This window comes from Mercenaria mercenaria, chromosome 9 (assembly GCF_021730395.1).
Source record: "Mercenaria mercenaria strain notata chromosome 9, MADL_Memer_1, whole genome shotgun sequence".
Taxonomy (NCBI): domain Eukaryota; kingdom Metazoa; phylum Mollusca; class Bivalvia; order Venerida; family Veneridae; genus Mercenaria; species Mercenaria mercenaria.
In genome coordinates, this window is record NC_069369.1 from 2,424,566 (window position 1) to 2,496,654 (window position 72,089).

The 72,089-nt window shown below is 34.7% G+C and overlaps 2 protein-coding genes across 2 annotated transcripts; one reads left to right on the forward strand and one right to left on the reverse strand.

Annotated features, from left to right (window-relative positions):
• Positions 1 to 869: 869 nt before the first annotated feature.
• LOC123546378 (cytoplasmic dynein 2 intermediate chain 2-like) lies at positions 870 to 26,090 on the forward strand. The gene is made up of 11 exons (XM_045332595.2): positions 870 to 1,087; positions 7,209 to 7,293; positions 8,509 to 8,647; positions 11,397 to 11,529; positions 12,139 to 12,320; positions 13,849 to 13,982; positions 17,993 to 18,072; positions 19,427 to 19,608; positions 21,868 to 22,025; positions 24,366 to 24,574; positions 25,012 to 26,090. The coding sequence occupies exons 1-11, from the start codon at positions 1,029 to 1,031 to the stop codon at positions 25,139 to 25,141; spliced, it is 1,491 nt and encodes a 496-aa protein (XP_045188530.2). The 5' UTR covers positions 870 to 1,028; the 3' UTR covers positions 25,142 to 26,090.
• On the reverse strand, positions 26,021 to 29,306 carry LOC123546379 (protein FAM136A-like). Its single transcript, XM_045332596.1, has 3 exons — positions 29,152 to 29,306; positions 28,548 to 28,688; positions 26,021 to 26,739 (listed from the first exon to the last, which is right to left on the reverse strand). Exons 1-3 carry the CDS (start codon positions 29,233 to 29,235, stop codon positions 26,545 to 26,547), a joined length of 420 nt encoding a protein of 139 aa, XP_045188531.1. The 5' UTR covers positions 29,236 to 29,306; the 3' UTR covers positions 26,021 to 26,544.
• Between the last annotated feature and the right edge of the window lie 42,783 nt (positions 29,307 to 72,089).

Below are 72,089 nucleotides of genomic sequence, written 5' to 3' on the forward strand. Positions count from 1 at the left end.
GCCTCACCCAAGGATCGAACTCATAACCCTGCGAAACGTAGATCTGCTCTCTCACTAATTAATGTTGTTACGTATACGTGCGACCTGTGTAGCAACATTTCAGCAGAAAGACATCTCGCAACAACAATACTCCGACAGAAGAGTGTCCAGAAATAAAGAGAAATTTCACTAGCAGCACTCTTTAACCATCAAATATTAGATTTGATTAAATGCAGTCAGTGACTTTTGGTCAATGTTAGCAAACGTTGCCCATTTGTTTGTTTGACGATTGTCATATAATTATGCAAATGATATAGACAATGATAAATAGGGCGGTTTAAAGTACATATGTATAGTAGGCCTACTTTTAACTTATAAGTGTTTTCCTCATGACTATGTTTCCATTATAATTACAATAACATTTCTAAGGTCCATTGTACCATTGGTACGTACAGTGATACAATTCGTGTCTATCTTTATCTCCGATGGAATCCAAATCATGGTCCCATTCTTCTTGAAATAATTCAGGCAATTATTTCCGTTATAAGCAAACTTATTGTGCAGTCAAATACGTGACAGAAAAGTTTGACATTATAAATGTAAACGAGCAACTCCATTCCCGAGGTGCAACCCCATTCCCGATGATTTTTTTGTTAATAATTCCCAGTGGATTGCGTGTTTGTAAACCACCCGTGCCGTGTGTACTATACAGAAGCTTGATTAAGATAGAACCAGAATTCATTTTCGATAAAGAATGAATCAAACTAAAAAATTCGATTTGGTTCTCGACTTCATATGTTATTCGTTATAAATTGAATGAGCAAGCAGGGTTTTAGTGAAAAATATAAGTCGTGTAAACGCTTAACCACATTTTCCAATCACCTAACTACACAGATTTATCCATTCCTCAAATAACATGTAAACAGTTGAGTATCTAGGTATTTATTCTGGGTTATAATTGTTAATGCCAGTGCGATAACGCCGTCATTTTTAAGGAAAACATAAACAGACCTAAAGTCCTCCTGATTTTGAAGAACTTCCTCTGAAAAATGTTTACAGATGAATTACTAGACGGAGTAAACTTCACATCAACTTGGAAAAAAGAGAGGTAAAATCGTCGAACATATATCATCATCTACATCTACATCTACATGATACTTCCAACAATCATTAACGATTATGACTGGAAGGCGCTTGTCTGGGCAGTGTTAAAAATGAGAAAACTCTTTAGGTGCAAAGAATAAAAATTACTACAGGTGCTAAGTTAAAAAACATAGTGAAGGAAGTTACTGCAGATGTACAGTGGCCAGCCGCTCAGCAAATATGTTGAGGCTGGGGCTGGACTGTACATATTGGGGAAGGCCATTCCATAGTCTGATTGTACGGGGAAAGAAGGAATTCATGTGGTATTGAGTACGGGACTGTGGAATTAGGTAGTTCAGGTTTCTGGTCGGAGTTAGATGGTTATGGTCGACGCATACATGATTTGTTCGGATTTTGTAAAAATAGATGAGAGAAGATTGTATGCGCCGTTGTTCTAAAGTTTGCCAGTTTAGGGTGTTAATCATCTGGGTTACACTGCTTGTATAGTTATAGTCGTTAAAGATAAACCGTGCAGCTGATCTTTGCACTTTTTCGACTTTGTATGAGAGGGACTTTTGCCAGGGGTGCCAGATGGATGAGCAATACTCGAGTTGTGGACGGACATAGGTGTTATAGGCTTTCTCTTTGACCTTTTTGTTTGTTGTCTGAACATTTCTTTTGATGAATTTAAGAGAGTTGTTTGCTTTAGAGGAAATAGTATTAATATGTTCAGACCAGTTTAAGTCTTTAGTTAGTGTAACACCTAAGTATTTAGCGGTATCGGTAGATTTCAGTTCCTTGTCATGCAGGGTGTAAGGAAACATGACAGGGTTTCGTTTGCGAGTAATTCTCAGCACCTCACACTTGTCTGGATTGAATTCCATTGACCAGTCCTGTTCCCACTTTTCAAGGGCGTACAATTCTTTAGTCTAAATAATGAGACCTCGGGCAGACCGATTTTACATTTTGATATTTTACGCTGTCTACCTAGAGGTCTCAACCAGAAACAATCAAAACTGTGGTGGAAACTGTGGTCAATTGTAATTACGATTTATCAGTTGTCACGATTTTAGACCTAACTGCTTACCTGTTGTTTTAAATCATAAATAGTAAATAAAAGACATAAGAACAGGACATATTTATCAAGAATTTCTGTTGTAAAAAATTTAAACCTCTAACGTTTCAATCGTATTCATGTAATGGCGGTCAGAGGTGTGACCAATGAAAACGCTTCGTGTAGTAATGTGTTTACCGGTGATCGGCCATTTTCCAATATGTAGTACACTCGTGTTAAACCTTGGCATTTTTTTAACTGCCATAGTTTGAATTTTTCTCAAGAAATCTCGGTAATATATACATCACTGAAAAGGAAAAATTACAGGCTTTCTATGTATGTATTTCTTTTTTTTATCCGTTGCATTATTATAACATAATTCCCACCCAACGGATTCCATTGGGTGTTACTTACACAAAGAAGAGGACAGTGCTATCACATTCTTTACCTTTTCTGGTTTGTACTCAGAGGCGGATATCGACAAGTCAAAATAATATAACGATATTCAACTCTCGAGTACAATTATTTGGACTAATATCATCATCTTTATGATAACTGTTTTATATCTGTGTATTGCATATGAAAATTCATTAAGTGTTTTCATGGAAATGTTGATTGTACTTTGCATTGAATTTAAAAGATTGTAGTGATTCGAGGCTTTTACTCATTCTGCCCTAAAGCGTTATCTCCACTTCTACTCTACTGATATTTATCTTTCAGCCACCTAGGAGGCTGATAAGCTAATCTACCCTGAATACCGAGAGATGTTTTGAGAGATAACATTGATTTTATAGGTTTTGCTTGGGATAGCGTTGTTAATTAGTGACATATGACATCAAATATGTGCTAATAGGTATGGAATTTGCACTCTTTGTAAGTAAATTGAAGTAGCTACGCAACAAAGTTAATTTCATGCAGCATTGTAGTACAGTCATTTCAACAGACTGTTGAATTAAAGACACAAAACAAATGACCGTATTCTCTCATCAGATTTTGTTTTGGCTAAACAACATTTATAAAATGCTAAATTTTATCATGCACATATTTAAACAACAAATATGAACAATTCTTAAAAATAATTTTAAATACATAATATTGTCATTTTCTAACACTGATTTTACTCATTTATACGCACCCAGGCAATCGAAACGCATCCAAATAAAGTTATTTCTCATAAAAAATAGCGTATGTGTTTAGTATGAAGATGTAATAAAATGAATATTTTAGCTATTTTAGACGGAAATTATTGTGCTGAAAATGAGATTATTTTGGGCTAATTTTAAGAAAACATGTACATGTACTTTATGAAAATTTGAATTTTGAAACAATTTTGTGGAGTTTCTAAAGTATCACAAACAAGCTGTCTCAATAATTGAGTTATTATTAACACTTCATTCTATAGATCAAGAGGCAGTCTCGAAGTTTAACAACAAAGTAAATAGATGAATAATAGATAGATACCAATGAAGATATTTTTTTGTTGTTTTTTTTTATATACACACATGAGCATTGTTATATTGCATAGGTAAAAATTAAAGATCTGGTGTGCATGAGTTGAAGATAGTTTAATCTTACATGTAAAAGAAATATCTTAGTTCTTTTCTTTTCAATGATATAATCCACAATTCTTCAGTTTTGTTCACGCAGTGTTGTGTGCGTTGTCACGACGTAAAGTTGTGACAATGTTCACGCGGTATGAAAGTGTAAAATAATTCGATGAAATTTTTGTTTTGCATTTCGGTATGATACTTACACGTTATTTTTGTGCAGTAATTATGTACGTCTGTCTTTACTGACATGTATTTTTATAACAATACCCGATCATTTATAATCAAAATTTTTTCCGCACTCAAATGTTTAGAACCGTACTTATAAAGAATATACACAACACCTTTTCTAGCTTCATAGCTGGGTTTTTATACTTATCTCTGCTAGAATTTGACAGATTTAAATGAAATTCTGACACAATGTTTAATGATAATTTTATTGTAATAAAACGTAAGAATGACAATAATGAGAATAAACTCATTTAGCCGTAAAATTGTTTGATCCCGCAGATGGCATTATTTGCCGCATAGCAACAAGCGAAAAAGTATATGTTTTTGGGTTGCATTATTTCAACTGTCATTTCTCAATGAATATTTGTTGGTATCTATTTATTTATTCATTCATTTTTTTTATGTTTCGATCATATAAAGAATCATCCGTAATTTCCAGGCTTCGAGAAATCACAAATTTTAACTCGAACGACGCTCGCTTTTACAACTTTCTTCAACGAAAGCATTTATTTTTTCACAACATCCGATTTTATTTATGTTTTAAAAATGTTACGCAACAAAAAAATGATTGGTCCAACTTGTTAGAAAGAATTAAAAGATTTTATTTAAGACCAGTTGAAATGTGACGACTGAATGCGTCATGCGGAATTCAGAGCTATTACTGTAAAGACACATGTACGTGGCGTGCGGTTTCCAGATGTAGATAACAACACCGCCTAGAAGCGGCACGCAGTATTCATATAACAACTGGTCGACACATTAATGCGTCGTGCGGGCAGAATGAGTTAAACCGGGAGCTCAGTTAGCTCAGTTGCTAGAGCACCTGACTTGCAAGCAGGGGTCGTAGGTTCAAGTCCTACACTGGGTAGATGATACAACATTGGCGATGAGGTAAATTGGAAAGTGCGGGCTACAGTGGCCAGTTTATGTAGAGCATGCAGTTTGCAGGGGCTATACTCTGTTGGAAGCTGAACAGTTGAACAGTTGATGCCTCGCTCTGTGGTTCCACTGTAAAGGAAGGCTATGTAGCCAGTTATATAGTATTTGTAGAGGCTATACTCTGTTGGAAGCTGAACAGTTGATGCCTCGCTCTGTGGTTCCACAATAAGGTTTTAAAAGCCTTCAAAATTAAAGTGAGGAGGAGTGATTCGAGGCTTCTGGTAAACCAGGGAGTCTGGTTAGCTCAGTTGGTAGAGCACCTGATTGCAAGCAGGGGGTCGTAGGTTAGAGTCCTACTCTGGGTAGATGATTTTCTCACCAAAATACAAGACTGAGACTTCTGGCACTACAGACAATTGGAGTCACAGGTAGTCTGCGGCTGGACATAAAGTCACTGTGTTGTCTACCTGCTGTGAGTTGACATTATTTCTCCTATTTGAAATTCTGTACATTTGGTAACCCACACCTTTTGTTTTAAATGCTTCTTTAATATATTCACAATTTGCCAACAATATTTTAAAAAGGCAGTGGCTACGATTACGGTACCATAATCCTAGCCTCCGATTCTAGGATTACAGAAGTTCCCTATTCCTAGACAACCCTATGAGGATAGGCTATGATTACAGAAGTATTTAAGAGGCATCAAATATATGCCACTGATGATGAAATCCACAAGGATAGGTAAAAAGAGCTATATTCATGGCATACCTGTGCGTTTACACTGCCAGACCAGACTCAGTCCACTTCTGTTGGTTGAAAACATAGAGACTGAGAGCTACCTTGTCATCTTTTTAGTATCATTGGCAAATTATGGTTATTTTAAGAATAATTTTAATCAAAAGTTTTGGGTTATTTGATGACAAGTCCATATATGAAAAGAATTTGAAATAGGAGAAATAATGTCAAATCATGGTGGCTATATGTCCAGCCGCAGGGTACCTGTGTTTGGGGTTAGTTTTAATGGCTAGGATCCGCTTTACCAGTATGCACTTCCAGCTAGAATTTTAAAAGGCAGGGTGTGCTTGTTACACTTTATTTCTTAAATAAATTGTATCAATAATCTATTCAATACTAAACAAAAAAGAAAAATCAGGTTTGAGGGGCAATAGCCCCCATAAGAATAAACACATTGAATGTGCGTACTGGTAAAGTGCAGGTGTCCCGTCCAAATGATAGAATGTTAATGGGATAACATGATAACATTTGACCATAGCTGACCTATCACAACTAAGGGATGGCAAGTGTAAGATATCCGATCATAAAATTAGCCATCCCGTTAAGCTGAATGAGTAAGGCTACTTGTTTCATTCCCGCAAACCAGAACCAATATCTTAAAAATTAGCCTTTTGAAATGAACTTAGCAAATGTATTGATCATAACACAAGTATTTTTGTGTTAATTGATATTTATTATATTTATAATATCAACACATTTTGAAAATTTCAATGAATCAATACAATGAAGACAGCTTACTTTAAAATGACAATATCCTCATCCAAAGAGTATGTACATGTAAGGTGTTTTGCAGCTGATTTACAAAGCTGAGACACAAATCATATCATCAATACTTATAACAGATTAATTATAGTACATCTGCATCCTAAGTCAAGTTCCGCCCTGGTGTGACATTTTTTTTTTTTTGCCATTGCCGCAGGTTCGCTTCTTGTTGGGGGAAATTAATTCATAGCAAAACCGTGTTTTAACACTACAGTATAACCTCTGCAAAGCAACATCTGATGGGGACACATATTTTGGTTGCTTTAGAGAGGTGTTATTGTTCACACAGGGATTTTTTTAAAGGTTTTTGGGATAGAACCGATTCAGGTAAAATGTGGTGTAAATTAAAGATTTTGGGAAAAATAGAAACTGATGCAGTGTTAGTAATAGAAGTTGTACATTTTGTAGATCTGGTGCTAATAGTGAAAATATCTGGCGTTAGCCTTTCTCGTTAAAATGATCACACTGTCCTGAAATGTCCTATCATTTGGACTAATTTGATGTATAAGACTAGAACTAAAATTCCCAACATGAAGACTGACCAGAAGCAGAGGGAATTAGATACCTCCGATTTTTTCGGGCAAATCAGCAATAAATTGCTATTCTCTTCAATTAATATGTCAATTTTAACACACATTGTTTCAGTAATACAAAAAGATCTGTATTCGCATTCACATCATCCATATCCTAATATTTAAATCATGAACCATTTGTCTTGTTTACCAGATGTTTACAAATTGTATTGAACATAAACGACTCAATTTTATCATCGGCGTCGTCCCAAGGTGAATTTTAGTATGCTTGTATATTTGATTTGTATTTATAACTTTTTAACATGCCTCTCGAGTTTGATATGTGTTTTTATTATGTATCTGTAGATATCTAGATGATCAGCAGACCCAGACAGTAGAACTACAAGTGTGTGACCAGTCTGCACAGTCATATAAATACAGGGATGAAGGGGTATATACGTTGCTCTATATTCATACACTTAGACATTGAAATTATGCCAGATTTTCTATTTCATATTGATGTAGAATTGTTCTTTAAGTGCATCTGTAGTTTGGCCAAGCTTGTGAAGAGTTAGGTCAAAGAAACAATTTGGAACAATATAATTATTTGCTAAAGTCGAGAACATGGAAAAATTATTATTTTAACATTTAGCCTGCTAAATTTCTAAAATGGACTGGTCCATCATTCAATTTGGGCAATACGAGAGCTCAAGATAAGCTTTTGGTGCAGTTGGGTATTTACCCATCACTTTGTTTTAATTGAGTATTGGAAATCTGAATTGAGTAAAAATAATATTATTTACCAGTCTTTTCAGAAGTAATTGGGTATTTGCTAAAACCAATTGGGTTAACGTTTAATGTTTTCTGGGAGACTTTTGTACCATCGTGTGTTTTGCACTTTTAATACAGTCAGGCTCGGAGATCAATTCATCCACAAATTTACAATATGGTATCCTGAACGATGTGTTCACCGCAATATGTGCTCTCCCTTTAAGAAGTCGGCCAGTATCAGTGACACTATTATTTTATCACAAACAGATAACTGTCTTTGTTGAACAAAAAGTATCCTTCTATTTTGTTTGTTTGTGCTGCAACAATGTTTTTTCTGCGACCTCTTTAAATACTAGAAATGGCTATTTTATCGGCCTAATTATTACAAAGCATCCAAATAACACCGCTCAGACTGAATGGCCCTGTGATTTTTCTGATAAATAGCAACCTGTTCTGCCTTAACGTATAACCAGTCTGTTGTCAAACATTAAAATCTTGTACCTGTTCTATAAAACAGAAAATGCGATGGGCTATTTTTAATGGACCGGGTATTAGGAATTTGAATTGCGTTTCAGTATGCACACTACATACTAATTCAGTTGGGTTTTCTGCAACTTTAATTGCGTAAATACGTAAATATGCAGCTTATCTGGAGCTCTGCAATACCATTTATTATTAGAAGGGGTGTTCACTGAAAATTTACTAACAGCCTGGTCGCAAAGGCAGAACAGTTGCTGGCAGCAAGCTAAAGGTTAAAGTATTGAACACAGAGATATGACAGTAAGATTATATACATGTAAATAAAACCTAGGATATAGATTAGCAACAATTACTACAATAAAATGAGAATAAATGTGTAGTAAAAATATATACCATAGTTTCACATTTCTTGTAGGTCCAGACAGATGAAGAACCAAAGAGGAAGCTGAGATTGGCAGAAGATAGTTCTGGCAGACTGTTAGAATTCTTACGTAGAACAGAACCTTATGTATCAAAACAGCTGATAAATAATCTCAGAAGTAGAGCTTTTGATGGTAGGTTGTTCAGTATATAGAGGATATTACATGAGTGTCTTTTTAGCTCATCTGATTTTTTGAAAAAAATGATGAGTTATTGTCATCACTTGAGCGGTTGTCGGCGTCTGCGTCAGCGTTTCCTGGTTAAGTTTTATGTTTAGGTCAGCTTTTCTCCTAAACTATCAAAGCTATTGCTTTGAAACTTGGAATACTTGTTCACCATCATAAGCTGACCCTGTATAGCCAGAAACATAACTCCATCTTGCTTTTTGCAAGATTTATGGCCCCTTTTGTACTTAGAAAATATCAGATTTCTTGGTTAAGTTTTATGTTTAGTTCAACTTTTCTCCTAAACTATCAAAGCTATTGCTTTGAAACTTGGAATACTTGTTCACCATCATAAGCAGACCCTGTACATCAAGAAACATAACTCCATCTTGCTTTTTGCAAGAACTATTGCCCCTTTTGGACTTAGAAAATCAGTTTTCTTGGTTAAGTTTTATGTTTAGGTCAGCTTTTATCCTAAACTATCAAAGCTATTGCTTTAAAACTTGCAACACTTGTTCACCATCATAAGTTTACCCTGTACAGCAAGAAACATAACTCCATCCTGCTTTTTGCAAGATTTATGGCCCCTTTTGGACTTAGAAAATATCAGATTTCTTGGTTAAGTTTTATGTTTAGGTCAACTTTTTCTCTTAAACTATCAAAGCTATTGCTTTGAAACTTGCAACACTTGTTGACCATCATAAGCTGACCCTGTACAGCAAGCAACATAACTCCATCCTGCTTTTTGCAATAATTATTGCCCCTTTTGGACTTAGAAAATCATTTTCTTGGTTGAGTATTATGTTTAAGTGAACTTTTCTCATAAACTGTCAAAGCTATTGCTTTAAAACTTGCAACAGTTTTTCACCATCATAAGTGGACACTGAACATCAAGAAACATAACTCTATCCTGCTTTTTGCAAGAATGATGGCCCTTTTTAGACTTATAAAATCATGGGTAGGACATATTTCTATTACACAAAAAAAATCAGATGAGCGTCAGCACCCACAAGGCGGTGCTCTTGTCATATTGAATTTATAATCAAGTTGAATAAAATAACAAAATGTGAGGCTCTGCTGAGCACTTAATCAATTTTATTCAATGAGTTTAATGAATTCAATGTGGAAAGACACAAATGTAATATTCTTCTTATCACATGTTAGCTTTTCTTGTTGAAACATCAAAATTCTTCTTTCTTTACCTATTCTAGACCAAGTAAATTATACCAACGTCTCCTATAAATAAACAACGTCATCGTCAAAGCTTTATTACACTCTCGTGATGTCAAACATGTAATAATATATTGTTCTTCTTTTTATGCATGGTATGTGCAGGTGAGCTGTTGTTGATATCACTGTGTCTGCCAGCCCCAGAGATAACAGTTTTATCTCATTCTTCATGAACCTTTAGAATGTTTGCCTCAACAAAATCTCAGAAGTTTGAAATTGTGTCATCTGGAGGTGTTTTTAATGTTACATTGTTTTAACTCAACTATCTGAAGAATAGTCTAGCTATACTACTCACCCTGATGTCGGTGTCCGAGTCACATTTTGATTAAGGTTTTGCATGCAAGTATGCATAGCTATCATTTAAAGGCATATAACTTTGAAACTTATTTTTTCTTTTTCTAGGTCAAATACTAACCTCACTGGGTCAAGTCCCATAACTATGACCCTTTTGGAATTAAAATATCCTGGATAAAGTTTTGCATGCAAGTTATTTTCTCTAAAATTAATGCAGGCAGATATTGATTTGAAACTTCACATGTGTCTTCAGGGTTATAAATCTAGGTGATAGCATCCAGTCGCATAACTCTGACATGCATTTTGGCCAAATTGTGCCACTTTTTGGACTTAAAAAAATCCTGGATAAAGTTTTGCATGCAAGTTACTATCTCAAAAACTAATGCAAATATTGAATTGAAACTTCACACATTTCTTTGGGCTTATAAAACTAGGTAATAGTATCAAGTCCCAAAACTCTGACATGTATTTTGCAAAATTACATACCCTTTTGAACTTAAAAAACTTCTGGTTATTTTTTTGCATGCAAGTTACTATCTCCAAAACTAATGCAGATACTTGATTGAAACTATATTTTAACATTTAGGGTAATATTTCTGTTTCTGGGACAACAGTTTGAAGAGTCAAGCATTGGCTGTTTTACAGACACCTCTTTCATTCACATTCTAATCAACATTGTGTGGGGACTCAAAGTGGATGAAAAAATAAGTCTGTTTTAAACCACATTTAAACTATAGTATGAACAGGGTATTAGTAACAAATCAATATAAATCTTAGTGATGAGTTGATACAAAGATGAAACAGGGATTTTTATGGAATCTGAAAAATGCTTAGCTTTTTTGCAGAGAGAGGGATATTAAACAATGACATCAAAACAGAATTTTTTTTCAATTATTAGGCCTCTCTTCAAAGAAGTGGTAGTATATTTTTTTGCTCATTGTTGGTTGGTAGACCATTTGATTTTCGACCAGTAAGTAAAGAATGCTTGATCCTACATTGGTCAGTCTTCATAGGATGATTGCATGTGATCAGTAGATGATTCATTGTTTTAGGGGTCAGTAGACTAAAAGTCAAGGTCACAGTGACTTTAATACTGAAATGGTTTCTGCTGAATCACTAAAGAATGCTGTTTGATTATTATCAGAGGTACCACTTTGTCTAATGGTATGATTCATTGTAGTATATAATATTGCAGACTTTGATGTTGGTTGGGATGAAGACAAATCAGGAGTGAGCTGTATCCATACCTTGACAAACCCTGGCCTTAATGGCAAGTTCCAGGTGACAGATCTCTCCTGGAACTCTACTGGTTCTGTTGTGGCAGCTTCGTATCCTTTCTGCTTTAATTGTATGGTGAATCATAAAATCCTTTCAATTTTTTGAAAGAGGTTTGTCAAGTTGACATAACTACTTCTTTATAGATTTTACTGTGAAATATGCAATTAGGGTTTTACAATAATTTATTTTAAAGAAAATTGAATAACAGATTATTATTATTATTATACCAGATTTATAAAGCGCTCTTTTCATGATCAATTTCACATTCAAAAGCGCTATACATAGTTCAAATGCAGTCACACAGGGTGCATAATGCATCCTCTACTAGTACAGACACAGAGCGATCTGACCAGAGGGACAGAGTGAGACAAAGCCCCCACGACAGAGAGATCAGAAATCAGATACAGGCATGTCCGGCTAACTTAGCCTAGCTCGTTGCGAATAGACAGCCTGGTTCTTTAACGTGCCCGGTGTATAGCACTGATACATGCAAGGATTGCCTGGGTTCCTGACCAGTACAGCTCTAGTTGGTTGGGAAACACTGAAAAGTGTTTCTGAAAATTCCTGAGTAGCTGCGGGGTGTCGAACCCCCGACCTCAGGATTGGAAGGCCAGTGTGCCAGATTTTTACAAAATTATTGCACCTTGACGGATAAATAGATTTGGACAAGTGGAGCACGAGGACTGGTGTACTCATCACACAGCTATGTGCACATGGAACTTGGATCGTAGTAGCATCAAGGAGGATAAACCAGACACCACTATAGAGTTAGATAGCTGTCTCATGTGCCTAGCTTTCCATCCCAAAAATCCTGCCATTATTGCAGGGGGAAACTTCAATGGTGAGTCATAGTGACAAACACTACATTTTACAAGTTTTTTTTAAGCTTTAAAATTAACACAATTATTGTTAAAATGTTTTACAGGGTTAAGGTTAACATGATTATTGTTTGTTTTTGAATAAGGAAGAATTTTGCATTCCAGAAAAAAATAACACAGTACATATTTTAATTATACCCTTTTGACCATTTGTAACTACTGCCTTAGTACTAGGGATGGCAACGGTTAACCGGTTAACCAAGTACCCGCTCGGTGTTCCAAGTATCGATTACGAAATTTAGTAATCGAATACTCAAAAAAAAAGGAAAAAAAAGACTAGAAACACGTCAATGTTAACGTAGCTGTTTAAACGACACCAAAATGTCTACCTATCATCTTTTTGATCAGTTACCCAGATTATACAAACACGAAGGTGTGAATTGATGCACAATGGTCAGTTATGACCCCTGACAGGTAACGCGTGTTTGCAAAATCGTGATCTCTGTAAATTGTAATTATGCCGTTTATTGCAGTATCGCTTATATCATAAATAATTAGAAAATCACACCACATCTGTGTGCAAACGTTAAAATTAGCGATACATCATAAAGAACATATCCTTTATAATTTAAAAGTAAACCAGTCCAATTTTATGCTGAGTTTGCAGTTTGCTCGCAGTTTGAAATATAGCATAGCTAACAAGAAACTTAGACACACTTTTGTGTTTTGATATTCCTTACGTTATTATGTGGACATAAAAAGTTACTTGAAATATACAACTGTGTTGGTTTTACGTTCTCGAGTTTTCCATTTAGCACAAAGTAATTATTTACAACTGTACCCAGTTCAAAAAATGGTTTTAGAACATTATATCACTGCTTACGGGAGCCATGGTGAAACAACTAGTAATTTTGAATTAGCTTCCTTTAATAATGAACAAAGGCTAAATACCGCTGATTCACACCTGTTCCGGTTATGGACACCACTTTTAACAAGTAACCGAGTACTCGATCGAAAAATTTGGTGAATACTCAAGTACCAAAATTGGTACTCGTTGCCAATGGCCCGTCCCTACTTAGTACACATGAAATAGTGGAGGTCTTCCATTTATGACTATGAACATCATTTAAGACTTCTTGGAGAAGTGGTTGAGGGTGCAGACTGCAAATTATGAGCTGGTGTTTGTTCCCATAGTGGCATCTTGCTTCCTTCACCATTGTTCTGTAGTGACATCCTGATCTACTTGAAATTTTGTCAAAATATTTGTTTTTAGAAAATGTATGTGAAGTTCGAAACTCAGACAGCTAGTCTGAAGTCAGCTAAAGTCAAAACTATGTCACAAGGTTAAATCATTGTAAAACTTAGGTAATGTTCTATCTAATTTACATATAAAAGCAAGATTAGACTGTTTTGTTTAATGTCCATTCAGTAGCACAAGTGCAGCATTTAGTCAATGAACCAGAAGGTTTGAGAATTTTTTTTAATTTAATATCAATGAAAAGTAAACAAAATAAAATGTCATACACTTTATTTGTCTTGCTTGTGTTTCAGGGGAGGTATTACTGTGGGATTTAAGCAGAGAGGATGACATGCTGATAGCCACCTCCGGTCTTGGAGAGGATGCCCACCAGGAACCTGTGTCAAAAGTCTGCTGGATCACAGATACCAAAGGAAAGAAAATTTATGTATGTTTTAACATGTTACAATGAAGCTTAAATATAAAAAAGATTCTCATACAGCTTAGCTTTAAAAAAAGTCAAGAATCATCCATTTTTAGCTCACCTGAGCCAAAGGCTCAGGATGAGCTATTGCGATTGCTCACCATCCCCCGTCCGTCAGTACGAGCTCACATTTGCATACTTAGGTGGCTATAGGAACAATAGGTAACTGTACTTTTTCTTTGATGCCATTCATTCCGTAAGGCTTTTATGTGGCTATTTTTCTCTTACGTGGCTAAGAGAACAATAGAGAGCACATAAGTATCCATATGTAGGAACTTTCGTCCGTCCACACTTTCCTTTAAACTACATCTCCTCCTAAACCATCAGGCCAATTTTGATGAAACTTCACAGGGATGTTTCTTGGCTGGTCTTCTTTAAAAATTGTTCAAAGAATTGAATTCCATATAGAACTCTGGTTGCCATGGCAACCAAAAGGAAAAAGTTTAAAATCTTCTTGTCCAAAACCACAGGTCATAGGGCTTTTATATTTGATATGTAGCATCATCTAGTAGTCCTCTACCAAGATTGTTCAAATTATTTCCATAGGGTCAAATATGGCCCCGCCCTGGGGGTCACATGGTTTACCTAGACTTACATAGGGAAAACTTTGAAAATCTTCTTATCCATACCCACAAGGCATAGAGCCTCAGTATTTGGCATGTGACATCATCTAATGGTCCTCTATAAAGATTGTTCAAATTATGCCCCTGGGGTGAAAAGAGGTCCCGTCCCGGGGGTCCTAAGTTTTACAAAGACTTATATAGGAAAATAATTTAAAAATTCTTCTTGTCTGAAACCAAAAGACATAGGCCTTTGATATTTGGTATGTAGCATTGCCTTTTGGTTCCCTACCAGAATTATTCGAATTATGCCCCTGGGTGAAAAGAGGCCCCAGGGTCTCAAGTTTTACATAGACTTAAATAGGAAAAAAAATTAAAAATCTTCTTGTCTGAAACTGCAAGACCTAGGCCTTTGATGCTTGGTATGTAGCATTGCCTTGTGGTTCTCTACCAAGGTTGTTCAAATTATGCCCCTGGGGTAAAAAGAGGCCCCGCCAAGGGGGTCCCAAGTTTTACATAGACTTACATAGGAAAAAAAAAATGTTCTTGTCTGAAACTGCAAGGCCTAGGCTTTTGATTTTTGGTATGTTACATTGCCTAGTTGTTCTTTACAAAGATTGTTGAAATTATGCCTCTTGGGGATAAAAGAGGCCCTGCCCTGGGGGTCCCAAGTTTTACATAGACTTACATAAGAAAAAACATTTAAAAATCTTCTTGACTGAAAGTTCAAGGCCTATGCTTTTGAAATTCAGTATGTTACATTGCCTAGAGGCCCCACCCCGAGGGTAACATAGTTTTTATATGAGTTATATAGGAAAAATTATCTCATCATATTTCCTAGACTGTTTTATTATAATTACGTATGACCCCAAGTAATTAGGGATAATTTTACTGTAACCTTGACCTACTGACCTACTTTCTTGTTTTTTAAGATACAGCTTTGAAATTTGGATGATATGTATAGTTTTGCATGCCAATCTTTAAACAGACTTTCAGTGACCATCAGTGTGACCTACTGACCTACTTTCTTGTTTTCTAAGCTACAGCAAAAGGATTTGGACCACCTGTAATATTTTTTTACAGGTTTCAAAAGTAATCTTGCATAATATTTACCTTGACCCACTCTCCTAATTTTCTTGTTTTTAAAGCTTTAGCTAAGAAATTTGTTCAAGCAAGCAACTCTACTTAGGTGAGCGATATAGGGCCATCATGGCCCTCTTGTTAAAGATAAATACTTGTGATTTAGCTGTGTTGAAAGTAGAATATTTATATTCTGCATGTTTTAGTAAATGGTACTTACGACATTTGTACTGACATATATGGGGCCTCTCTGGTTAAGGTCATTGACTTCAAATCACTTGCCCCTTACTGATATGGGTCTGGGTTTTGAGCTTATATAGCAAAAATAAAGCAAATTGCTTGAGTGAGTCCTGGTATTCGAGCCATTGTTGCTCGAGAAATAGATGTTTCACCATTTGTACACTGAAATCCCAAAAATAAGCTGGTTCTGAAAATAAGCCAGTCTCGAAAATAAGACACCATTGCACTATAGGCAAAAATGGCTCATAAATTAGTCAGACTCAAATATAAGCCTTTCACTTTTTTGTATCAGAAATAGTATCAATGACCTTGTTGGGACACCATATAAGGTAGCAAAAGTTACCAACCTGTACATAGCAGATTTATTTCCACATGTTTATCACGTAGTATTGTGTAAGTTATTCATACTGATTGGGCGATTAAATCATAGTTAAATTTGTTTGTTAGGCCAGACATAACTTTTTAGCTCCACTATTCGGAGAATAGGGGGGCTATTCTACTCGCCCCGGCATGAACTTTCTTGGTTAAAGTTTTTCGGCAACCTTTGTTTTTCTGTCATATCTTTGTTACTATTGCTTATATCTTACTGTAACTTAACATAAACATTGTCCAGCATACAAACAAAGTATATGCAGGTGCTGGGCACATTATACCTAAGGTCAAGGTCACCAAGGTGTTATACTTAGGTTATTTTTAAGGTTAAAGTTTTTCTGAAACCTTTGTTTTTCTGTCATATCTTTGTTGCTATTGCTTATATCTTACTTTAAGTTCACATAAACATTGTCCAGCATACAAACAAAGTATGTGCAGGGGCTGGGCCCATTATACCAAAGGTCAAGGTCACAAAGTTGTTATACTTGGAATTATTTTATACTTAGGTTATTTTTAAGGTTAAAGTTTTTCGGCAACCTTTGTTTTTCTGTAATATCTTTGTTACTATTGCTTATATCTTACTATAACTTCACATAAACATTTTCTAGCATACAAACAAAGTATGTGCAGGAGCTGGGCCCATTACACCTGAGGTCAAGGTCATCAACATGTTATACTTAGGTTATTTATAAGGTTAAAGTTTTTTCTGAAACCTTTGTTTTTCTGTCATATCTTTGTTACTATTACTTATATCTTACTGTAAGTTCACATAAACATTTTCCAGCATACAAACCAAGTATTTGTTAGGGCTGGGCCCATTATACCCAAGGTCAAGGTCACAAAGTTGTTATACTTGGAATTATTTTCATATTAATTTTTTTGAAAGCTTTGTTTATAGACATACCTTTGGTTCTTTAAAAGATAATGACTTGAAATTAAAAATATTTCTTTAAAATGTGTGTTACAATCCCCATAACTCTAATTGTATTTTTGACAGAATTATGCCCCTTTCATACTTAAATGTTTTGACAGTCTTCGTTTTGTGGACATAACTTTGATACTACATAAGGTTATGACTTGAAACTCAAAATATATTTTTACCATCATCATCTGCATGTGTGGTAACAATCCCAATAACTCTAGTTTGTGTTCTTGACAGAATTATGCCCCTTGGTGTATCTTCCTTTTAAAGTAGAGGTCTCTTATTGAGACATATATTCATTTTACTGTCAAATCGCCGAATTGTGGAGCGCGCTGTCTTACGGACAGCACTTGTTGATAGGTAATTATCTGTCAGCATCAGATTATTTTCATTAAGAAATTGTAACAAAACAGGTGTGTCAGAAGTATGAGTATTTACCGATGTTGATGTTTTTGCATTAAAGCAAAAATATGACAACCCTATCTACATTAGTTTGGTACCTGAAAATATGCTTGTTTTTTAACCGTTACTGGATATATGTACTCAAAAGTTCGCTGGATGCAAAAGTAAGCCGGACTCGATAATATGCCACCAAATCTTTACGAAAATTTAAAATAAGCAGTGGCTTATTTTCGGGATTTCAGGGTTTTTCATGAAAAGGTTGCTATATAAATTTAGTATAATACATTGGATTAGTATAACAATAGTAGAGAATCTATGCTGCAACATCAGTAGTATCACAAAAGCTCTTAATTCAGTATCCGTAGTACAGTATGTTCAGTATATACAATTTATTTCAGCTGGTGAGTGCTAGTGCAGATGGTAAAATTATACAATGGAAAATTGACAGAAAAGCTCAGAAATTGCTTCCTAAGGATGGGTATGTCATCTCCCCTTTAATTGTAGTCAGTCTTACCCAGTTTACAAAACTTGATATTTGACAGATAAGCAAAGTAAAGCTTACATTTAATTCCCTCTGTTTTGCATATAATTTAAATGTTTAGAAATAAAAATTGTTAAATATGAAAGTAATCAAAAATGATTCACTTCTGATGAACTAATCTCTTGGTCGCTTTACTCGCTCACTGGCTGCCTTCTTAGAGGTATATGGTAACATTAAACTTGTTGTTAAATTCTTTACTGTTTTTTCAAAAGCAGTAGGGTGCTTTTTACATACTTAACAGAATCCACAAGTATTTTTATGCCCCCGAAGGGAGGCATGTAGTTTTTGAACCGTCTGTCTGTCGGTCTGTCAGTCTGTCGGTCTGTCCGCATTTTTCGTGTCCGGTCCATATCTTTGTCATCGATGGATGGATTTTCAAATAACTTGGCATGAATGTGTACCACAGTAAGACGACGTGTCGCGCGCAAGACCCAGGTCCGTAGCTCAAAGGTCAAGGTCACACTTAGACATTAAAGGTTATTGCATTGATGGGCGTGTCCGGTCCATATCTTTGTCATGGATGGATGGATTTTCAAATAACTTGGCATGAATGTGTACCACAGTAAGACGACTTGTCGCGCGCAAGACCCAGGTCCGTACCTCAAAGGTCAAGGTCACACTTAGACATTAAGGGATAGTGCATTGATGGGCGTGTCCGGTCCATATCTTTGTCATGGATGGATGGATTTTCAAATAACTTGGCATGAATGTGTACCACAGTAAGACGACGTGTCGTGCACAAGACCCAGGTCTGTATCTCAAAGGTCAAGGTCACACTTAGGCATTAAGGGTTATTGCATTGATGGGCGTGTCCGGTCCATATCTTTGTCATCGATGGATGGATTTTCAAATAACTTGGCATGAATGTGTACCACAGTAAGACGACGTGTCATGCGCAAGACCCAGGTCCGTAGCTCAAAGGTCAAGGTCACACTTAGATGTTAAAGGGCTTTTTTCATGATAGTGCATTGATGGGCGTGTCCGGTCCATATCTTTGTCATTCATGCATGGATTTTAAAATAACTACGCATAAATGTGTGACACAGTAAGACGACGTGTCGCGCGCAAGACCCAGCTCCGTAGGTCAAAGGTCCTAAACTCGAACATCGGCCATAACTATTCATTTAAAGTGCCATCGGGGGCATGTGTCATCCTATGGAGACAGCTCTTGTTTATAAATAAATACTGTCAAGAACCCATTAATCCATTTTGTTTCTCTTTGCATTTACAATAGTACTGTGTAGTGTTTATGTTATTATTTTCTTTAATCCTTACTGTTGCCTATTTTTAGTTTCATGTTAATGACACAGAGTTTACCTAGACGTATGAAGGTGAAGGGAGTGCGAGGAGATAAGGAGGTTGGGGTCACCTGTATATCATACCATTCTGAAGACAAGGATATGTTTCTGGTGGGGTCAGAGGCTGGGGTTATCTTCAAGTGTTCCATGAACTCACAGGGCCCTCCAGCTGGAAGTAAGTTTCAGTAGCCTAGGGGTAATACATTTTGTAACTCCTCTGTACTTTGTTCAAGGTGAGCTTTTAATATAGGTGGATTGTCTGGCATCCATTGTCCTGTGTCAACACTTTAAACATCTCCTCTGAAACTCTGTCACAATTACACCAAACTTGGTTAGTAACATCCTGGCATGGACCTCTATCAAGTTTGTTCAAATGGTTTAGCTTTGCCCCATTTACTGGTTGCCAGAGATGAAATAGAAATACTTCTCCTCATTTGTGGTTTGATGGGTCTTCATCAAACTTGGTTTGTAGCATCATTTAAAGGTTCTCTACCCAATTTTCATCAAAAGTAATGATGTTAAAAGATATGTGAATAAGGTCTAATTGATCTTTTTCAAGTTGAGCTATTGTGATCATCCTGTGTCTGTTGTACATTTTGAACAGTTTGTATGTTTACACTCTAGAGGTCACAATTGTAGCTAGATCCGAGTAGAACTTGGTCAGACAGTACCCTCAATAAAATCTACAAAATACGAATTTGTTATTGGATCATACAGGATGAAAAACTAGGTTACTAGGTCAGTTAAAAAGAAAAGCTTGTTAACATTCTAGAGGCTACATTTTTTACCTCGTCTTTATGAAACTTTGTCAAAATGTTCGTCTCTATGAAATCTAGGTTCAGATTCAAAACTGAAATACCTGAGGTCAATGACTAGGTCAAATCATAGAAAAGCCTTGTTGAGATAGTTCTGTACATTTTGATCAGAATTTTTCCTACAATGTAGAATAAAATTAATCCCTGATTTTTCAGAACTTCAGAATATTCTTTTAAAATTCAGCATCGTGTGCTTGATTTTTTTTTGTCAGAATGTTTGAAAGGTAGTTGATGATGATACATAATGCTGTGTGTAAAAACCCTAAATGCATCCCCAAAACACCACCACCCTACATCAACCCCCCACACTTAGTTTCTTGTGTCTTAGTATTCTGTCACTGCCACCACAAATACATAGATGATGATTAATATTTTATGCCCCTGGCATCTACTGATGCGGGAGGCATATAGTGATTGACCTGTCCCTTCGTCTGTTTGTTCGTCCGTCCGTACGAGGTTAACCAATTGGGACCGTTTTGTCTAGCATCAATACCTCTTACTAGAATGACTTGATACTAATGCAGATGTAACCTATGACCATTCCTCATCTTCAGACATCACCTGACCTCAGTTTGAACTTGACCTTGACCTCATTTTGGACTTGGGTTGCTTTGTATGGGCCATCTCTTGGTTAACCAAATGGGACCGTTTCGTCTAGCATCAATACCTCTTACTAGAATGACTTGATACTAATGCAGATGTAACCTGTGACCATTCCTCATCTTCAAACATTACCTGACCTCAGTTTGACCTTGACCTCGTTATGGACTTGGGTGCAAAATCTAGGGACAAGGATGCCACCGGGGGCATCAAGCATTTATTGAACGCAGCTCCTTGTTTCTAACTGTGTGTTTAACTGATTGGTAAAATAAATTTTGCCCTCATCATTTGACTAGCTTGGATATATGGCTTTGTCCTCAACTTGATGCTGAACCTTCCTTGATCTTAAACTTTGTGGAGCTGTTTGACACAAAATTTATTGTTCTTACTGTCTTGGTTAACCTATTATTATTATATGGCTATTATAAAATCTACCCTTACCTTTTATCTTTTGTTTCTGTATTGGAGAAATAAGTATCAGATTCAGTCAGTTGATTAATTCTTTAGTAGAAATTCAAACTTTGAAAATTAATGCCGATGCTAGGGTAACTGAATAGCTTCAACACAACAGGTTGCATCTATATACAAGGAGGAACAAGAGAAATAGCATCTAGCTTCTAACTTCAAGGTCTTGTGTTGGAATTCTAAGGTGGTGGCAGTTTTCTTGCAGCCAACAGTCTTCTATACCCCGTATTTTCATCAGTATTGACTGGAAGGCTAAAAACTAGCCGGCTGACATAATTAACACATCTTTACAACCAGTGTGGAAAAGCAATTTAACCCTTAACCTGCTAAATTTCTATAATGAACTTGTCCATCTTTCACTTTGGACAGTACCATTAACTGCTAAAAACGATACTAAATGGCAAACAGTGTAGATCATGATCAGACTGCACAAATGTGCAGACTGACCATGATCAGCACTGGTCGCAAAGGCAGAATCAATCGTTTCCAGTATGATAAGGGTTAAACTTTCACTTATACTTTGAAATACATTTATTATTTTACTCTGTTTGCAGGTCATGTTACATCTTCTATCCCTCTGAAATCTCCAGTAACCTTCACGTATAACCCACATCATGGTCCTGTGTATGCAGTAGAGTGCTCTCCCTTCCAGAGAAACGCCTTTGTTAGTGCGGGAATGGATCAGTGTATACGACTTTATAGCATATTACAGGTATGTGGCTTCACAAGGTTGAGGAATGATACAGTGTCAATGCTCATTGCTTTAAGTGGTGTATGCTCATTATGGAAGTCACAGGTTAAGTGCTATTACTTGATCACTCGACACCAGCACTAATTTCAGCTTGTTTGATTTTTTTTTTTAATTCTTTAAGGTGTTGTTTTCACTTGATCTTTGGAGTCGGTGTCATGGTTGTGTAAGATTTTTATTTTGGTCTATTTGTCAAAAACCGTTTTTCGCAAAATGTAAAAGCACTAATTTATCAGGTAAGAAGGCCAAGATTCATAGCTCTTAACTTGAATTTCATCAGAATATTGGCCCTTTTTGTAAGTTAGAAAATTTGAATTTCTTAGTTCAGAGTTTTGTTTACCGGTATGTGCATTTTCATAAATACTATAGATTTGACCTTTGGCTTGCTTGTTTATCATGATTAGGTTTGTTGGTAAGAGAACCATATCTCCAGCCCATTCTGTCAGATTTATGGCTCTTGTACTAAAACGAAGTTGTAATTTCTTGATTAAAATGTTAAGAGCAATAGCTTTGAAAATTCGCTAACTTGTTTATCATCATAAAATGCGTATGCATGCTAAAACCAAAAGCCAAAATCACAATTATTGCATTTGGTCAAAATTATGGCCCTTTGTGTCTTAGAAAATTGAGCTTGTTCACTTTTTAATCACCACATTTGTAAGTACATCAAGAACCATAAATCACTTGCATTTTGTTAGAATTATAGCTCTTTAATTAAACTTAGAAGATTGGTATTTCTTAGTCATTCTCATTTAGGTTCTTTTCTTGAATACTATAGCTTTGAAGCTATACATTACTGTAAACCTAGAATTGTTTTCGCGCTTTTTAAATTAGCGCCTTTCACGGGTAGTATATTTCCGTGAAATTAAATAGCCGCGAAAACCTCTGTTCTAACAAAACTCGAAAGATTCTAGCTTCAGCTTATATAGATCACTATAAAATGGTTATGTGCTTACTGTAATACACATACCTGGATATTAATAATTCATATTCTAGTACCGTAATTAATTGTATAACATGAGTGCACAAATCCTCATTATTTCAGTTGATTTACAATTTACTTATTTATGAAGCAACAGCATTTTCAATATCAATCAGTAAGGCAAACAAGGGATAAAAACAAAAACGATATGCATCTTTCGAACAACATATAACAGCAATTTGCAGTCATCAGCCAGTATGATATATTATTTGTAAGTAAAATATGGTGTCTATTTCTGCTAAGTGTGGATTAATCACCTATTTAAGGTAGTTCTGCACGTTTGATAAACCGGAAGTGATGGCGTAACGTCATTTATCCGGAAAACGTGGAATAAAGCCTGGATTCGGCGAACGGAAATGAAAATCATTTTCTGAATTAATAGCAACATATGAGTAAATTTATTACAATGGCACTGTTACTGTCTTTCTAAAGTTAAAATATGATATTAAAACATCTGACACGTTAAAAATTCAAAATAATGTCTTAAAATTAGCGTGAAAAGTGCGGTTCACTTTTATCATGGTCAAATATCTCAAAATTAAGCACACGGACCTATACATTTTATTTCACCACATTATAGGCCATATGTTTATTTACAAATGTGGGAAGTTTCATTAAATTCTACATTTGAAGAAAAAAATCTATTCGCGAAAATGTTATGAAAGTTATGATTTTCCCATAGACTTCCATTACGAAAAATTGCGTGTGGTCGATTTTTTTCAAATCAGTCCAGCAAAAAATCAAGTACACGACCCTATCTTTTTTATTTGCTGAATTTTCTAGGTATATTCTGAAGATTTGAAAAATCAGAGTTTAATCAAATTCTACATTGTAGAAAAAATTTCGATCCAGACGTGCAGAACTACCTTAAATGGCAGACAAATGACAGACTAAAAACAGCAATTTACTGACTGTCAATAATTGGAAGTGTGAATAACCGTTGATATGGATGAAAAGGATTAGGGTGCATTTATAATTGAAGTGTACAATAAAACTGAATGTAAACTATGCAGTGATACCTACCTTATTATACTAAATATGTTCACTTGCGACTTCTTATTCGCGGGATTCGCGATGGATATGATTCCGCGAAGATTTGTATCTGCGAAAATGTTCATGTTTTGAAAAACGCGAAATATAGTATCCGCAAACATTTCTAGGTTTACAGTATTTTGTCATCAATATATAAGTAAGGTCAAGAACTGTAACACTTTTACTGTATTTCCCCTAAGTCAAGCACTTACAGACGAGCGCTGGCACACACAGGTATAGCTCTTGTAATCAGTATTAGAGATCAGTGTTTTGATATTTCTATATTGCAGGCCCAGCCGGTGTTAACTATTGAACCTGGCGAGGGTTACATTCACTCTGCTACATGGTCGCCAGTTAAAGCCACTGTTATGGCAGCCACAACGCAGACGGGAAACCTGTTGATTTATGATCTGAAACAAGGAAAAACAGTCCCAGTTCACAAAATGACAGCTAGTCCAAATAAACAACCAGTTTACTCATGCAGCTTTAATCCTCAACAGTAAGTAGTTCTTATATCAAAAATTTTTGTCCTTACAGTCCAAACTCTACCTTCAAATTAAGACCTTCTGAAATTATTTTAATATTAGTGATACACAAAATCTTCCATTTTACACAAAAATATATAACTCATTGTTGGAGACAAATCTAAGTAGAAGAAGGGAAACTTTATTTTGAAGACAAGTATAAAGGTACTTCATTTTAGGTTAGATTTTTTAAATTCAGCTTTGCCTTTAAATATCTGATAATCACTCATTGTACTTTGTTGGGGGATGCTCAGTTGCTGGATCAAATCAATGAAACACTTGTCTGTACAGGCTTTTGGAAGAGAGTAGCATGGACATGTAGTATTGAAAATAGTTTCTAATTGGTGTATGGAAATTTTACATTGTGTGTTTTCTTGAAATAGAATAATAACGTTTCTGTTGCATTTTGCAGAACACAGCTTCTTGCTACAGGTGATGCTGCAGGCTTTATCCAGATTTTCAAATTAAGTTCAAACCTTCGAACATCAACGGGGAAAGAAGCAGAGTTTATAGGGAGCCTGGTCAACGTATCATCAGAATAACATTAGCATCGTCAATTTAAGAAAGCATGCTTTCACCATAAACATGTAATGTTTGATAAATTTCTGGTAGTGTTTGCAAAACAATGTTTTAGAAAAAGTATTTAACTTTTCAAATCACTGCCAGAAAATCCGTTTAGTATAAGAACTGAAATGTAGTGGTAGGCTGATAAAATTGCAAATGCTTTATGATTGAATTCCGTCCAATATTGTAAAAAGTTCTGTAAATCACTTCCGTCCAAAGTTACTTTTGTTGTGTAAAGACCTGTACATTCCAGGATATGCTTAAACCAAATTGTTAGATTAAAATTAAACTGACTTTGATATGTTTTGAGACTGTGATATTTTGTGATATATATGTAGGATAGTACCTTAAATTTTAAATTATGAAAACAAATTAAAAAATTCATGTTAGTTATTTATTTATAACATTTAAGACCAAGTATAATACTTCAGTCTTGAATTGACCATTTTAGGCATGTTGTTTTAAGATTTTCAGAAACTTGTTTTCCTTGTAGTCGCTCTTGCAGATAGTTGTACTTACCAAGCCGTTGATAAATATTTAATTCCCAGTCATAACTGCATTATTGCAGGAAGAACTTATCTCAGTGCAAAAAAAGCAGTCAGATACATACATATTGTATGACATCAAAATGTTTTATATATTTGTCTTATCTCTCTACTTCAGCAAATTTAAATACAATGAATATACAGTTTTGCCAGCAAAGCAAGCTGAATTTATTTACATTTTTGCTAACTGGCTAATAGTTGTAAACCTTGAATCTCATTCTAGATTCTACTATTTCACTGTGGCTTGGTGAACTACAAAATATGTGGGTAAAAGCTGTTCGTATTGTTACATATAAAATACAAACTGTGATGTCTTATTTATCATTTATTTGATAGTCTGTATAAACTATATAAACATTCTATAAAATTCATTTTTACTGCACATGTATATTTGTTTTGTTTTTTGCCAATGTGACATGATAAATGAATATCGGTGTAAATGTGTATGCAGGCTTAGCAGTATCGTTTTGCCAAACAAACCAAATGTGAACTGTTTGTTCAGCAAGTTCACCAAAGTAAAAATATCGAAAGTTCACGCCCCTGAGATTAAAGTTGCCACCTTGCACTTGGGTGTGGTAAATAAATTAGAAACTCTCCTATTAAGCCAACCAGGTATTGAATTCTTAGTGAAAATTCTGTGAAATCATCCTTGGCATCAAAGTTATTTCGCAGGAATACGAAATCATAAAAGGAATGCATTAGTATTATATATTTTTGTTCTATTTGATGTATTGGATATACACTGTCACACTACTGAACTGCCAGAAAAAACTTTCTTTCCCAGACCTAATCAACTAATTACAGACAGCTAACCTGCACATTATCTGATACCAGTCCTATTTCATACTACTTATATTAGACTTCAATTTCTTAGACAGTTCTGGTAATTTCCTTATGTGATCATCTGCACACTTTTTTACACAGGATTCCATCTCTTGACCTAACTGTAAGCGCTGTGTCTCTGAGATATTTGTCGTCATTTTGTCTCGTACTTTGTCCTGACAATCCATAGCACATCTATTCAACCGATTCTGAAAAGGACACAATAAATTCAAACAGTCTGTGTTAATATCATGTTATGTCATGTCAATTAGCACAATTTTCATGGTTATATGGTAAACAGGTGCTTTTACATTCATGCATATACACATACAACAGCAGTCATTCAAGAGTGCTAGTTCATCCAGTATAAAGAGTGATCTGATCTGAGAAGCAGAGCCAGACAAAGCCCCCAGAATAGAGAGAATTTTAGACACGGCATCTCCTGTTAACTTATCCTAGACAGCCTGGTTCTTCAATGTGCCTGGTACAGAACACCAATACATGGAAGCTGTCTTACCTGGGAAGAACCAATACAAGCCTCTTCATTGATGGGCAGATTATTTGAAATAAGATTTTTTAAGGGGATATCAATGGGCACATTTTTGTAAAATCACCCTCAGTGAGGGCTTCAAATAGTCTTTGTTTAAAATGTGACTGCCACATTTTCCGTTATGAACATAAACTATAGTAATTTCTTTTTAAATCCTATTTCCAGTAATTGTTTTCTTAGTAATACTAAGTAATACCTGTCAAAGATTTGAATATACATTGTACATGTAGTAGAAAGTTTTACTGAATCTATTATTTTTGATTACCTTCCTTGATGACTCTTAACTATAAAAGTTTATGCGCAGTATTTAAAGTAGCACTTTTCTAACCATGTCAGTATGCATACAATCTATTTGGACAGCTGTTAACACAGTTTCATCTGTTTTTAACATAAAATTTAAAGCCTTAAGAAACTTTAAGCAAAATTACGCTCTTTTTCAACTTAGAAAATGTTTGCTCAAGCTTTGTTAAGTTTGTATGTAAGCTAGTTTTAGGCGGAAGGGCTTCAAATAGTTAAGTGCACAGTCATAGACAGCTCTTGTTATTGAAAGCATTCAAGTATCGGTATTTTGTCAAATTAATTTGACCATGCTCAGTTTAAGCCGCTTTATTAAAACAATATTGTGAACAGTAACATTTAGTTTTCAAACTGGATACCAGAATAAACAAGAGTCGTCTGTAAGATAGCCAATGCTAGACTATTCAAAATGTCCCAGAAGCAGGAATATTACCCTAACTGTTAAAATATCTATAGAGTTTCAATCCAGTAGCTCTGCATTAGTTTTAATAGAGAAAGTAACTTGCATGCAAAACTTTAACCAGAAGTTTTAAGTTCAAAATGCGACATAATTTTGCAGTTATGGGACTTGGTGGTATGACCTAGTTTTATAAACCCCGAGGAAACGATTAAGTTTCAATTCAAATTTTGCATTAGTTTTTGAGATAGTAACTTGCATGCAAAACTTCAACCAGGATTTTCTAAGTCCAAAAGCATGCTGGCAGAAATGTATGACCAAAAATGATCTATAGCACTTCAAAGCCATTCAACTGATGAAATGTTTCAAATATTGGGTAATGTTCCAGTTTTTGTTTCAGTAACAAGAATAACTGGATGAGAAGAGCTAGCACTGGCCTATAGCAATCTGCATTATGCAAGTCTGACCCCTTGACACATCCTATTTTTACCTGAAAGTTGCCCCATGTGGTTCTGGGACGATCTGTGTATGAAAAGAATAGGAACAGCTGCCTTACCCTTGCATGATCGTAAGAAGCGACAAATAGGGTCTTAACACTTGGTTTTGCAGTAATTCTGTGATTCCAGCAGGTATGCAAATTTTGATTCCATACCTCATGTTTTTATTTCGATGTAAATGAGATGTGGAACCAAAATCTGTAGTCCTGAACATCTGACTCCATATAACCTATACTGTTATGGTGCACGGTAAAACCCAAATAAATAAATAAATACCTGAAAGTTCTCTACTTCTTGTTGCATGAAATTCTGTGCTCGAGTTAAGGGTCCTGCACAGTTTTCTATACATTTCTGTACATCATCTATACCAGCAGTTTTATTATCACAACAATTTGCGCTACATCTGTGCATGTCACCCTGAAAAATGAAATAGACACAGCTCAATGACGGCGGGACAAAAATAATGACAACAATCAGTTTGGAGGCAGTATTGTTTTAATTTTAGCATTTAAATTTGATGATAAACTTAGACTGTCCTGTAACATACTTGGGTCACTGCAATAGGCTGAAGGTCATTTGACTCAACATTAAAGAAAAACAAATTATATATGTGATACAACCTTAAACATCTGCATAGATCTGTGACTGAAATACCACCTGTTCTAAATGAAACGGAGGTTTTCTAGCATTACATAATGATCTTGTTGCATACGTTAACTTACAAATACCAAGACTGTATTGATTACATCATGCCCTTTTATCCGAAAATGATGTACATATCCGAAACTTCATAAAATACAAAAACATCGCTTATTAACAAGCTTTATCTAGTCCGACATAAGTAAAGATATTGTTGTAAATGCTACCTATTTCATTTTACCTGCATTTTACGCAGAACTTCTTTATCTAATTCCGTAAATACTTTAGTTGCTTCATTTTGCACGCGATAACTGATGTCCTCCATGTTTATTATGATTATTAACGACTAACGCCGGTTATGTATTACTGTCGTCTAACAAGTCGACTTTCATGTAGAGTAGAGATTAGAGACTACCAATTGTTTTCCCATAGACTTACATTGTAACATTATGGCGTGTATGGCCTTCCATACATCGAACCATGTATATCTAACTACAAGTTGTTCAAGAACTATCTTAGTTCTACCAAAATATCGGACGAAAAACATATGAATAGTGATACTTTATTTAAGTAATTTTAGTGTGAATGAGATGACCCCCTGTTTACATCATTGACATGGCGGGAGAAATTCGTTTGATAAAACTTTTTTTAAATACACATAAAATATAGCAAATTTTGTCAAAATGTAAAATAAAATACTGTAAATGCAGTGAAAAATATCAATTTTGAAAAAGTAATCACTTCCTGGGTTTGTTTACATGACTGACCAATCAGAACGCACAGACGTTACCTTATTCCCATATATACACTTACCTCATTCCCAGTAAGTACCCTGTACTTTTTTGAATTGGTGGTCTCTGACCTAGAGACCACCAATTGTTTTCCCCATAGACTTCCGTTATAACATTAGAAACTTTTTGAAAGTATGAACTTGGTAGTGCGGATGACTTACTGTGTAATCCTGTGGATAAATATATGTGGAAGAAAACGGTGAACTACTCAGTAAATGAACAGTGGAAGGAAGAGATCTTGACTATAGCGAAATACCATCATTCTATCAGGTTTCTGGACACTAGCTATTTTATTCCTGGAAAGCCACATCCTTCGATCATTAAGTATACAAGCCAACTCTTCTAGAGATTACACCAGAATACCAGTGAAACTTAAATTGCTTACTGGTACCTACATACTACAAACCAACAGAGTAGCCTTTAACCAAAATGCAATAGATCCAGTATGCCAGTTGTACTACACAGACAGTGAAACCGTTGAACACTTTCTTCTTGACTGTCCAACCCTGCACAATATTAGGGAACAAGTCCTATCCGACATGTTGTTTGAATTACAAACATTAGGTTTGAATAACTGGACTTCACTGAGCACGTCAGAGCAAATAGAAATTCTTCTATACTGCACACATGTGGCCGGCAAACTGGAAATTCCTAGGAAAAGCTTAAACAGATTGGGTAGTGTAGAATTTCACTGCAGAAGACTCCTCTTCAATTTGCATGTACAAAGAAATAAGAACTTTACCGCATTGAAAAATTAATATGGTAAAAGCAGAAACAGTGACATTCGTGGTCCTAAGTAAATCGTGTATCCAGAATAGCGATAAACTACCTCATTAACTGTGTATTGTTAAAGAAAATTTAACTGTTCTTCAAAAAGTTTATATACTGTTCCACTGTTGTAAGGTGTACATAACATGCTATTTTGGTGGAGGGACTCTACGACGTTTATACCCCAGTCACACATACGGCGCGGAAAGCTACGTCTAGCCACGGATAAAAACGTAGTAATCCGTATCGACCCGTATTGAAACGTACCTGAGACGTACCTTAATGTAGTAATATGTATCAGTTCGTACGGCTCAGGTACGGATCGATACGGGTTACTACGTTTCTATCCATAGCTCGACGTAGCTATCTGCGCCGTATGTGTGACTGTGGTATTACACAGTAGACGGTTCTCCTATATTGGAGGTGAAGACTTGGATACAGATACAGATATGGCGAGTACGGCCTTCCATAAAACGAAACATGTATATCTAATCACATTTTTTTTTCAAGAACTATCAAAGTTCCACCAAAATATCGGACGAAAAACTTTATAAATAATGATACTTTATTTAGATTTTACTTTGAATGAAATGACCCTCACGCCCTCTTTACATCGATGACATTTCGGGTGAAATTCATTTGATAAAACTTTTTTCAATACACAAGAAATATAGCGAATTTCGTCAAAATGTAAAATGAAATACTGTAAATGCAGTAAAAGTATTCAATTTTGAAAAAAAAATCACTACTTGGGTTTGTTTACATGACTGACCAATCAGAACGGACAAACATTACCTTATTCCCAGGTATACACTTTCCTCATTCCCAGTAACATTTTTTTTTAATTGGTGGTCCCTGACCTTCAAATATCTAAAAATAAACGCTGTTCTTCTTCACATTAGCGATAGCCAATATCCTGCTCTGTTGTACATATTAACTACAATGTAGTACTCGATTGCGTTTTCATAAGTTACTTTTCGGTGTATGTGGAGGTCAAAGGTCATGTCAGATTATCCGGCCCATAACTTTGACATGCATTAAGGAATCTTGTTTATAACTGGCATGAATGTTTAACTCAATGAGACGGAGTGTCATGTGCAAACCCTAGGTTCCTTTCTGAAAGGTCAAGATCACAGTTATGGGTCAAAGGGTGGGCTCGACATGTTGCCCGTGGGCATCTAGTTTGAAATTATATTCACATTTCTAAAGTGCCGGACAGATGTAGCATTTATATAGTCTTCATTGATTGAAAGACTATGAACCTGAGTGACTCATATGACATTTAGCCGTTGCAAATGCGAAATTTCGTACAAAACCAACAAGCAAAACCCTTTTCAGTTCACCTACACGAGCCATGTTTCTCCGCTGAAACGTACCGACGGCGCAAGATTTCGGAGTCACCATTCATCCGATCTCTCTTGGACAAGTCATACGAAAAAGCATTCATCCGCAAAAAAAATCGTTCAAGTCTAATCATCACTAGTTACATCCTATAAGACAAATGCGCGTCCGGCGGCGGAGTATGCCTCCACTTAGTGATCCTACTATGCCAACGTCCACATCCGTCAGTTGGGTATGATTCAGCACAGAGTCATCAGATTCGTCAAAAACGTTACCATTGGATACGCTCTAGGTATCAGTATGAAATGTCATGACTCCATGAACCTCAGATGGACACTGCAGCACAGACATAACATACCCAGAGCAACCATACTGTACAAAATCAAGACACATCTTGTTGATTTTATTCCAGAAACATCCTCTACATTCAACATGTGTCACAATTCACGACTGTCTGTACACTGAGCAAATTCCTATCAAAACAGTTTCATTCCTGCTACGGTTGTCCTTCGGAACTTCTTGCAGCAACATGCTCTATATCGATCTACGCTAGAAGGTTTTAAGGATGTTTTAGCTAGCATCTACAAGTTCTACGCACTAGACTTCGTTTCATCAGTTATTAAACCATACACAAGGAGATACCGGTAGATTAAGTAGTCGTTCCTTTCAGTTGCGCATGTGCATAATGTTACTTATAAAGGAATACAGTGTGACATAATTTCTAATAAGAAAAAGCTTGGTAAAATATTAAAACTTTCGTAAAGCTACAGGAATATTAGAAAGTAGCCATCTGAATACATAATAAAGAAATATCGGACACGGTGATGTATCGTACTTTCCGTAGTTTAGCATTGCCATGAATGGCAAAAGAAATTTTAGTCAAGATATAAGATGAATCTTAGTGATACTGGCGCAAATACCGTATATATGGAAAGAACGATGATGTCACTACACCCAAAATAGCTGCCGTTTCGTTACATAAATAATATTTAAAAGGCTATATTTTTGTTTGAAATCCGATTTTTTAAACTTATTCCTCAATTTGAATGTTTTATCAAACACTTATTAAATAGAAAAAAAGTCAAATGTGGCACTGTCCTATTGGAATCGCTTGTATAGGCCTACCCTTGATAGAGCGAGCCAACCACTAGTTGTATCTCAGTTTTACTTCATAAAATCAGATCACAATTCTTTGAAATATTGGCTGTTAGCAACTTTTCCCCTTCGTCCTCGTTTGATAACAATGCCTTTGTGGAGTATATAAGTTATGTATCCATTGTGCGTTTCATGCTACTTGGAATTGGGTAGCAATCTGGTCAAGGTTGCACGTTCAAGATTTTAATAATCCTTTGATTTTAGCCTCTATACCAGATAGTTTCCCATTTCTTGTTCTATCAGGTTCCGCTCTACTGAAGTAGCAACATGAAAGTAATTTATGCCTTGTCTCCCTTTGATTGATAATTCAATGCCTGTGTTATTGCATCTACAGTCAAGGGGAGAAAACTTCCGTAACAGCTCTTGCTGCAAGATTGGATCTAACTCCAGATGTGCTTATTAACACGGCTTTTGTCCTTAAATTGAACCGCTTGCGCTAATCAGTCTCCGCCGCGGGGATTAAATCAACTCATTCTTTAACACCAGGCCAAGCTTTTGTCAAGTTCTAAGAAATGTACAGTCTTCCCTTTCTGTTGGGTATGTATTTTTTAAATCTAATCCGCGAGTATACACTCGGCTATGGTGGTGGTTGTGATGATGATGATGATCATCACGGTCATGAACGGCAGTACGATTATTTTTCCCTGAATACTTTCTTTTTAACCGTTTTCTTCGTTGACTCTAAGTTGGAATACAGGTTGTTGTCGCGACGTTAAGAAAGCGATTCAAATCAGTCAAAGCAAGAAATTTTTTGTGTATGAGGTTAGTACTTAAGAGGGAAATTCTTTAGTCCCTTTCAACATCTAGTGCCCAAACAGGAAGCCAGGTAAAGTCCTGGGTCCGTATTCTTCAACGTTTTAAGTCTGAAATTTAGATTTAGGGGAATATTCAACATTTGACAATGTATATTTAGAAAAAGTTTAATGAAAAATATAAACTGGCGAAAAAAATATGAAAATCGGACTACAAACAAAAAAGAAATGGCAATTGAAATTTGTCAATTTAATGAAATAGCAGCCACTTTGGGCACAGTGATGTCATCGTTCTTTCCTTATATAGGCATTACCAAATATGGTATTGATGACAAGATTATTTAAAAATAAAATACAATTAAACATGGAGCTTAAATTTAAAGTATACACTTTTACACCAACACTAGGGTTCATGTTATATTATGGCCCACAAAATATGATTCCTTCTTTTTGTTTCGTCATTGTTTAAGTTATTATCGCATACCAGAGGTCTGCGATGGTTCCCTGGTTCGTCTCGTGATTTTCACGAACCTCTGAGTTAAGTTAGCTTATACTTCAGTTAAACTTTCCATGAATGCTACTAAGATCATCACTATTAATTGTGTGTAAATTTGCTTTCAACAATGTGTTTGGCGTCCTTTTGAATCTAAAAATAACAAGGACAAAAGTCCAGATTATAAGTATGGATTCTGATACTCTCTAATCTATTTACGCTTTAGAGATGCGCAAACTCCATGCCGTTCCTTGTCAAAGTTTTATTTCTTTCCGTGACATTTGTACGGGGGAGCTAATTCTGCTTCCATTCCGATGAAAAACATCAAACGGTTGAAACAGGACTCTATATTCCACTCTTAGAATAATTTGATACGAATAGTTTCCTTACTAACTAAAGAAATGCATTTTACGAGCTCATATTTTGAACGAATATATGCATTTTTTCCCCACTTAGTCATCATGCAAATTTTATTGAAGTGTGAAGTCGTTTTGCATTGCTGTATATGATAACTTTACGAGTTAATTGTTATAATATGGTCTGAGTTACATGCATATTTAATTTTTATAATGTCATCTTAAAAAGTGTATATGGAAATCTTAATAATACAGAAAAGCGCGAAAAATGAATGAGCAGACACCGCCGTCAATACAACTCCGCAAATACAATTAACGGTTTTTCCTTAAAATAATTTTAATATCATGTTCAGTTGCCTAGATTATTTTTGTATTTATATAAACGCCAAAAAAAAAGAAGAAACATATTGCTGAAAAGCTTCACCGATGTTATAGCTTCGATGCTAAGTGTGACAATAAATGTCAGCGAATACGGACACAAGCCAGTCGGAAAATTATTTCAAATAATTTATATGAGAATCTGAAATGGGTTCATCAACAATAGACTGCATTATAATGCGAAAAAAAAAACATTGTGAAAACAACTTAGTCATGAATATTAATAATAAAAGTGTGATGATGGCGATATCTACCTGACACGGGTCACCTATCCCTACCTACTAAAAGGTGTGATATATTTGGTATAAATGGACATTTGATATAGCCGATAGTATCGCAAAGGGGATCGAGCATTAATTTCATACATTAGCAATCACATGATAACATTAACGACCTTGTAAAAATCTTTAAACACATACAAAACGATATTTGATAGAGATTGGGAATTTATGTTCGGGCTCCAAGTTAAATCGAAACCACCCCTTTTGTAAAATGCGTTGAAATATGGGTGGTGCTTTTAAAAGAGTATAAATCATAAGGCCAAATGAGGCGAGTCGTGCCCCCAATCCAGAACATATGCGATTATAATTTAGAGAAATTCTATATCAATTTCTCACATTTTATGGCACAATTATGAGCGCCCAATTATAACTGGCATGTGAATCATAAGAACTGAAAATGTGCCTAAATATTTTTATATCAAATTTACCATTGACAAAAGGTTGAACATCAGTAATGTTGATATAAAAATTATCACACGACTATTTCGGTGTTCTTTGATTTATAGAAAAATCTGATATGTGACATTTTTATGGTGTGGTAATTTTCTCCCGAAAATGTTGATCATGTGCGAAATAGTTAGGCCCTATTGAAATAGTTTCACCAAATGTGGACTAGGTTTGCCATATGTTAGGTTTGGATCAACCTTTATTGAACGCCAGAAAGCATACTGAAATAATGGCATTATATGGTGACAAGGACGAAATACAGAACCCTTCATCCAGAGGACATACCAGTTGAAAACGTTGAGGTATTACATAAAACTTTAACACCTTGAACCTCCAACTTTAAAACCTGGAGCCATAAGTTGTGTATCAATGTGTGTATCTCAGTTTCATCGGTCTTCGCATTACTGCATTTACAACAAATAATGTTCAATTATGTTGGTATACATGTCGCACTTCGCATCTTACAAATATGAAATGCGCACTCTGCACTGGCCCCATTTAGTAAACCTGAGGCAAACATTACATTTGTCTTTGCGCCCCTGCAACAAGGAAATAATTGAATGCAAAGATAAACGTTTATGTTTCGTAAACAAACATGGAGCTTTTGAGCTTTTATCCACTTGATGTGGACTTCATCAAGTGACTAACGTGTAGTTGAAACAGTGTCCCAGAAGTGTAGCTGACATAGTGTCCCAGATGTGTAGTCGACACGGTGTCCCAGAAGAAGAAGAAGAAGAAGAAGAAAACTTTTTATTGACTGGAACTGTATACATCAAATATACAAACAATAAATAACATTTTTAACAGTAAAAGATCAAGGTTATCTAGATCTACATAATATCTGACTGTTGTATGTAATATTTAAATGAGGGTGGTCTTGTATTACACATACTTGTCGTCTGGTTGCCCGAGCTACATGTAGATTTTAGGTTCAAGTTAAACCCATTGATCTACATGTATATCATATTTATATTAATTTTTACCGTTTAGTGTCCCCAGAAATTTGGCATGTCTTACACCAATCAACCAGTACACTAAACGTTTCACAAATGTGTTCCCAGACGTGCGATTGTAAATGCCAACGCTCCTGTTCACTTCGGTTTGTTGGCTCTGATGTATGTAGCCGCCCTTGCACAAGATGTCACCGAGTCAAGCGAGACGGAATGGCTACTGTTGAGACGTCTACATAGATGTGAAGAGCGGACGCAGTGGTCCAGTGGTAACACTGTCTGGCTACGAAACCAGGGTCTAGAGTTCGAGCCCCGGCTCCTCCATCTAAAAATTACTAACACTGGGATACGAGTCCCGTGTATGGGTGCTTTACACCTGGCACGCTGAAGAACCAGGGAAGTTTCTGGAACTGAAGCGTGTTCTGTATCTTGCACTATCCTCACACTAACATTATTGTCATATGTGTTACCGGTGGCGGCTATTATACGCTTACATACAAACAAACAAACATAGATGTGACATGATACCTCAGAGGTCGTCTGTGTTCCAGGAAACGAGCTTTTTAACATTGCGCTCTGTTTACCGATATAGTCACAATCTAATCTTGTATCACTATCACGCTTGATATGATAAAAAGGACTATATATTTCACTTTTGTCTGACTTGTTTTAGGGTTTTACTACATTTTTTCTGATTGTTTTAAATGGTTTGAAATTTAAATTTCCCTTTCAAATTTCGACGCTGACTTTCAATGACTGACAAGATCTTGGCATTTTCCATCCGTGAAGTTTTCAGGTAGTCCAGGGTAGAAGCATGCTCTTAGTGTGTTATTTACATGATCAAACTCATCTTGGACGTCTCTATGGGATTTTCAGTGTGCATTTTGTATTTCTCTGAAAAGACCAAAGCTCATTTTTTCTCTTTTTCAATGGCAAATTCTATATCAGTTATGGATTGTGAATTCTTCTTCTGACAAACCTTTGTTTAGTGTGTACAGAAGATGAAGAGGGACGGGACAGTTACAATCCTCCGTACGTCTGGGACTTGTGTTTACTTTGCTCACAAAAAGAGCGCTGAGCGTTGTTAACATGTAATAACTTAGTTTTAACTCCAGTATTTGCATCCATCAAAAAGTAAAACTGAGATACATTCATTCTAGTGTTTGCAGTCTTAAACCAACAGGTAGAACTTTAACAAACGCATTTTTTTTTCTAAAACCTTTATGTTAGATAACTTCCATCAGCCACATATGAGCCGTGCCATGAGAAAACCAACATAGTGGGTTTGCGACCAGCATGGATCCAGACCAGCCTGCGCATCCGCGCAGTCTGGTCAGGATCCATGCTGTTCGCTTTTAAAGCCTATTGGAATTGGAGAAACTGTTAGCGAACAGCATGGATCCTGGCCAGACTGCGCGGATGCGCAGGCTGGTCTGGATCCATGCTGGTCGCAAAGCCACTATGTTGGTTTTCCCATGGCACGGCTCATATACGTCCCTATCAAGTTAGGAAGAGCAGAACACTCGGGGTTCCAGTCGGTGTCGATTAAAAAGAGGCCAAGTGTGTAGACATGGCGTGTGCTTCTATAAGTAAAACATGTAAATGAAACGTGCGTCCCGAGAGTAAACCTTCCTTGTAAAGAAATTGTCTCTCACAAGTGAAGTAACTGGACTGAAGCTTGGAACAGCCGGGATGGGAACATTTGTTATGTATAACATTAACCCTTACTTTGCTAAATTTCTACAATGAACTTGTCCATCTTTCAATTTGGACAGTACCATTAATTTTTGTTAAGATATGCAGGAAAATGATTGCATTTTTATATAAATAAAACTCTCCTGAAAAAAAAAACCTGATGTGTCTTTATTTTTTAATTTCCTTTGTGATATTTTCATGGCAGATATTAACAGACTAATAGCTGGTAATTATCTTGTATTGCACATGTTAAATAATATTCTTTTATGTTCCCTTCAACTGTTCAACCCTAAACCATCCATAACCATTTCAACAGAAAATGCTCATTAAATAGTATTTACAACGCCATTAACACTAACGGATCTAAACCTTTTATATCTTATATACAGTAATTAATGCAGTCTTTATAATGCGCCATTTATGAAATTTTGATTGCAAAACATTTAGGTAATTAATATTATATCATTATAAAATCTGAAACATGCTTCGTACAAAAGTATGCGCAGTTGTGGTAATAAACATAAAAGACAGAATTCAAAGGCATGCATGTCTGAATGAAGCCAACCAAACAAATTGTACATATCGCATGCGCGTTCCATACGTTATATGTTTTCAAATAGACCATAAAGTTGAAATTCTATCAACTTTCGGATGTGATGTTATGAACACAATGAAGAAAAAGACCGCTTGTAAAAGTGATTCAGACGCAGGATGTCCGCCAGTCTGCTTGCAAGGGACTCTTGCAATGTTTTAAAACTGAAACATGAACCAAGAAAAAACGCAATTTTGCCATTTGTCAATTTCAAAGTCTTGCTCACAAGCCAGATATCCTCAGTGTTTCTTTTCAATACTTTTTGTAAGAAACAGATCGATATAGAAACATGCTGTTTCTTTTCGTTCGTCCGCAACACGTTTGTCCAGTCCATAATTATGTCCGTCACAAAGAGATTTCAGTACTACTATTGCCACAAATTTACCACGTAATTGACCAGTGCCCGTAGCTAAAAAGCCAACGCCAAACACGAATGTGAAGGTTTAACAGGGTCTTCTCGTCTCGTGTCCGGTCCATTGGCTTCTGATATGATTTAGCACATGTAATACATGTTGCGCGCAAGTACCCGCCCTCTATTTCAAAGGCGAACATCTCACTCGAAATCAAAATATTTAAGGTACCTTTTCTTATTTAGTAATAACTTTTCCTTGCAAGCAACTAGGCAAAGATACTTTCTTATCTATTAGCTGTAGTATTATAATAACTTGATATAAAACTACCGAAGAACAAAAAAACTTGTTATTCGTTTCTGTAGTTATCAAAACAATTAAAGGATATTATATATATTTTCTGATATTCGTGGCAACAAGAGATTAAAACACAAATGTATTCGCTTTGATTTGCTGGCATTTACATACAAGATGCAAAATATCACCTTAAAGATGTCACAGTCTTATTTAAAAAAAAAAAAAATACAGGTCGCACATACTCCATATAATTTAATTATTACTGATAAGTAGGAAGATATTTTACCTGGTCTGTTACAACGTAAAGGAACTTCGATAAACATGTTGTTAGTCATAACTGACTGCAATATGGCGGTCTAATTTAGAATTCCTCGTTTGTTTCAATTCCCTATCTTGCTTGATTGTCCAACTAGTTCCTCGAAGTATTTCAAGACGAGCTTAAACATGAATAATGACAATGGAAAATTTTTATTTTCCTAACACGAAATGCCTAACCTCGCAGCTACACGACAAGAGCCGCATATGTATTTAATGTCCAACGTAAAAATTAGGACTAAGGCTTTACCCAAAGGTATAAAAAACACATTTCCCAACAAAAATTTTAATGATTATTATTACAATTTAAAACTTTTAAACATGTGTTTTCAGTAAAGCTCTGTAATTCATATCCTGCTTAACTATATAATGTACTAGATTAATGTGATAGTTGTGTAAACTTGTCACTAGAATTCAGTACGTTAAATATTAAAAAGTAAAGCTCAACTTTGCAATGGAGTCGAGGTCCAACTGTTGTACAGGCTAAGATTAACCTTCTCAAGGAAAGTTTTGATGACAAGGAGAATTAATGCTGTTTTGGCTTCTTTTGCAAACCACCTAGTCTGTCTTACAGCCGCTTGCTTATCATTTCAGATGCAATAAATAACAAAAAGTTCATACCCACGTCATTCCCAAAGCACAAAAATCAAGGATATTTCAACACACACTATCCAAATCATTAACATGTAAAAACTAAAGTTAAAAAAAAAAGAATTTCAGAGACTGGAAGTCAGTCTAGCAAATAGTTTTATTCTTTGTGATTGATTTAAAACGTTAGATCAGTGGATACATTCAATGAAAGAATTAAATGACCTTTTGTAAATGGTAGTAAGTGCTATTAGCTCGACTATTCAAAGAATAGTAGAGCTATTGGACTCACCCTTGCGTCGGCGTCTTTTTGTATATAAGCTGGTATCTCAGTAACCACTAATGGGAATGGATTGAAACTTCACACACTTGTTCACTGTGATAAACTGACTTACACTGCACAGGTTCCATAACTCTATTTTGCTTTTTACAAAATAATGCCCCTTTTTCGACTTAGAAATTTTTGGTTAAGTTTTGTATGTAAGCTGGTATCTCAGTATCCACTAATTGGAATGGATTGAAACTTCACATACTTGTTCACTGTCATGATCTGACATGCACTATGCAAGTCCCACGACTCTACTTTGCATTTTTTCAAAATTCTTTCCATTTTTCGACTTAGCAGTTTTTGGTTAAGTTTTTGTATGTAAGCTGGTATCTCGGTATCCACTAATGGGAAGGGATTGAAACTTCACACACTTGTTCACTGCCATGATATGACATGCAATGCAGAGGTTCAGTAACTCTACTTTGTATTTTTTTTTAATTATTCCCATTTTACAACTTAGCAGTTTTTGGTTAAATTCTTATATGTAAGCTGGTATCTTCGTACCCACTAATGGGAATGGATTGAAACTTCACACACTTGTCCACTGTCATGGGTTGATAAGTACTGTGCAGGTTCCATAACACTGTTTTCCATTTTTACAAAATTATGCCCTCATTCGACTTTTGTATTAATTCAATTGGCTAGGCTGTTGAATAGTCGAGCGTTGCTGTCCTACGACAGCTCTTGTTTTTATCATATTTTTCATTTTTGTCATGTTCTTTATTTTATTTTATACAATTTGTATGGCGACTTTCAGGAATTATTTATCAACGTTATATCTTTTGTTCTGTTAAATATATGCAAATATTTTGCATCCCAGAAACCTTGGCACTAAGAAAACAAATTTGAAACGAAATTCGTGAGAAAAAAAGATAGAATATAGAGTTTCTATATGCCTAGTTTATATATATCTGCTTACCTCATATAAATACCGGTGATTGTTTCAATATCATATATTATAAAAGAATTTTCTATGGCAAATTAACCGAACTTAAAAATATCTCATCCTGTTGTGTTTCTATACTTTCTTTTATCTTTGCAAAATTTGTAATTAGGCAGTACACCATTAAGCAACAGGCTTTCCGCTTCTGGAACGTCTTTTTAAATCTTGAGAATATCTTCAAACAAATTCGCCCAATTAAGTCGAAAATTTTCTTTATCAGAGAGTATCACCACGTGACTTCCGGTAACATGGCTGCCAACAATGGCGGAGTTCGCCTTCAATTAACGTAACATTACCAGAACACGATGCAGACCTTCCAAAATTCATTGGCGTGAGCCCTGGTAAATTATGTATCATAAATTGCACGCGCCTGGCAATTTAAGTTTTTTTCTGGATAAATGGTAATTCAACCATTATGTAGTTTTGAGAATTAAAGGTGTTGGGAGAAATGTATCGAATGCTGAGGCTTAACGTCAATATGTTGAATACATATGAGTACTCATTTTACAAGTCTTTCTTTTTAATGATTTGTTAGAAAATACCATAAATCACCGTGTTAGTATTTGAATGAATTATTTTCAAAGTGAGTATCTTCTTTCAGTACAATATGACTCAGTAGTCATCAAAATTATTGTTATCATCTACTAGTAATTTTAAGCAATGTCAGGTCTTTTTAAAAGAGAAAGAAAAAGGGTTTTTAATTGAAAGATTTACTTTTATGATAAGATACGTTTATACCGATGACCATAATACAAATCTGCGAATGATATCTATACACCCATAAGAGTGGCAAACACTTTTGCAAAATACTCGTTTTGTTGTGCAGAAACTTAAAAGCCTAGATTTTACATAAATAACATCAACTCTTTTGAAATCCGGTGAATTTAGTTGAGGTTTACATAAAATGGGCTACATTTAAGAATTTCATTTAACCGTTTAGGAACTTGGTTTTAAAAACGGAGCACCTTTTCTTCCTAATAGCATGATTCGATAGGCGACCGGCATCCATATTAAAACAGACTTTAATCAAGAATTACATGAGCTCTAATGTTGTACAGTTCGTGAAGTAATGCTCTACAAATTACCCTAATTGCCGCTTCATCTCTATTTAATGGAAAATAGATGAAGAGTTTGTAACTAATCATATTTCTAATTTATGCTCGTGTGGAGTCCTTGCTGGCAGTAATATGCGTTTTATGAGAAAATATTCAACATTTTGATTGAATAACCTGTTTCTAATAGTCTTATTTCTAAACATAAATCGTTCCGGAATAATTTTCTAGTAAAGGTCTATTACGTGCGTCAGGTGCGATGCAGAAGAGGTAATAATGATGCAAGACAGAAGTCTTGCAGGTATAATATCTGCACGGTAATTACCATGTAAATTATTATGTCTTAATTGTTGAAACGTTAAAAATAATGGATTAGGAGTCTTTCTAAAGAGAAAATTTATACTTGTTTGCATCGAAATTTGACTACAGTGAATAATTCAGTGGATGACGCCTTGAAAAGAAATTATTGAAAACTTCACAAGAAATGCCTGTGTTGAAAGATATTGTACTGAATTCCGCGTGGTATATGAAGTTGGCCATTTGAGATGTATTAACGGTCTTTGCTGACCTGTCAGTTGCAATGTCAACATGAACTGCTTTTAAAAGTACATATCATTTTGAAACTTACCTTTACAATGTCATACTCATTATCAATGAGAGGATGATTAGTTAAAAAGAATTTAAAGAAATCGTGTTAGTTGCTGGCCTAATGACATTAATTGGTTTTTAATTAATTTTTTTAGTGAATCAGTTTGTTAATTTTAAATAAATATGACCAATGATAAGAGATTCAGTGAAATGTCCAGGCACTTTTCAATTATTTGTAGCCGCTTAGCTTAAAGAGAACTCGCAGAACCGTGGAACGCGGTGTCGTGAGTTCGATCCCCGCCGAGAGGTAAGTTCTTCGTAGCAATGTCATAGAACACAATTATTTTAATGATTTGTCCTGAACCTCTGACTCATGTGGAGAAGCAGGCAGTTACATGCGCAGAACATTTTAGTACCGGAACTAAACCCAAGACATGCACTTAAAGAGAACTCGCAGAACTTTTTTTTAACATTTATACACATTTCATTGTAAAAACATTTACAACTTTATAGTCATTTTATCATTTTTTCCCGGCACAATTCGCTCAGTTTCGAAAAGGACACATATTTAGGTATTGACATAATTATGTAAACCAATTTTGTATCGTTTAAAACACATTTAATGCTGGTCTTTCTTACTGACTAATTAACGTAAAGGAATACCTGACCATAAGTTGATTTTATACGAAAATGCGTGACATTGAACAAAAAATCATACATAAGATATAACATTTTGAAATTTAAACAAATGGGTCACCATTGAGGCAGACATTTTTGTGTGTTTATAACGTCTTTACCACACTGCAGAATTATATATTGAGCAAATTGCATACTCAAATTCCATAAGAGTATTGTGATAGTTCTTGTGTTTAAGACGTAAATTTCTTTGGCTCTAGTTGGAAAAATTAAAAATAACTATTTTAAAGAAAAGCAGATATTGGTCAGATAAATATCTTAAAATGAATTAAATCAGCCATTTTGTTGGGGTTGCCATTGGAACGAAATTACTGCTATTTTGATCAAGTATTGAAATGTTCATAACTTTCTTGTCGTAAGTTTGAAAATTCTTCCACTTCTTTAAATGATTTATGAAGATCTTTCAGGTAGGATTATTTTCAAAAGAAACGACAGTAATGCAAACATCAAAGTAGTTTAGTTGTTGCACATAAATCACTTTTTTCAACTTCGATTAATTTGAACTGGACACGAATGTATAACTGTTTTAACCAATCAGATCACGCGACTTTAACTCATTCATGTAAGTATAGATACATTCTCGTGTAAAACTACTTTGGTAGCCACTAAATAAATTTATGTACTAAAACACTCTAATTTATATGACTCTGTTTTCTATTGTAAAGGATTAAAGGTTTCCACAACAATACCCATGGATATGTTAAACAATAAAGTAAAATGTTTAGCAATGTCATATGAAATGCGAAGTTCACCGTGGTTATGTATTAATATTCTGATGAATACGTGTACTTTTTACCTTTTTCCCAATTTTGAAATTTTCAGTAGAGAGAAATGAATCAGTTTGAATATTTAATTATTTATTTATGTCTTTACGACGATAATTCATTGCTTTCAACAATTTTCTTTTACTTATCAGCGACCGTTTTAAAGATAAACTCGGCTTAAAATACATCAAGAGGGTGGCATAGCCTTTTTTGCGATAAAAGCATAGGTACAGAATTATTGAAACGCACCTGTACACCCTTTTTGTACTGAAACCATCGTTAATGATAGGCGGGGCTTGTCCGATGGACGCAATCATAGCTGTTTACTTATAAAATCCTTGTTCCTCCTTTCTTATATGTATGCAAATTCATACGGGTAAAGCGCAGGATATCTCGCATGGAAAGAAAAACGCGATATACAAGAATTGGTGTATGTTCTTGATTGCCTTTCCTTAGAGCTTTTGTCAGTATAAATAATGAAAAATACAGCACATAGGTTAAGGGTTAAATGCTCAAGGTCATCTGAAAAGGGTCTGCCTATAGTATATGTGTCTTGAGCTACGTACCTACAAATATTTCACACAAGCGCCAAATATTTATTTTATTTTAGTCTGATTAATATTAATAAAATGAATCAAATTAATCTTTTTTTTTCAAATTTGCTTGGTCATAATGAAAAGTACATTTTCTTCTCACCAAGCTCCGTTTAGAAAATGCCTACCACATATCTACATAGCTCGCTAAGATACCAGTATGATATAACTACAGTGATATTATACCGGTTTTATTGTTGTATTTTTTTCTCTAACTTGACTAAACTGCTGGCGATACGAGAGAATTATGTGTAGGTATATATTACAGTATGTTATCACTAATGTTTCATCTCTGTAACTTGATACACTTTGTGTGGTTTTCATACGCACAGTAAAAAAAAGTTTACTTACTCGTAAAAATTAAAGCGATATGCAAACTCAATCTGATATTATCGTCTTATCGAAACGAAATGTAATTTATTAGAAATATTTATGGCGCGATGGTTTTCATAGATAAGGCCAGTTAAGTTTGAGAGATGCTAATTATTCTATTGAAATCAAATTTCATGACAAAATATCACTTCTCAAAAACATCTGCAATTTTCTCTTTATAATACGTATGAACGCAAATAATAAATTAAAATTTATACCTCTACCGACCCTATCATGTTGTTTGTAAACACTGCCGTCTCTTATCGAAGTTTTGTATCGTTCTTATCTTTTAATTCATTTTGAATCGTTACTATGTGAACAAAGTCTTTAATGATTTGAACGCCCCTATAATATATTTTAATTGATATACGATATTAAATACGACCCATGTTTGACACAAGGCGCTTTATCAGGTCCTGCATCAACCATCTTTAATACTTCGTTCCCGACTGGTTTCGACCACATTTGAATTTTTATTAAGTTCTTTCTCATAATTGACACAGTCGCTTAAACGTATTTTATCGTTTTTTTCGGTTCCACGATTCCTTCAAAACCTACTGATTGGCGTTTATAAAGATGCAGGGGTTTACAAATTGTCAATTTTCATATTAATGCATAAATACTGAAAGAAATTTCACGGCAGGTGAAAACCATTAGGTTAAATCCCGCACCGTGAGACCGACTAATTTCCATATACGTATAATAAATCATACGAAAGAACTATCGACTTGTCATTTTTGAAAGTCAGCGTCATAATTTGGACAAATCTGATCGCTTTTTAGATTACTGCTTGGAAACGTTTTCATACCGGATTGTTCGTATATGATCAAATTTATCTAGTTGTCGGATTGGTCGTATATGGTCAAACTTATCTAATTGCCGGATTGATCGTATATGGTCAAACTTATCTAGATGCCCGATTAGTCGTATATGATCAAACTTATTTAGATGCCGGATTAGTCGTATATAATCAAACTTATCTAGATGCCGGGTTAGTCGTATATAATCAAACTTATCTAGATGCCGGGCTGGTCGTATATAACCAAACTTATCTAGATGCCCGATTAGTCGTATATAATCAAATTTATCTAGGTGCCGGATTGGTCGAATATAATCAAACTTATCTAGATGCCGGGCTGGTCGTATATGATCAAACTTATCTAGATGCCCGATAAGTCGTATATAATCAAACTTATGATCAAACTTATCTAGATGCCGGATTAGTCGTATGTAATTAAACTTATCTAGATGCCGGATTGGTAGGATATGATCAAACTTATCTAGATACCGGATTTGTCGTATATATAATCAAACTTATCTAGATACCGGATTGGTCGTATATACTCGAACTTATCTAGATGCTGGATTGGTAGTATATGATCAAACTAATCTTGATACCGGATTGGTCGTACATAATCAAACTTATCTAGATATCGGATTGGTCGTATATAATCAAACTTATCTAGATGCCGCATTGGACTTACCTAGGTGTGGATGCCGGATTGGTCGTATATATTATAATCAAATTTATCTAGGTGCCGGATTGGTCGTATATGATCAAACTTATCTAGATGTCGGGTTGGTCGTATATAATCAAACTTATCTAGATGCCGGATTGGTCGTATATAATCAAACTTATCTAGATGCCAGATTGGACTTATCCTGATGTGGATGTCGGAATGGTCGTACATAATAAAGCTTATCTAGGTGCCGGACTATGATATTTGTACATAATAAAGCTTATCTTGGTGCCGGACTATGATATTTGTACATAATAAAGCTTATCTTGGTGCCGGACTATGATATTTGTAGATAATGAAGCTTATCTTGGTGCCGGACTATGATATTTGTATATAATGAAGCTTATCTTGGTGCCGGACTATGATAGTTGTACATAATGAAGCTTATCTAGGTGCCGGACTATGATATTTGTACATAATGAAGCTTATCTTGGTGCCGGACTATGATATTTGTACATAATAAAGCTTATCTTGGTGCCGGACTATGATATTTGTACATAATAAAGCTTATCTAGGTGCCGGACTATGATATTTGTACATAATAAAGCTTATCTTGGTGCCGGACTATGATATTTGTACATAATAAAGCTTATCTTCGTGCCTGAGTAGTTGTAAATAAAAAAGCTTATCTGGGTGCAGAAATATACGATAAAACTTATCCAAATACCGAATTTGCCCTATACAATAAAACTTATCTTGGTGACGGATTGGTTGTATATAATAAGACTTACCAGCGTTCCGGAATGGTTGTATGTAATAAATATTTTGATGCAGAAATGGTTGTATAAAGCTTATCTTGGTGTCGGATGTTCGTATCTGATAAAGCATATCTGGTTGTCGAATTGCTCGCGCAAAATAAAGCTCTTTTTCCCCGGTGCTGAATAGGTTGTGTAAAATAAATCTTCTTCTGGGTGCCTGAATGGTTGCATGTAATAAAGTATATCTGGGTGCCGGAATGGTTGCATGTAATAAAGTTTATCTGGGTGTCGGAATGGTCGTGCATGATAAAGCCTAGGGTCGTATATGATAAAGCTTATACAGCTCTATCTAGGTGCTGATATGGTTGTATATAATATAGTTTACTCGGGTGCCGGACTGGTCGTTCATAACAGAGATTACCTTGATGTCGAATAGGTCGTATATTATAATGATATAAAAATATGAGAGAAAACAGTAGTTTATAATTTTATTGTAAAATATCTGGAACATAAAAAACGAGTACTTGTTTTACCATCTTTCGTTTTTGTTCTGACATGGAACAGTGTTATTACAATTCATACACAACAGTGATAATCCATTATTTGAATTATTCAGTACTTTACTCAACAGTTTTGAATAATCTCAACTTATGGACTGTGTACACCAAATAGGAAGTGACTACTCAGTTACATGTGAAGTAGTCCAAAATGTAGTTCCATGTTGTTTGTGGAATCTGGTAAAATGAGTCACATAAGGATGTTACAGTTATATTGTTATGCTTAGTTATATTGCCTATTGTATTGAGAAAAGATCTAGACCACTTTCATTGTGAATTTCCAGGTTTTAGTTTCATTCATTGAGAAATCTTTTACATACGCGTAATCGCTAAACGGCAAACTCCATGGGAACATTTTCAGAGGGTGATGTTTTTTTTCAGATTATTTTTCTTGTATGTAACATAACATCTCAATATGTTTTCATTTTTTTTGGTTAGAAGACAAGTCATACTAAATTGCCATATATGGTTTTTATATCACTGAACTGCTCTAAAGTACTGAAAATGAGGTCTCAAGATTTAAATGTTTATATGAAATAAAAAAAAAAGGAACTGAATTAGTATAATGTTACCTTATCTGGATGCAGAATTTGTCTGATAAAAAATAACATTTCAAAAGTACGTGACAGAAATATCATGATGACAACCCGAACTATATCCATCTGGTTTATCACAGATGTCACCGCCCAATAACCCCCACTCCGCCGCCGACTCCACCACACCGCACGCGCACGCACGCATAAAAGACAAGTTTCAAGTTTCAAGTTTATTCAATAAATTCTCAGTTTGTATACATACAAAAACATGAGATAAATCCAAGATTTCACAAAAAACATTACATATAGTCACGCAAATATGAGGGCAACACATTGACATTGTTCTAACTGAGGAAACTATTTATAGATATTCAAACATCATTACAAGGTTAAAAATAGGTCAGATTATGTCAAGACTAATGTATATATATGGCACTTTTTATAATAAATATCACCAAAAATAATATATTTATCATGAATGTTATGAGTCTTATGAATGCATTATACATTGTCTGTATTTTTGCCTTCGATTATTGGAAAAAAAAATCGTTGGCTTGCAATGAAAATGTGTGACATATTTTGGTAAAAAAAAAAAAAAAAATATCATCGAGTAATCAATCAACTTGATGAGAATAAATTTACATAAGAAATAACTATTACGAATTAGACTTTTAACATTAGGACGTCCTAATTGAGAAATTACCTAGAGGGGATGACGAGAAAGTTGGTTACTTATTCCTTATTCCTTATTCCTTCTTCGAATAAGGAATAAGTAACTAGGTACATTTTGTTACTTATTCCTTATTCAAATTCGAATAAGTAACAGACACATTAACACCAGATAAAGTCTAATCTCTCAAAAACGATTCTGAACACATCGTCAATCTATTTCGCCAAGCAATGATCAAAAGTCGAATAAGGGAATAAGTAACAGGAATCATTTTTGTTACTTATTCTTTATTCAAACGCGAATAAGTAACACCAAATTTAACAACAAAATAAAGTGACATCGCTTTCACTATTTCGCTTGAGCATGATTTAATTTTTCACTTAAAGACCTACTAAACGTGTCTGAATCATTTCATATTGTTTTCTCCGAGAAATGAAAAAAACCTCGAATAAGGAATAAGTAACTGACGTTATTTTGTTACTTATTCCTTATTCAAACGCGTATAAGTAACAGCAATTAATACCCAATAAGTCTCACATCGTATCACCATTTCTTCAACTTGATTTTATTACTCACTAATAGACCTACAAAACGTGTTGTGAACACATGACAATATTGTTTTTCGCCGAGAAAAGATTAAAACTCGCATAGGAATACGTAACTGGATTCCATTTTGTTACTTATTCCTTAATCAAACGCGAATAAGTAACAGACAAATTACAACAAAAAAGTCACACTATTTTTCAAACATGACTTAATAACTCACTATAATACCTAACAAAATGTTTCTGAACACATGGCCATGTCTTTTTTGGCCCAGAAATATATTAAGCGAATGAGTGAAATAAGTAACTATTTTCATTTTGTTACTTATTCCTATATTCCTTATTCAAACGCGAATAAGTAACAGAGGAATAAAACCAGATTTAAGTCTCACCACGTTTCACCATTTTTTCAGTATGAATTAGTAACATACTTTTCAACCCTACAAAACTGTTCCCGAACACATGGACATTTACTTTTCATCGAAAATTGCACAATTCGAATAATTAGAACTGGAAAAAGTAAAAGAATAATGAACTTAAGATAACACCATTTTCGTTCATCATTCCTCAACTTGATTTTATTACTCACTATAACACCTACAAAACGTGTTCTGAAACACATGTCATTATCGTTTTCGCCGAGAGCTGATAAACTTCGAATAAGAATAAGTAACTGGATTCATCTGTTACTTATTCCTTATTCAAACGTTGAATAAGTAACAGACAAATTTACAGCAAATAAAGTGTCCATCGCTTTCACTATTTCTTCACATGATTATAATTATTCAAGTTAAAGACCTACTAAACAGTTCTGAAATACATGTCATATATTGTTTTCTCCGAAAATGAAAAAACTCGAATAAGGAATAAGTAAGCTGACGTTTATTTTGTTACTTAATCCTTAATCAAACGCGAATAAGAAACGACACATTTACAGCAAATAACGTGTCCTTCGCTTTCACTATTACTTCAGCATGAATTTTAATTATTAGTTAAGACCCTACTAAACGTGTTCTGATACATGTCATATTGTTTTCTCCGAGAAAATGAAAAAACTCGAATAAAGAATAAGTACTGACCGTTAAATTTGTTACTTATTCTTATTCAAACGCGAATAATAACAGACAAATTTATCGAGCAAATAAAGTGTCCAACGGGCTTTCCAACCTATTACTTCAGCATATTTAATTATTCAGTTTAAGACCTACTAAACGGTTCTGTACTCGTGTCCTATGGTTATCTCCGAGAAATGAAAAAACTTCCAATTAAGTGAATAAAGTAAACTGGTTTCCATTTTGTTACTTATTCCTTATTCCTTATTCAAATGCGAATAAGTACAGAGAAATAAACACCCAAATTAAGTCTCAACACGTTCACCATATTTTTTCAATATGAATTAGTAACACATTTTTTCACCCACAAAACGTGTTTTTTGAACACTTAACTATTTTCTTTCATCAAGAAAATTGCAGTCGAAAGTCGAATAATTAAACTGAAAAAGTAAAAAGATGAATGAACTTAAGATAACACCTCATCTCGTTCATCATTCCTTCAACTTGATTTTTATTACTCACTATAACACCTACGAACGTGTTCTGAACACATGTCAAATAGTTTTTCGCCGAGAACTGACATACGTCGAATAAGAAATAATAACTGGATTCATTTGGTTCTTATTCCTTAATCACACGCATAGTAACAGACTAATGAAAACCATATAAAGTCACAACTTCGTTCACATTTCTTCAGCATGATTTAAATACTCACTGTTAAACCTACAAAACGTTTCGAACACATGTCATATCTTTTTCGCCGATAATGAATAAAAGTCGTAATAGGAATAAGTAACTGAATCATTTTGTTTACTTATTCTTATTCAAACGCGAATAAGAAACGAGAGAAATTAAACACCAGATTACGTTCACATCACGTCACCATTTTTACAATATGATTTTAGTAACACAATTTTTCAACCTACAAAACGTGTTCCGAACACTTGACATTTTCTTTCATCAGAAAATGCAGAAGTCGAATAATAGAACTTGGAAAAGGTAAAAAGAAGAATGACTAAGATAACACCTCATCTCGTCATCATTTCTTCCAGCTTGATTTTATACACACTATACCACTACAAAACGTGTTCTGAACACATGTCACTCGTTTTCGCCGAGAATTTGTGCTGATATACGTCGAATAAGGAAAGTAATTGGATTCATTTTGTTACTTATTCTTATTCAACAACGCGAATAAGTACAGAAATTTACATCAAAATAAAGTGACATCGCTTTTCCACTATTTCTTCAGCATGATTTATTATTCACTTAAACTACTAAACGTGTTCTGTTAGTCATGTCATATTTGGTTTGTCTCCGAGAACTGAGAAAACTCGAATAAGGAATAAGTAACTGTTTCATTTTTGTTACATATCTTATTCAAAAGCGAATAGTTAACAAAGAAATTACAATAACTAATATCACTCCTACTTAAATGTCTGAATCATTTCATTTCTCTCACAATTTCTGTTCAGAGGGTTAATGATTGGCGTTAAATTATAAATAACATGAAAGCCAGAAGTTACAGATAGCGACTTTACATTGGATCTAAAAACCCAATCAAATTACTAGCCCCCTTCTTCACGTGTGCTTTTGACATTGAAATGAACGAAAAGGTCAGATTAATATATTTTATGGTTTCATTGCAGAAAATAACAGAATGCTTCAAGAAAAAGATACCATTGATGAAGCACAAAATCTTATTTTGAATTGAATCTTAGAAAATTTAAATGCACTTGGAATTAAGTAAGCAAATGAACCTATGAAAGTTACTTAATCTTAATCACTTTGAAAAGAAACAGTTAGCATTTCATATACTGTAGTTATCATAAGAGATAGTTTAAAGGCCCATGTAATAATTACAAATAGCATTTATTTAACCAAAAAAGTTATCTTTCGGACAAAATTACGTTTATTTGCTCAGAAATAATCACAGTGTTATCTTTTATAACTGGAAATTAAACAACAGAAATAAGAGGACAGTAATCTTTTCAAAATGATATTACAAAAAAAAGAAGATTGAAATGTCTACTTGTTACTATATTCCGTCCGCGAATATAACAAAGATTTACAAAGATGAATTCAAAAATCGATAGGCGGGAGGATGTAGATTAATGATTATTAAGCTATAACAAGTCATATAAATTTGGTTCTGGGAGGGCAAAATCTGAATTATATAAACCTGTACGTTACTTACAACTTATTTGGCACGAATAAGTTAAAACATGCAATATGCACTAGATTCAGTGCCAAATCTTCTGATCAACATGAAGACCTAACCCACACAAGTCCTATAAAACTGTTATAGAACATGTCTGAAATTAAGAATTAACCCGCATGTTACTTGTAAACTATTCTTCCCGAATAAGGATAACATAAGAATTCCCAACAGGAAATAAGTCGCAAAACGAACATACTTATTTACGAGTGTGATGAGTAAGCTATAACAAACATATAAATTTTTAGCTCTGAACATGTCAATACTATTAAAACCCATACGTTACTTATTACTTAATTGTGCACAAATAAGTAAAACGCGTGTACAACACTAGAATGCAGTGCCAAACTATATGTCAGCATGATTACTAGCTCTTCAACAAGTCCTATAAAACCGATTTGACATGTCTGAAATTAATAATTGAACCCGCACGTTACTTGTTACATATTCGCCGCGAATAAGTAACAGAAGAATTACCACAAGATGAAGTTGCAAATTCGAACATAACATATGTCGAGTGTATTGCGTAAGCTATAACAAGTCATATAAATTTGGGATTCTGAAACAAGTCTGAAACTTATATTAAACCATACTTACTTAACTACTTATTTCTTGCACAAATAAATGAAACTGCACTAGCACAAATGCAGGCCAAATCCTTATGTTCAGAATGATTGAACTAGCTCTCACTAAGTCCATCAAAACCGATTTTGAACATGTTCTGAATTATATTGAACCCGCCAGTACTTGTTACATATTCGGCTGCGATAAGTAACACAAGAATGTCACAGATATTAAGTCCTGCAAATCGAACATACTTAGTCGAGTGTGATTGGGTAAGCATATCAAGTCATATAAATTTGGTTCTAAACATGTCAGAATTAAATTAAACCCCCGTACGTTACTTAAAAACATATTTGTTGCACGAATAGTAAAACATGCAAATTAGCACTAAATGCAGTGCCAAAACTTACAGATCAACATGATTGAATTACCCTTCAACAAGTCCTATAAAACCGATTTTGAACATTCTGATTATATTGAACCCAGCATGTATACTTGTTACTTAATCGGCCGCGAATAAGTAACAAAGTAATTACACAGGATGAAGTCGCAAACCGAACATACTTATGTCGAGTGGATTGAGTAAGCTATAACAAGTCATATAAAATTAGCTCTGAACATGTCTGAATTATATTAAACGCATACGTTAGTTATTACTATTTGTGCACAAATAAGTTAAAACGTGTATAACACTAGAATGTCAGTGCCAAAACTTATGTTCAGCCATGAATTGACTAGCTCTCAACAATTCCTATAAACGATTTTGAACAATGTCTGAATTATATTGAACCCGCACAGTTACTTGTTACTTTATTCCGTCCGCGAATAATTAACAGAAGAATTACCACAAGATGAAAGTGCAATCCGAACATACTTATGTCGGAGTGTGATTGAGTAAGCTAAACAAGTCAATAATTTGGTTCAGACATGTCTGAATTATATATAAACCCATACGTTACTTACTACTTTTTGTGCACAAAAAAATGAAACATGGCACTAGCACTAGATTCAGTGCCAAAATCTCTATGTCAAATGATTGTCCTAGCGCTCACTAAGTCCTAAACAAACCGATTTTTGAACATGTCCTGAATTATATTGAACCGCACGTTACTTGTTACTTATTCGCCGCGAATAAGTAAACAGAAGAATATCACAAAGATGAAGTCGCAATCGAACATACTTATGTCCGAGTGTGATTGGGTAAGCTATATCAAGTCATATAAATTATGGTTCTGAACATGTCTGAATTATATTAAACCCATACTTACTTATTTACTTATTTGTGCACAAATAAATAAAATCTGCACTAGCGCCTAGATTCAGTGCCAAATTGTATGTTTAGCATGTTTTGACTAGCACCTCAACAAGTCCCTAAAAACTGATTTTGAACATGACTGAATTATATTGAACCCGCACGTTACTTGTTATTATTCGTCCGCGAATAAGTAACAGAAGAAATTCCACAAGATGGAAGTCGCAAAAAAAAAAAATCGGTGAAAAAAATTATAAAAAAAATACCTTTATTATGTCGAGTGTGAAAGGTTAAGCTATTTCAAGTTCCATTTAAATTTGGTTTCAGAACATGTCTGAATTATATTAAACCCATACGTTACTTATTACTTATTTGTGCACAATAAGTAAAAACATCACTAGCATCTAGCTGCATGTGCAAATCTTAAATGTTCATCATGATAGGACTAGCTCTCTAACAAGTCCTAAAAAACCGGTTTGAACATGTCTGACTCATATTGAACCACGCATGAAACGTTGTAACTTATCGAGCCCGCGAATAAGTAACAGAATGAATACCACAAGATGAAGTCACGCAAATCGGGGGGGTTCAGACTTATGTCGAGTGTGATTGAGTGAGCTATAACAAGTCTAAAATTTGGTTCTGAACATGTCTGAATTATATTAAACCCATACTTACTTATTACTTATTTGCGACAAATAATAAAACATGCACTAAACGCTAGATGCTGTGCCAAATCTATGTTCAGCATGATTGGATAAATCTCAACAAGTCCTAAAAACCGATTTGAACATGTCTGAATTGATATTGAACCCGCACGTACTTGTTCTTATTTGGCCGCGAATAAGTAACAATAGAATTACCACAGATGTAGTCGCAATCGAACATACTTATGTCGAAGAATATGAGTAACTATAACAAGTCATATAATTTAGCTCTGAACATGTCTGATATATTAAACCCATACTTACTTATTCTTATTTGTGCACAAATAAATGAAACATGCACTACACTAGATTGCAGTGCCAATCTTATGTCAGCATGGATTGACTAGCTCTCAACAAGTCCTAATAAAACCGATTTTTGAACATGTCTGAATTAATATTGAAGCCGCACGTTACATGTTACTTATTCGGCCGCGCATAAGTAACAGAGAGAATAATCACAAGATGAAGTCGCAAATCGCACATACATAGTCGAGTGTGATTGGGTAAACGATAACATGTCATATAAATTGGGTTCTGAACATGTCTGAATTATATTTAAACCCATACGTTTACTTATTACTTATTAGTGCACAAATAAGTAAAACATGCACTAGCACTAGATCAGTACCAAACTTATGATTCATGCATGATTGACCATGCTCTCAACAAGGCCTATAAAACACGATTTGAACATGTCTGAGAAATATGAACCCGCCCACGTTATCTTGTTACTTATTCGGCCGCGGAATAAGTAACAATGAATTACCATAGATGGAAGTCGCAAGTCGAACATACAAATGTAAAGTATGATTTAGTAAGCTATAACAAACCATAAAAATTTGGTTCTGAACATGCCTGAATTATCTCAAAACCCTTACGTTTACTTATTACTTATTGTGCACGAATCAGTTAAAACAATACTAGCACCAATGCAGTGCTAATTCTTATGTACAGCATGATTCACTAACCTCTTCAAGAACTATAGAACAGATTTTGAACATGTCCTGAATTATATTAGAACCCGCACGTTACTTGTACTTATTTGTGTTGCTCGAATAAGTCAAACTGTACTAGACACCAGATAAATGGCCAAATCTGATGTCGCAGTATGGTTTATAGCCTTCAGCAAGTCCAATAAAACCGAATATAAAATATAACAATATATCTGAATTATATCGAACCCGCACGTTACTTTGTTACTTATTCGGCCGCGAATAAGTACCGATAAAATACCACAGAAGAAGTTCGCAAATCGCACATACTTATGATGATCTGATTAAGTACGCTATAAAAATTCATAAAAATATGGTTATGAAACATGTCTGAATACTATTAAAACCGAACGTACTTATTACTATTGATTAACGATGTAAAGTAAAACATGCACTAGCCACCCAGATGCAGTGCCAAATCTTAAGTTCAGCATGATTCAGTAGCCTTTCACAAGTCCTATAAAACCAAATTTTGAACATGCTGAAATTAAAATGAAACCCGTTCGATACTTGTTATATTTTCAAGTAATCAGAATCATACTGCCAAAGATGCCGCAATTTTGTTGTGGAGTGGTGCGAAATAACTGAAGATTAAGCTTCCCCTGATGTAGCCGCAAAATTCGAGCACAGTATGTGAAAACAGAGCTGTCTCCAAAGGATGAATGACAATAATGGCTGATGTTAGAGTTTAGGATATAGACTGAACATGTTATCCTCTATAAATATGGACTCTTAATATTATTTGATTATATGTAGATAACAGGGGTAATTAACCATTGCAGCGAGCGAACTTTCACAAATTTGAAAATCTGCATAAATATACATTGTCAATGGGCGGATCCAGCTGGGTGAGTGGGGTCCATACCCCCTAGAATTTTTAAGTTAATGGTGAAAACTTCTAAAGCTGCTCTCTCACAGTTGAACAAACTGTACAAAAGTCATATTATAATGCACTGCGGCTGCGGACACCGTGAATCCAGAATTTCAAATTTGTGACAGTTCGTACACAGACACTTGGGGTCAGCACCCTTCCCCATCACAAGTGTCTGTGAGGTCGCATAGGTCTAGAGCTACTACATTTATTTTTCATATTGCTTTTTTCTTGCATTTTGACGAAAAACAGAACAACACTTGAAAACAAAAATATCCGTTTTCTTACTTTATCCCAGATAGTTTTTAGTCCATTTGTTATGTACTTATCAGGGATTTATCTAAGGTTTAACAGCTAATTATCAACATCCACTCTCCCTATTAGCCAGTGAATTGCTACTGTAAAAATACTGCCTAGGGTTCAGCTTGCCTGGAACAGACCACGTGACACTTCGTTAATCTATGAGATATTAGTGTGCGATACTGGATATGAGAAATCACCAGATTTCATTATAAAATTTAAATAAGAATGTTTTTTATAACATTAAAAGAAGTTCGCATTTTACCATAGTAAGATCTTTATCAAAATGATTTAATTCTCCTGTTTGACAGACAATACATTGGTGTTTATTTTTTTCAAAAGGAGTAACTTTTTACAACACAGTGGTTGTTTATGTCTAAAAAGCAACAACTTTGGTAGGATCTCATTTCTAACCCTCTGCAATGGTTAGTTACCACTGTTATCTACATATAATCATAATGATATAACTGTCCATATTTATAGAGGATAACACGTTCATTCTATATCAATTATTCGACATGATCCTCTGTTAGTATATAGCTGATTCATGTAACTCTTAAGTTGCGAGGCACTGATCACAACGGGATTGTCCCTTTTGCTATTCTGATCTCGGTCCAATTATTACGCGGCACTGCTGCCACTAGCTATGCAGAATGAATTAGGCTACCTTGCCTAAAGATAAACATCAATGATAAGTGGCTAGAGCCGCAATCGAAACCTTGACCCTCCGATCCTATGGTCGAACCCTTAGATCCTACGGCCGAGATCGTAGTAACTTCTATTCCACTTGTTGTTATTGTCATCTTTACTATCAATTTGGACAGACAATTTCATTTCTTTTTGGCTCTGCTTGTACATAACAGAACATAAACTGGCGGACACAGCATACAATAAATGTAGGAACATGTGTACAAGTTACATTTTGAGAACACATATGTATATAAATGTTTATTTCATGAAACCTTTGACTATTTTGCACAGGAACATACCCATATATTGTACGATGATAAAAAAGAGACAGTTTTGATAATAACGGAATTATTTCAGTAACCGGCAAATATAAAATACAGTGCATTCGCGGTGCTACGAATCGCAATTTAACGAAATACTGGTATACTACGAAAAGGTATTGAGGTCCCGGCTGCTTTCCTTCTTATTTCTATGTTACAAAGTCGCGGTTTTACGAAAATGCAATTTTTTTCGAAAAATGCGCTCCTACGAATGTATTTTTATGCCCTTAAAGCCTGTTTTTCCACTTGTTTTAGTTGCGATTTTAGAATACCTTGTACGTCCTCAGTTTTCACACCTTCCATAAAGGCGTGAAAACGCTTTAGAGTGGAAAGTTCACGATCAATTTACCTGGGCGTAAAACGATAATTAAAGTGAGACAATTTAGTAATTAAAATTCGAAACACATACGCTGTGTTAGTGGTTATTTTTTTTCTTCTAACTACAGATCGGACGGCATATCAGTCACACTATGTTTCGATATCAATACGTCTAAAACAATCCAACATAAAACAGATTAAAAAATATTTAAGTCCTGATCGTCTGTAAATTGTCGTTTTATTAACCAAACAATATCAGTGAAGGAAGCTTGAAACGGTATAAGGCAATTGCTATTTTGTTCTCATGAAACAATGTGACCCTTATATGTTTTGTGTAACATGAATAAAAAGTGAAGAAAACCAACATAACCCGTTTAAACATTTCAGAATCGAATAAGATTTGTAGTAGACCAATGTAACATATAAAATTTGTATACATGTAACAATTACTCAATGTACGAAAATAACATGTTTTAAATATCACGGGTTATACAACGTGTAGATATCAAGGGGGGGCAGGGGGTAAGCGAAATTTACTATGCTGCGCTCGAACCAAAATGCGATATTATACGAAAAAAAAAGACGGCCGTATACCCTGGCTTTTCGAAGGATCGCGATTGTACTGTATCTAAAAACAATATTTTTGCTGTACTCTCATTCAAATTTCTACCACAATTGTAAGACAATCATCAATTTAAAACTGGAAAAGAGTAAACAACTGACACAGTGACTCTGTTATTTAAGGCGCTTTATAAAATTCTGTTGCGATAGTTTATGTCACTACGGGTTCGAATCCCAGCGCCGACATACATTGTTTTATTAATCTAACTTTTTAAACGCAAAATATAATGTTGCGATGTTAGTAATGTGCCAAAATACTATTTTTTATGCACAAATTTTATTGTTTGTGTATTTTTTTATTTACCATTCACATTTTTACCAGGAAAATGGTTTTACGATGAACTAAACCTTTAAGTTTCAGTCACACTACACCGTATAGCGTTAACGGACGTCCAACGTATTGCAAAATTTTCAATCCGTTCGTGCCCGTTCGCATGCGTTTCTTTTCCGTTTTTCATGCAGCGGCTGCGCTTCTTGTCCGGCGACGTTCGTTCCATCCGGTGGAAGGTTTTGAGCATGTTCATTTAGAACGTACCCCACCCTAACAATGTTGTCGTTAGATGTACGGTAGCAATGCGCTGATAGCGTTTTTATTCGTTACTCGTAGCGTTCTCTATCCGTTTTGTTCGTTACTCGAGCTTCCCTATTCTATTACTTGTCCCGGTTCAACATCCGTTCTGTCCGATGGACTAGATTCACGGCCGGACACTACCGGGCAGCAACGGATGTAAACGTATGTATGTTGCAACGGACGATAACTTGACAATAAACTTTTGTCAGTTTCTCCAATGCGTTGTGCTACGTTTTACGCGGTACAAATCCGTTACCGGTACGGTGATAATCCGTTACAGAACAATGTTCGTCCCTATATAAGTCGTTAATTCTTGCGGTCATTGGTTGCTTTTTATGCGCCAAATGCACCTAACCGAGAGCCACCGAGCTGCAGCGGGAGATGCCGTTCGTCACCGGATAACTTTCTGCCGCAATAGTTCTATACGTTTGGCGTCCGTTAACGCTTTACGGTGTAGTGTGACTGACACATTAGGAATGTACCTTTAGTTTGTTAACGCAAATCGTCCACCATGAATTGGCGTGTGCCAGACCTACTAGATTATTATAGTATGTCGGGAACCTGACTATCATTACCACGGGAGGGGATCCACATTATGTATTCCCAAATGGACACCGCATAAAATCATATGTTGTGCTTCCGGTAGGACATTATGTTCAACATTTTGCAGAAAAATTACGGTGAATTTTTATTTGTGATTTGAATTATTTGTGAAAAATGACATTGTTTTGCCAAACAATCGTCGATGCAGTGCAACTAGTAATACATAACCAAATCATGTAGTGCATTTTACCTAACTCTGTATTTGTAAAATGACGGAAGAAAACTGTATCCTCCCGTGAAGCGGTATAACTGCAAAATAGCAACAATTTATTCAACAGGAGGTAAATATGTATGTTTTGTGCCCTGCCCTGTCTGAATTTGCCCATCCGCAACCTCCGTAGCGAAACCCCATCCGAAAAAAAATATGTTGGCGATCACTTTTGCTAGAAATATATTTTTGGCGAAAAACCGAATGGATACATATGTAGTATATGGTCTACATATGTGTGCATTAGATTTTTTTTAGAACACCACAGATCTTGAGCTTAATGGTACCTGGATAAAGAAAACGAACAGGAAGAACGTGCCAAGTATATGTCAAAATCAGCAAAAAATTAATACATTTGTATGAAAGTGATAATTTATAACGAGCAACCGCTTTAAGCATATATAGAACGTTGTAGACCATTTTCCACTCAGAAGTCAAAGCATCTCTCTAAATACACACAAATATTCAAAAATATATTATATATTTATATGTTGATATAAAGTGACACATAAATAGAACGAGCCCAGCTTCAAGCTTACATATGAGGCTTTAGAACATTTCCATTAAGGAGTCAACGCATCTCTCCTAAATCCGAAGGGGTTTATGTGTGAAACTACACATACATATTTCCTACATTCACAGGTCAATAAGCATAAGCACCACATTAACGCCTGGGGATTTAGGAGAGATGCTTTGACTTCTGAGTGGAAATGTTCTACAACGTCTAATATAAGCTTAAAGCTGTGCTCGTTTATAAATTATCACTTTCATACAAACGTATAAAATTTTTTGTACGTGATTTGACATAAAACTTGGCACGTATTTCCTGTTGTTTCTTTATCCAGGACCATTTAAGCACAAGACCTGTGGAGTTCAAAAAAATCTAATGCACCACATATGTAGCCCCATATATCACCATATGTATTCCATTCGGTTTTTCGCCCAAAATATATTTCTAGCAAAGAGATCGCCAATATTTTTTTCTTCAGGATGAGCTTTAGCATACGAAGTTTGCGAGGCAAAAATAAGCAGAGGCGGCAGGGCAACAAAACAAACATAATTCACCTGTGATAAAAAAAGTGCTATATTTTTTCAGTATATAAAGCTTCACGGAGGATACGTTTATTTTCCTCCGTCATTTCTACAAATACAGGAATGGTAAATTGCCCTTACATGCTAGGTCATGTATACTCGGTTGTTCTGCATCGCGATTTTTTGACAAAACAATGTCATTTTCACATAATTCAGTCACAAATAAAAATTTCACGTATTTTTCTGCGAAATGTTTACCACATATGTACTACCGGAAGCACAACATATGATTTTAAGCGGTGCCCATTTGGGAATACATATGTTGGATCCCCTCCCGTGATTACCGGTGTCTGGGCATATTTTATTTTATCTGCAATGCGTTCAATGAAGTTTTTATGAAAAATAGCAAAAACCAAATTTTGAAAAAAATAAGTAAAAACTTGATTTTCTGTTATTTCTCCGGGACCACGAGTCCGTGGTCGAATCTCAATATTGCACTCCCTTTGACCACCAAAGTGTTAGATTTTTTATTTATAAGTTCTATCTTGTAGATATATTGAAAGCCAAGACAAGAAAACGTTCCCTACACCTGATTCTTATTTTCTTTCATACGATAGGTCCGATGGGTATCTCGACAAATAGGCCACAGGGGCACACCAACCCACATGTAGGGTGAACAAAAAATACGAAATCCAAATTGCCACGTTTATACCATGAAAGGCTTAATATGGTTACCATGAGTATATAGGTTTGGGGGGGCGTGGGGTTGTGAATTACCGTGTCCGGCTTTAGTTTTCCAATAGATGATCACAAAGATTATAACTGGCTGGTGCAAATGGTACAACATCCTCCCTAGCCATCCCTGTCCTGTCATAGATCAGGATAAAAAGAAGCGTTGTCAACAATTCGCAAAATATTCCGTAGAAGTCATCGGAGAATTTCATGATTCCTTGCCATCAATACAGCAAGAGAGGAAAACGTTACCCGCGTCACACCCCAGAAGATTCTGCTTACATACTAAGGTCCCAGTGCTTAAAAAATAATAACGTTTTACATTGTTTACTGAATTAGCCATGTTATTTTTTACATTTCTTTCTCATCCTGAGTAGTAATAGTACGATATTATTACATGTTAAGAAACAGATTTTTTTAACTCTTATTATACATGAATATTTTTTACATAACCTGGGTTCGGATTGCGAATCAATAGGGAAGCTTAATCTTTCAGTTATTCGCACTAACTACCATAAACGATGTTGCGGACATCTTTCCGGCAGTAAAAATTCCATACCTATCGGCGGATGAAAAAATACAAGTAACGTACGGGTTTAATATAATCAACCATGTTCAACGTCAGTTTTTTATACCCTTGCTAAAGGCTATCAAAATAATGTGAAAATAAAAAGATTTTGGAACTGCATCAGGTAGCTAGTACACGTTTTAACTTAATCGTTCACAAATAAGTAATAAGTAAACGACGGGTTTATACAATTCCAGACAGTTCAGAACCAAATTTATATGACTTGATTATAGCTTACTCAATCATACTGACAAAATTATGTTCGACTTGCGAATTCACTTGTGGTATACTTCAGTAACTATAATTTTCGCCGGCCCGAATAAGCGTAACAAGTAACCGTGCGGGACTCATATATAAAATACAGACATGTTCAAAATCGGTTCATAGGACTTGCTGAGAGGTTATCAATCACGCTGAGCAAAGAAGATTTGGCACTGCATCAAGTGCTAGTAGCATGTTTTAACTTTTTCGAGTACAAATAAGTTAATAAGTAATGTACGGTTTAAAAATATAATTCACGACATTTCAGAACCCAAATTTATATGACTTGCATAGCTTACTCAATCATACTCTACATAGTATGATCGATTTGCGACTTCATCTTGTGGTAATTCTTCGATACTTATTCGCGGTGGAATAAGTAACACGTAACGTGATGGGTTCAAAATAATTCATACATGTTCAAAATCGGTTTTATAAGAAATGCTGGGAGCAAGTACAATCAGCTGAATCAATAAGATTTGGGACTGTGCATCCAAGTGCTAGTGCATGTATTAATATCGTGCACAAATAAGTTAAAATAAGTAAAGTATGGTATATATAATCAGAACATGTTCAAGAACCAAATTTATATGACTTGTTATAGCTTACTCAATCACACACTACAAAAGAATGGTCGGATTGCGACTTCATCTTGTGGTAAATTCTTCTGTTACTTATTCGCGTGGAATAATAACAAGAAAACGTGCGGGTTCAAATATTATTCACATGTTCAAAATCAGTTTTTAAAGGACTTCTTGGGAGCTATCAATCCAATGCTGAACATAAGATTTGGGACTGCAACTAGTGCAAACATGCAAGTTTTATTTATTGTTCACAAATAAGTTAAAAGTAAGTACGGGTTTTAATTATATATTCAACATACATCAGACCAATTATAAGAACTTATATAGCACCCAATCACACTCGACATAAGTATGTTAGATTGCGACATCATCTTGTGACAATTCTTCTGTACTTATTCGCAGGCCGAATAAGTAACAAGTACGTTCGGGTCAATATAAATCAGACATGTTCAAAAATCGGTTTGAATAGGACTTGTGATAGCTAGTCAAACATTCTGAACATAAAGATTTGGCACTGCAACTAGATATGCTAGTGCATGTTTCATTTATTTGAGCACAAATAAGTAAGTAAGAAACGATGGGTTTATTATAATTTCAGACATTTCAGAACCAAATTTAAATGACTTTGATATAGCTTACACAAATCACATCACGTCATAAGCATGTTCGATTGCGACTTCATCTTGTGGCAATTCTTCTGTACTATAATCGCGGCCGAAATAAGTAACAAGTAACGAGCGGTTACATAATAATTACAGACATGTACAAAATCGGATTTACAGGACTAGTTGAGGGTTAGTCAATCCAGCTGAACATTAAGATTTGGCACTGCTTCTAGTGCAAATGCATGTTTTACTTTTCGTTGCACAAATAATAACAAGTAAGAACTTGGTTGATAAAATTTAACATGTCCAGAACCAAAATTTATATAACTTTGCTATAGCTAACTCATCATGACTCACAAATTTTATGTTCGATTTTGCGACTTCATCTTGTGTGTAAATCTTCTGTTACATATTCGCGGCCGAATAAGCAACAAGTATAACGAGTGGGATCCAATATTTATTCAGACATATTCAAAATCAGTTTTAAAGGAAATTATAGGAATTTGTTGGAGCTAGTCATTATGCTGAACAATAAGATTTGGCACAGCATCATAAGTGCTAGTACAATGTTTTTATTCTTATTCGTGCCCAAATAAGTAATAAGTACATAATGGTTTTAATAATATTTAAGACATGTGTCAACCAAATTTATATGACTTGTTACAGTTTCCATACAGCAATCACAAACTCGACATAAGTTAATGTTCTATTTGCGACTTCATCTTGTGGTAATTCTTCTGTTACTTTATTCGCGCCGGAAAAAAGTAGCAAGTAACGTTCGGGGTCAATATTATTTCAGACAAGTTTCAAAAATGGTTTTATACGAATTGTTGGTAGCTAATCAATCATGCTGAACAAAAGAATCTGGCACTGCAACTAGTGCTAGTGCATGTTTTTATTTATCGGCACAAATAAGTAATTAGAAAGCGAATGGTTTTATATAATTCAGACATGTCAAACACCAAAATTAAAATGACTTGTTATAGCTTACCAATATCACAACGTGCGACCAACGTATGTTCGATTTGCGAATTCATCTTGGTAATTCTTTCTTTTACTTATATGCGCCGAATAAGTAACAAGAAACTTGCTGGATCAATATAATTCAGACATGTTCAAAATCGGTTTTTACAGGACTTGTTAGGGTTTAGTCAATCCGTGCTGAACATAAGATTTTGGCACTGCATCAAGTGCCAATGCAGAAGCTGTTTTACTTATCGTGCACACATATGCAACAAGTAAAGTACGTGTTGATATAATTTAGACATGACCAGGACTAAATTTATATAACTTGCTATAGCTTACTCTTCATACTCTACATATGTATGTTCGATTTGCGACTTCATCTTGTGTAATCTCAGTTACATAATTCTCAGCCTAATAAGCAACAGTAACGTGTGTATCAATATAAATTCAGACATATTCAAAATCGTTTTATAGAATTGTTTGTGGAGACTAGTCAATTATCTGAACATAAATTTGGCACTGCATCTAGTTCTAGTATCTGTTTTACTTATTCTGCACAAATAGTAATAATAACGAATGGGTTAAAATAATTCAGACATTGTTCCAGAACCTAAATTTATTATGACTTGTTTATAGCTTACTCAATCACACTCGACATAAGTATGTTCGAATTGCGAAATCTCTTGAGGTAATCTCTTCTGTTACTTATTTGCGGCCGAATAAGTAACAAGAAACAAGCTGGTTCAATATAATTCAGACATGTTTCAAATCGGTTTTACAGGACTTGTTGAGGTTAGTCAATTCGCTCTGAACATAAGATTTGGAACTGCATCTAGTGCTAGTACATTTTTACTTAAACGAGCCCAAATAAGTAATAATTAACATATGGGTTTAATATTATTTAGACAAGTTCAGCACCAATTTATATGACTTGTACAGCTTACACAATCAAACCTCGACATAAGTATAGTTACGATTTGGCGACTTCATCTTGTGGAAATTCTATCTGTTACTTATACGCGCCGAAAGAAAAAGAAGAAAACAAGTAACGATCGGTTTCAATTATTAATACAGACATGTTCAACAATTGGTTTTAAAACGAATTGTTGGAGCTAATCAATCATGCTGACATAAATTTGGCAACTTGCATCTAGTGCTAGTGCATGTTAATACTTTATTCGTGCACAAAATAAGTAAATTAGTACGTATGTGGTATAATATAATTCATCACATTTCTGACCAAATTTATATGACTTATATTAGCTTACTCAATCACACGCGAACATAAGTATGTGTCGATTTGTGACTTCATCTAGTTGTAATACTTCTGTTTACTTAATCGCGACCGAATAAGGAACAAGCAACTTGCGGGTTCAATATAATTACAGACAAGTTCAAAATCCCGTTTATAGGACTTGTTGATGGTTTAGTCCAATCATGCTGCACATAAGATTTGGCACTACATCTGGTGGTAGAATATGTTTTACATGTTATTTTTGTGCACAAATAAGTAATAAGTAACGTACGGGTTAGAATCTAATCAGACATGTTCAGAAGTCATTATAAAGACTTGTATATAGCTGACTGAATCATACTCAACATAAGTGTGTTCGGTTTACGATTAATCCTGTTATTGGTAAATATCATCTGTTACTCTTAATTCGCGGCCCGAAACAGGTAACAAGTAACGTGCGGGTTCAATATAATTCAACATGTCAAAACTGTATTTAAGGACTTGTTGATGTTATTCAGTCAGCTGAACATAAATTGGTCACTACGTCCCGGAGCTAGTATAATGTTTATACTTATTCCGTGCACAAAATAAGTAATAAGGTACGAACGGATTTTAAATGAATTCAGACATGTTCAGAACCGAATTTATATGACTTGTTATAGCTATCGCAATCAAACTCAACATAAGTCTGTCGAATTTACGTATACATGTGTGGTATATCATTTGTTACTAATATTCGCGGCCGAAAATAACAAGAACGTGCGGTTCAATATAATACAGAACATGTTCAATCGTTTTAATAGGACTAGATCAGGCTCCTAAATGATACAGATTCATAAGAATGTGGACTGCATTGGGTGCTTGTCAAATTTTAAATTCTTTATTATTATAGGTTATATAAATACTTAATCAGGTCCAACATAAGTTGTTTCAGGCTTACCAATATTGTCCAGAGAAGGTTTACTGAAATCAAGCAGGTGCTTATCAGCTAGGCAAATAATCTGTAACCTGTTAATATCCCATAAATCTCCAAGGCCATACTGTAGCAGTACCGACATCCTCTTCATTACTTGGCGCTGTTGACCTTTATCTTGAGCCATATGTTTTATATCATATTTACTAATCAGGCAAAAACAGGTCCAATATTTTATCGACGTCTGATAATGGGGAATGTTTTTAATATTTTTATTCCGGAGAGTTATTAAAATCTATAAACTTCTTTGTTATTGCTAACTGATGAGTAATTATATAATTTTTGTATTTATCAATTAATTCTTGAAACAAAATGTATCTAGACAATTTATTTTCGAGGATGATTATTTAATTAATACGAGTACAATAAATTCTCATATAATATAGTATTATGTCTCTACCTGTTTTAACAGAGGGTTTTATAGTATTTAACTACTTCCATCTGCCTGTCTGTACCCATGCTTTAATACAAAATGTTTTAGTGCCATATGTTAATTACCGAAGACAATACATAAACAATTCCCAAATTCTTATTATGTGACTTAAACTTCTGTTATGGTGAGCGTTAAAGTCCGCCCGCCAAACGTAATCGAAAAATTATTTCAATAAGTGTACAAAAAATGGATAATGCCCTAGACTTGAACTTGTTTGATTAAACTTTTTATATTATAAAAAAAAACATCCGGTGGAATAATGCAATTACCCTTTTGTTTTTTTGCCAATTATGCAAATGTATGAAACTATATCCGAAATGATTTAGCCGGTCCTTGCATTAATTGTCAGTTCTTTTCAAATGTATGGGAAGAGTTGAAGTCCGCTTATTCCCGATGAGGCAGTGCTCATTTTCATAATATCTAAACATGAATGTTTTCTTTTTTAAAGTCCAATAACACATAGAAAGAACTTACAGAACATTCTTTGTAGTTAATAGTTATTAAAAGATAAAACTAGTTTTAATTTACTCTAAAAAATTGAAACCATATATCTTTTTTGACATTTACTTGTTTCTACATTGAAAACGGAAACTTTATTTTTCACTAATATCCATTGAAAAAGATACAGTACTATATTTTCGTGTGTATAATATCAAGTAAAAGTAACACTGTGATTATTTTTACCTGACAAATAAACGCTAATTGTCCGAAAGATATCTTTTTTAGTTCAATAAAATGAAATGCTACTGTAATTATGAACATATTCGGAAGTATTGACTAGTCCTTTAAAACTATCTCTATATGATAATTATCTCCAGTATAATGAAATGCCTAATTGTTTCTTTTCAAAGTGATAAAGATTAAGTAACTTTCATAGTTCATTTGCTTATAACTTAAATTTCCAAGTGTTTAAAATTTCCTAAGCATTCAATTTCAAAATAAGATTTTAGTACTACCACATTTGTATCTATTTCTTGATAGCAATCAGTAATTTCTCATGCAATAAACCCATAAACATATATAAACTGACCTATGTTCATTCAATGTCAAAAGCTCACCGTGGGAAAGGTGCTATTAATTTTGATAGGCTATTAAAACCAATCTAAATTCGAGCTATATATGTAACGACACTGGAGCATTGCCCATTCATTTAATAATTTTAACGCCAAATCATTAACCCTCTGAACAGAAATTGTGATTAGAAATTGAAATATTTCAGAAACATTAAGTAGGAGTGATAATTAGTTATTTTAATTTCTTAGATACTAATTTCGCTTTAGAATAAGTAAAAAGTAAAAATGAAACCAATACTTATTTCCTTAATCGAGTATTTTTTCCATTTTCCCGGAGAAAACAATATGACAGACTTCAGAACACGTTTAGTAGGACTTAAAAGTGAATAATTAAATCATGCAGAAGAAAAGGAAAGCGATGACACTTTAATTTGTGTAAATTTGTCTTTTACTTATTCGCGTGAATAAGGAAAAAAGTTACAAAATGTAACTTCCAGTTACTTACTCTCCATATTTGAAATATTCCGTCCTCGGCAGGAAACGATATGACATGAGTTCAGAAGAACCCGTTATTGTAGGTTGGTAATATGAGTAAAAAGATTAAGTTGAAGAAATGAAGAACGAGCAGAGAATTTTATATATGTAATTCATTATCTGTTCTACTTATTTGATTTCCATGAATCTCTATTTTCTGCAATTTTCTGATGAAAAAAAATGCCATGTTTTCGGAAACACGTTTGTAGGTTAAAAAAAAGTTTGTGTAACTAAAACATATTGAAAAAATGTGCACGAGATGAGACTTAATCTGGTTATTCATTTCTCTGTTACATATTCCGCGTTTGAATAAGAATAAGGACCAAGTAACAAAAAGTTATTCAGTTGTACTTAATTCCTTATTCGACTTTATAATCATCTCGGAGAAAACGAGAATATGACATGGGTTACAGAACATTTTTTGTAGGTTAACCATGAGTATTAAATCATGTTGAAGAAATGGTGAACGAGTGAGTACTTTTATAAGGTATTCATTAGTCTGTTACTTATTCATCGCGTTGAATAAGGAATAAGTAACAAATGAATCCAGTTACTTATTCCTTAATTCGACAGTATATCAGTTCTTCGGCAATAACGATATGACATGAGATTCAGAACACGTTTCGTAGGTGTTTATAGAGAGTAAATAAAATACAAATTGAAGAAATGATGAACGAATGAGTGTATATCTTAAGTTCATTCATCTTTTATACTTATTCCAGTTCTAATTAATCGACTTCTGCAATTTTCAGATGAAATAAAATGTCAAGGTGTTCGGAACACGTTTTGTAGGTTGGAAAATGTTTACTAAAATACATGTTGAAAAAAAATGTGTGAACGTGATGAGACCTAATCTGGTGTATATTTCTCTGTTTACAATATTCGCGTTTGAATAAGGAATAAGGAAAAGTAAACAAAATGAATTCCGTTACTTAATCCTTATTCGACTTTTTTATCATTTCTCGAGAACAAAAAGATATGACATGTGTTCACTAACACGATTAGTAGGTTTAACATTGAGTATTTAAAAACATGTTGAAGAAATGGTGAACACGCTTGAGACTTATATGGTACTCAATAGTCAGTTACAAATTCGCGTTTGAATAAGGAATTAAGTTACAAAATGAATGCAGTTACATATTCCTTATTCGAAGTATAAGGATTTCTCCGGCGAAAACGATATGACATGTGTACAGAACACTTTTCGTAGGTGTTAAATTGAGTAATAAAATCAAGTTGAAGAAAATGATGAACGTGATGAGGTGTTAATCTAATTCATTTTTATCTTTTAATTTTTCCAGTTACAAATTATTCGACCTTCTCCATTTATCTGATGAACTAAAAATGTCCAAGTGTTCGTAACACGTTTAGTAGGTTGAAAAATGTGTTACTAAATCATGTTGAAATAAAAAATGTCGAACGTGATGCGACTTAAATCAGTGTTTAATTTCTCTTTTAACTTATTTCGCGTTTGAAATAAGAATAAGGAATCAGTAACACAATACACTAAGTTACTTAATCCTAATTTCGACATATATTAATTCTG

Coding starts and splice junctions, on each gene's coding strand:
- LOC123546378 (XM_045332595.2), top strand. CDS start 1,029: ATGTTTACAGATGAATTACTAGACGGAGTAAACTTCACATCAACTTGG. Junction 1,088..7,208: donor TCAACTTGGAAAAAAGAGAG/GTAAAATCGTCG, acceptor ATGTATCTGTAG/ATATCTAGATGATCAGCAGA. Junction 19,609..21,867: donor ACAGGGCCCTCCAGCTGGAA/GTAAGTTTCAGT, acceptor CTCTGTTTGCAG/GTCATGTTACATCTTCTATC.
- LOC123546379 (XM_045332596.1), bottom strand. CDS start 29,235: ATGGAGGACATCAGTTATCGCGTGCAAAATGAAGCAACTAAAGTATTT. Junction 28,689..29,151: donor AAGTTCTGCGTAAAATGCAG/GTAAAATGAAAT, acceptor TTCATTTTTCAG/GGTGACATGCACAGATGTAG. Junction 26,740..28,547: donor AAGAAGTAGAGAACTTTCAG/GTATTTATTTAT, acceptor TGTCCTTTTCAG/AATCGGTTGAATAGATGTGC.